The sequence below is a fragment of the Cricetulus griseus genome, chromosome 7 (genome assembly GCF_003668045.3).
Source record: "Cricetulus griseus strain 17A/GY chromosome 7, alternate assembly CriGri-PICRH-1.0, whole genome shotgun sequence".
NCBI classification, from domain to species: domain Eukaryota; kingdom Metazoa; phylum Chordata; class Mammalia; order Rodentia; family Cricetidae; genus Cricetulus; species Cricetulus griseus.
This window is the reverse complement of record NC_048600.1, coordinates 103,278,968-103,339,915: the sequence shown is the minus strand read 5'-3', so window position 1 is coordinate 103,339,915 and position 60,948 is coordinate 103,278,968. Positions and strand designations below refer to the sequence as shown.

The window sequence follows — 60,948 nt, the reverse complement described above, 5'->3', positions numbered from 1 at the left end:
TGGAAAGAGAATGCAAAGTCAGCTTGAGGAAACTGCCTGGCCAAGGTCATAGAAAGAGGTTAGTGGGGAGTAGGGAATGCACACTTTGTCTCTAGCTGAACTCCACCTTTTGTTGCTTTCCAAACCAGCTGGTGTCCAGCTGACATTCCAAACTGAACTGTAAGGCGAATAACTGAGATACCTTTACTAAAAGGGTTTCTGGAAGTTTCCATTGAGAGCTCCACTCATTACAAAGTCCTAACTGGGTACTACCAAGGAAAAGAGAAGGGAACAACATCAGGGTGACTGGGGACCCTGGAGAGATGAAAGAAAATTGAAAATAGTGTGAGAGGGTGTTTGGGGGTAAGGCTGTAATTGGTATGGGTGGTCTCTGTCCCCTAAACGATGCATCTGCATCCCAGTCACCAGAAAATATCAGGGTTATTCTGTGTGGTGGCAGACTGAGTAATATAATGCCTCCTGTGGCAAAATATGTGATTCAGCAACGTCTTGATGAAGGAACCTGATCCTAGGTGGTCCAGATGGACCGGAATGCAATCCCAATGTTTTTTTTTTTTTATAGGAGAGAAGCAATAGAGGCATAGGAGGAGGAAACAGTGTGGGGGTTCGGCATGCTCATAGAGGTTGCAAGGGAATTGAGGTAGCTACAAGATGAAAAGCCGCTAAAGTTACCAGAACTGATAAGAAACAAGAGCCTTTGGAGGGAATGTGACTCCATCAGCTCCCTCTGCACGGGTGTCAGGCCAGTGAAGTTAGAGCCCTGTTTGCTTCCTCTTCTCACTAACGGAAGGGTCCCTAGAAGCTGATGTCATCTGTGCAGCTGTTGCCAGATGCAGAAGTTACTTTCTAAGGAATCTGCCATTGAATGTTTGGTGAGAATCTTTGTAGCATTCCCAATCAACAAGATGGCTTTAAGGTAGTTGTCCACCATGGGTCACCACCCTTTGAGGGGTGGGGGTCTACTGATCCTTTCACAGGAATCACCTGGGACCTTTGGAAAACACAGTTATTTACATTACAATTCATAGCAGTAGCAAAATCACTGTTTGGAAGTAGCAATGAAAGTAATTTAATAGTTGGGGGTGGGTCACCACAACATGAGGAACTGTATTAAAGGGTCACAGCGTTAAGAAGGTTGAGAATCCCTGGTTAAGGGCTTAGAGAGATTATGCAGACATTAAGAGAGTTTGTATCGTTCTCTCAGAGAATCCAACTTTGGTTTCTGGCACCCATGTTAGGTGGCTAACACTAACCTGTGACTACAACTCCAGGAAACCTGATGCCTTCTGGATTCCTTCAGAATCCACCATACTCATGTGCCCTTTTGGAAGCCTTTATATACTGAATTCTAAATTGCTCTTTGGAAAGACACTATGGACACCCTAACAGCTGCTGTGATCATTTGCAAAAATTGAGTAGTAGGAGCACTGGAGACATGGTCAATTTGATGGGAGATTTATGCTACTTCATATTGTACAGAGTTTAGGTCCCCATGCTGTGAGTTTTTTTTTTTTACAATAGTGTCACCACCTATTTTTATAGCTTTACACACACAGTTGTTCCAATAGAATTTAGACACTCCTAGTTTCATCTTTCTTTTGCACAACTGTTCTGGAGCTGGGTGGAGAATGATCTACAACAGCTGTGCTTATGGTCTGGAGTGAGTGAGTTTACTCAGTAAACAGGAGACAAAAGTAAAAGAATAAATGGCAAGTAGCATATAGAGAGAAGCAGCAGGTCAAAATGTCACCAAATCAGGCCCCCAAAACATCCAGCAGAGACAACTGGAGTAGCCAAGGAAACATTACTAAGATAGGGGTTTACAAATACCAGCAGGAATTGACTGAAGGAGCCCTGTAAATGCAACCATCCCGGGTTCCTAGTGCAGAAAGCTTGGGGTGGAGCAGAGTGTTCCCTTGGGTGAGGTTTTGAAGTGAAGAATGAATCCCAGCAGATAGATAGTTGGGTGCCTACAAACACCCAGCAGAAATGACTGGGGAAGACCAGCTGAAGCCATCATGCTGGAGTTCCAGTTGGAGAGCCTTGGGCAGAGCAGACTCATCTCCCCATAGATCAGCTCTAGGCTTCTCTTTGCCACTGAAGACATTTTTATAACATGGGATGATAAGCAATAGCAAAGCTTGCTGGAAATGTTTCACCTAACTGTTCTCTAGGACACAATGTTATTATTCTTGGGCTCTTTTAATATTTTCCTTTCTCCCTGTTACAGAGTAGAGGGTTGGCCTGATCCAGGACAGGGGCTTCTGTAGGACTTTTGGCATAAGCATAGCGGGGTCTAAAGGAGGGGAAGGAGACTATCCCATTTCTAGAGATGGTGTCTCAGTGAGCTCAAAACTGCACATGACAATCACCGATAGAATGTACGTTGTACCGCTAACAGTTCTGTCAGTTCACCTCAGCCTTCTGGGAAACAACGCAAAACCTACCATCTGCTTCCTTTCAAAGCTGTATACTGCATCAAGTCTTTCTGACAGCAGCTGAATGGAAGCTTTCCTTCCTCTCCTATAATCCCTCCATCACCACCATCTCACCCTTCTGGGTCACATCCATATTGGTCCCAGAATGAAGGCTGTGGTCCATTTTTAATTCTGTCCTACACAAAGAGCCAGTCCTTCTTCTTCACCATACCTCGGCTTTCTCATCTGTAAACTGGGGAAAGTTCATTGAGACCTGATGACTTTTTTAAAGATCTATTTATTATGTATATAGTGTTCTGCCTATGTGCCAGAAGAGGGCACCAGATCGAATTATAGATGGCTTCGAGCCACCATATGGTCGCTGGGAATTGAACTCAGCACCTCTGTAAGAGCAATCAGTGCTCTTAACCTCTGAGCCATCTCTCCACCCCGAGACCTGATGATTCTTAAGCACTGCTCACCTTTAACAATGTAGTCATTTTTTTTTTTTTGTATATGAATCACTCTACAATCACAACTGTGATCTTTGAAACTCCTGAGGCCACAGTTGTATTTGAGTGCCTGATGGCGTTTTTTTTTTGGCCCCATGAAAGCAATGTTGGGAGTCCAAGGTTAAAAAGTTGGCTGCTCAAGTCTATGCTCTGTGTTGGATGGAGCAAGAAGGGTCTATCTATTTCTGTCTGTCCATTCATCTATCTATCTATCTATCTATCTATCTATCTATCTATCTATCTATCTATCTATCTATCTATCTATCCATTCATCTATATTACTGTGAATTATGTTCAACCAGGAGGTGATGAGACTAAAACAATTTCTGTGGGCTTACTCTGGAACTTCATTCAGAACGACTGTCAACACTCTCTACTTGCCTCTGCTATTAAGTCCCTATTCACAGCAATACCTTGGAAAGATGACTGAGAGGTTTTCCAGACTACATTGGAAACAGGCCCTGGCTTTTAGTCCTTTATGCGCCATTAAACATTAGGTGCGTCTTGCTGAGTCTGCCCTACAAGTTTGTGATTTTAGATTTCCTGAGCGAGAGGGCTACAAATGGTGGGGCAGTCATGATGGCCTGTTGTTTCTCAAAACAGGGGCATGGATGTTTAAGAGATTAATTCCTGGCATAGGAGGACATCGAGAGAGGATAAATTAGGTCATTTTCAAATGAGACTGCATTGTTAGAGAGAACACATATGTGGTTTCTAAATGGGGAAGAGCAGGTCTTACCTGTGTTTCTATTTGAAATATTTCTATTGACAGCTGTCAACCTTTATATATGGCAATTTTCCTGATGGGAAAAACATTTGTTCCTGTTCCTACCCCTCAGGATTGTGCTGCCTTTTGAAGACTATGGCATAGAGAGCTGGGATTTGCCTTCCATCCAAATAACTGCATGTGGGAATATGCTCCCTGCTTTTATTTGGTATTTATTGTTCCTGCCTAAATTTACTTATGGATTCTCTAATGTGTTCATTGGCTCATTGTCTATTTTTAAATTATTTTTATTCATCAAGAATTTAATAAATGTATATAATGTATATAAATTTGATCATATGCACCACTCTAACTCCCCCCATAGTATCCCAACTTTGTTTCCTTCTTCTTCCTCTTCTTCCTCCGTCTTCTTCTGCATAGTCCACTAAGTCTAATTAGTGCTTCCCATATGTGTGTAGGAATGGGGCCACCCACTGGATGCTCCCTGGTTTTAGATTGTAAATTTCCTCCTCTGTATCTGCCTCTTTATATTAAAGGGAAATCAATGCAATACGCAGCACTTACTGTGAGGACTTAAACTCTGTGTTTGCATTTGATGTCTATCTTTTTTCAAGGCCAATATTTGATGCAATTTGGCAATAAAACTAAGACTGCTGACTGAATCCTTTCATCTAACATTATATGCCTTAATGTCTTTAATGAGGCCTACACATAAGCAAATAGGTGGGCTCGAGGTCATAATACCCAGTGAGAAGCATTTAATTCGCATTTTTGTTGTTGTTTCTGGTAACACTGGTGACATTCACTTGTGTTGGGATGAGACTCTGGCTCAGGCTATCTTATCAATGACTTCAGTTTTCAGGGGTCTATCTAGCTCTCAGTCATCTCTGGCTTACTCAGGGTTGAATCATCTCTCTATAGCAGTCATGACACCCAATTTCATGAGGCACAGTTCTGGGTTTATTTTGCTCAAGCTTATTCTTCTGAAAAATGAAAAAGCAGCCTTGCCTAACACTCATGGCTTAAATTGGCCTACCATGAACCCTGAACATAAAGGACGATGACTTGGCTTAATTAGTGTCTCTGCCTCAGAGAATCTAACCCTGGATTCAGGACAAGGTTGGTACCTCCTAGTAGAAATTCTCATTCAGATCATTTCCGTAAAGTTTTGGACTGTGCTCCAGACCGTTCCCCAGGGGATCAAGTTTCCTAGGCAAAGGAGTGGGGAGCAGAGTCTCTTACTTGGAGCTCGTCAGCAGGTCAGGCACGTAACGCTTTTCCTAGCTTTCCTTTTAGTGAGAAATAGGTTAATTTTGTGATGAAAGGGGCTTTCAATGTCAACTCTCCTGTTCCAATAACAAGATATTCATTTTCCACTCTCCCTCTCTCTTTCCTCTCCCTCCTTCTCCTCCCTCTCTCCTTTCTCTTTTCTGTCCCCTTTCCCTTTCTTTCTTCTCTTCCCTCTCCCCTTTCCTCCTCTCTGCCCTCCATTCTTCCCCTCCTTCCTCCTTGCCATACACTCTGAAAATATATTCACCCCCAAACATGTGCTTATCCACACAAGGCCACACAACCTATAGTTTCGTTATCTTGTTCTGGAAAAGATAGACACACAGCAACAGAAGTCAGGTCAGTGGTTGCCAAGGACTGGCATTGGGGAAGAGGTACTAGAGAAATGTTTGCAACAATGGAGATGCTCTCGATCTTGATTGCAGTGGTGCTCACACAGCTGTGTCACTTGGAACTGCTGCAGCAAAACATCACCGATTGGTTGACTTAATCAATGGAAATCCATTACCTGACTGTTGTGGAAGCTGAATGTTGCAGGGCTCATGGGCTCTCTAAGGCCTCTCTTCTCTGCTTATTGAAGGCTGTATTCTCGCCGTGTCTGTGTGTGGCTTTTTCTCTGTGCTCAAAACTGTTGGTGTCTTTTCCTCTTTTGCAGAGGACATGAGGTACACATGTGCTTATAATAGCAACTGAGAAGTCAGAAATGTTAAACACACAGGCTTGCTTTAATGGAGGAGATGTACATACATGTTTTCCATCTAGAATACTAAAGGTGGATGTGTTAATAACCTGGTAATCTTTTCGATTCTGTGAAGCCAGGCCTTACCTGAATCCCCCTTATCCTGGGCATTGTTTCTCAGTCAATAGAATCCATCCTAATGAGAGACAGCCCATGTACTTGGCAAAAGAGTTTGCTATTATGCTAATTACTAACCCTTTCTCCCTAGACCCTTATTCTGAGCACTGTTTCTCTATCCACAGAACCCACTCTTGTGGAAGAGGTCACCAGTGCTTTGCAAACAGTGTGTACTTTGCAAGGGAGTTTCAATGCAGTTATGCTTTAAGCTTTGTTTCGAGGAAACTTCTCCCCAAAGTTTTACTGTGTTTAAATATGTAAAAAGATAATAATAAACTGCTTGGGGTCAGACTCGAGAAGTTTGAACCTGCCTTGCTAAGTAAGTTGTGCTGAACTGTGTTTCCTTCTTGCTTCTCCATGGATCATTTCACCGTGGACAGTAGCATTTGCAGGGACCCCCACATTCTTCCTCCAAAGGCATCAAACTGTCCGGCTAGGATCCCTTCCCTTATGACTCTAAAACTTAATTACCTCCTGAAAGGTCCTATCTCTAAATACAGCCATGCACTACATAATGGCAGTGTAGACAAACATGGGGCACATATTCAGTGGTGGTCCCATAAAATTATGTCACTTAGTCTCATCATGGCATCTCAGTTCATAGACATAGGATCTGGTGTCTACACAGTGACAAAAGTCTCTGATGAAACATCTCTCAGGGCATTCCAGTGCTGTTTGTGATTACATGGCTGCTGTTCAGTCTTTGGGATTTAGAGCTTCAACATGGGGATTTGGGCCCATACAATTTAGATAATCACACCATGTAATTATAATATGTAGAGTTGTATACCTGAAAAGAGTGCATCTGCTTTGTGTGTATTATACCTCAGTAAGCAAAGTAAGCATTAGTCACCATGTAGAAATTGGTATGCACTTAAAACCAGAAAACACATTTGTGTAATTATCCAGAAAAATATAAATTGTTTGTTTTTTAATGACATTCATTTTTTTAAATGAACAACAATGACAAAGAAACAAGAATCGCAGGCCACTCCCAGTGGTTGTTTTGAACAAATTACATATCCCTTCCGAGTGATGCTGCTTTGGACTCTGTGATGTGATTAGTAAACAGAGCAATTCAGGACAGAGCGTTCTTGTGGAAGAAATGTGTAATGTAGGTTACATTAGAAATCCATCGGGATGGGTTTGTCTGGAGAAGCAGATGGAGTTTGTTGCTATGGGTGATAGCCAAGTTCATGTTGCTTTTCTATGTACCCTGTTTGGGAGATTGTTGAGGTCAAGGTTGAAATAATTTAGGACAGATTTTAGGGCAAGTAGCCAAATGTAGAGAGCATAAGACTTTGGTTTTAATCTTGGATTTAAATGAATCAAATTGAAAAGTCAATTTCTCTGGATCTGCATTCTCTTACCCAGAAAAGGGACTCACAAAAGCTAGCCTGAAGTGTTATAGTGAGGACTTGAAACAAAAAAAAGCAAAAGCACACATATAGGGACTGTCATTAGGAAGCATTTTAAAAAAGGTTATTATTTTATTGTATGGGGGTGTTTCGCCTGCATGTTTATTTGTGTCCTACATGTGTTTAGTGCCTGTGGAAGTCAGAAGAAGGCGTTGGATCCCACAGAACTGGAATTACAGAAAGTTGGGAGTGGCTGTTGAAGTACTGGGAATTGAACCCAGTTCCTCAACCACTGAGTCATCTCTCCAGCCTCCATCCAGTAGGATATTCTTGACATTTGTTATGGAGCATCGGTTGTACAGCAGATTTATAATGGATCAGGTGCAAAGATAGTGAGAGACAGGCTATTTCGGTTTCTGAGGTCAGTTGCGGTCTAGCACCCTGGAGAGCTCCCTCGGAAGGCCAATGCCTGTGCCTGTGGGATGCAGGAAGATTTTTCTCCCCTAAGACCCCAGAGCTGGGAAGTCTTTGTTGGGAAGTCAGAAGGAGAAAGTTTTTCATCTAATCTAATTGAGGTTTTCACAAGATTCCCCCTAGCTGAGTAGCAGTAGTTCAGTTAGAGCTGAATAAAAATAACAAGGAAGTGTTACTGTGTCCACTATGGTTTCTAGTGCTCTGTGTTGAAACATTAGACACCTACATATTGATCTGGTTTTGTTTATTGTTTTGCTTTCCTAAACAGGTGACTTAAAGCAAACAGTTACTCTTCGTTGAGTTTAATTTATTATTATTATTATTATTATTATTATTATCATCATCATCATCATCATTTTGTGTGTGTGTGTGTGTGTGTGTGAGCACACATTCGTGCATCTGTATTACACAGCATGCATATAGAACTTGGAGAATAAGTTCAGGAATCAGTTCTAAGGGTCAGCTAATTGCACAGTTTGAAAATGGAAATGACCATAATCCAACTAATGTAGTGTTTACTCTGTGGCAAAGACTGTACTGTGTGCTGAAAAGCTAACTCAGTGAGTTAGACACTGACAGACATCCTGGCTTGAGCTTTTATCTCATCCACAAATCAATTCACTCCATTGATTTTTATCTATGATGTAGAAGACATTTTAAGTTTATACATGCAGAGTTAGGTTAAAATATTACAAAAAAAAAAAAAAGCAGGCGTGATGGCATACACCTCTAATTCCAGTTCCTGGGATAAAGACAGTGAGTTCTAGGCTAGCCCAGGCTACCTAATAAAGCTGTCTCAAAACAGAAAGTGAAACTAAACAGCAAGAAAGCTAAGTAATATAAAGCAACTCTGAAGTTTGAAGATCAGCTGAGACTTAGCCAATAAGTACTCATTGTATATTTAAGTACAGACAGAGTTCTCAACTCAGTTCTTAAAGGCACAGAACAAGAAATACAGTGCTAATTCCAAGCATCTGGACATCGGTTGTGTTCAGCTCCAATATTTGCATTACTCAGTGTGATCATTATCTTTCCACTAATTGTCTGTTCCACAATATGGAATCAGCTACGTTATAAACTCCAGGGTGTGTCTGTGAAGATGTTTCCAGAGTGGCTTAACTGAGGTCAGACTCACCTTGACCATGGGCAGCACCATCTCATGGGCTAAATAAGAAGGAAGAAAGGAGGAAGTCATGTGGACATACCATCATTCTTCTTCCTGACAATGGCTACCATGTGACCACTTGCCCCACCCTCCAGCCACTATGGCTACACCACCGTGATGGGCTGTGCCCTCAAATTGTGAGCCTTTCTGGGGTTTTGAGATATATATATATATATATATATATATATATATATATATATATCACAGCAATGAGAAATATAGCCAAATGTGCATAGACACACAGCAATGGTAGCTACTAAGTGAGAAAAAAGGCTCAACTCTCCCTAAGATCTGTCCACACATCTTCACAGTGTAAAAGGTAAGATGGGAACTACCTCCCTAATGTCTTTGGATTATAGTTCCTCATTCATTTCCCTTCTACGGACTCCTTTGAGAGCAGAGTATGTCTCACACAACGTGGTATTTATTTCTGCATACCTAGTCCATAGAATTTTGAGTTACAAGTGATAACTAGTTTAATAGAATTAAAGCAACACCTAACTTTACAGAAGTATGTGTTAACAGAAGACATAGTTTTTGTTGATAACCAATAAGTTAGCCAGTAAGTACCAAGGTCATTGTGGGCTACAATAGCAGAAGATGTGGACACTGAGCAGTTAGAGAATTCAGTTCTGTATCAGGTGGGTGAATTCCCAAGCAATGTATACTATTCTATATAGCACTTGTAATGAGAGATGGCAAAGCTGGAGATTATCCAATGAACAATGAACAAATGGGTGGCAGGACAACGGAGGAGTTGGCAGCATCCACTTGGGAGTCAGGCTTGATCAGTTCCAATCTTTGACAGTTACCATGTCAGTAAGTACCATGGAAAAGTCACTCAATCTACCTCAGGCTCAGTTTTCTTACCTAAATCCTGAAACTAATAACAGCACCTATTTCTTCTTATAAGGATTATAGCTATAAAGGTATATTTTGATTTACATTAAAAAAAGAAGTGCAGTTTTGTCAGAAATGTGGAAGATTTGAGAATTGGGGTTGGTGTGATTAGGAGGTGATATCTATCTCAAAGTATTTGAATGGACATCATTGGGAAGATTTACTAGAATTATTTTCGTTAGATTCAAATGACAGAATTCAGTCAAAAAGAGATCTGCAAAGAATGAGGTGAAATAGCTTCAACATATGACAATTTTAAAAAATACAATTCGTATTGTTTGAAACTGGACTGCAAGCCTGTAACCAGGCAGTGATGTTTAGACTGCTGTAAGTTCAAGTAGCTGATTTCCATGTCTTGGGGGTGGTACAGAGGGGAGCCCGGAACTGATCACTGGCCAAGTGAATTTGGACTCTTAGGGGCTCTGGGACTGTGCCTGAGAATAATCTAGGGGTCGGGAATCACCACTTGACACGCACCTCAGCTGATTCTAATAAGCCAGTCTCTGGGTGATTGTTTCACCCCAATGGGACTGGAGGATGGGGGCTCCTTTCACGTCTGTTAGGTGAAGATTGAATTCCCATGTGAAAGTTCTTCAAGCAGGGACAGGAAAACAAGTAAGGGAGACCGAGGACGTGCTTCAGTTCATGAAGTTTACCTACCAAATAAAAGTTCTGAATCTGATCCCCAGCACCACAAAAACTGGGTGTGGTCCATACTTTTAATCCCAGCACGCAGAGGGTGGAGGCAGAAGGACCCTTGCTTCAATAGAAGCATCACTCAGAGGTTCACAATCAAGGCCACCCTCAGCTACATGGCTGGTCTGAAGCCATCCAAGGCTATGTGAGACCTTATCTCAATCAAAGAGAAGAAAAAAGAAAGAAAACCATACAAGTGGCAGGCATATTGTGGGGTTACTCCGTTAGAAGGAGCTGTTGAGTTAAGGAGTGCAATGAGAAGGTAAGGCCAGTGTGTGGAGAGCTTTGGGAGCTAGTGAGAGAATTTGCAGGTCACCCAGTTAGGTTTCTGTGACAAATGAAGCACTTACAAAGAATCTCCGTGTAGAAGGATGAACTAAACAATGAATAAAAGCAATTACAGACCTATTACTCCTCCTGTCTCTGTTGTGGTTTGATGTAAAATGGCCCCCATAGGCTCGTGTGTTGAACACTTAGTCTTCAGATGGTGGCAATGTTTTGGGAAGTTGTGTAGCCTGGGTAAGACGGGCCCTAGCTGGAGAAAGTGAGTGATTGCTCTGTGTGGGAGTGGGGATCAGGTTTATAGCTGAGACCTACTTCCTGTCTCCTCTCTGGTTCCTGATCCCCCCAGATTCAAGCAGACTCCAGCCTTCTGCCTTCCCAGCCACAATGGACTGCATTCCTTTAAACTGTTAGCCAAATTAAATGTTTCCATCTTCAGTTTAAGGCAGATACTTTATCACACCATGGGACAAATGACTAATGCTCTGTGTTCTCAAGCCTGGACTCTGGAGCTTGAATTGTCACCTTCTCATCAAGCCAGTGCTAAACTTAATTATACAATGTGTGGCTAACGGCCCAAAAACCTTAATGTTCCCTTCCATTTCTGGTATACAGGAAGGTGGGGGCATTCTGTGGCATTGTTTTCCCAGCCCCAGTGGACATAGGAAGTACTTAGAGGTCCATTCAACACAAAAGTGACAAATCACAGGACTGGAAACCACTGGCCAAAGTTTTCTCTGAAATGACAAGTTCTTTTGCCCATGGCAAACCCAGTTTCTGGCAAGTCAGCACTTCTGTTTTTGTCTCATGGCAATCCTTAAGTTAATTAGCTGCAATTATTAGCCCTGCTGCAGCAGAATGCACAGTAACAAAGGAAGGAAATGAAGGCACCAGGGAGAAGCAGTTGAGTGTTCTGCTGATGGCTAATAGCCACAGTGACAAATTAAACCCTACCCCAAACCCCTCCAAAGCCCTAAACAAAACTGACCCCTGAACACAGAGAGAACAAAGGACAATTTGAACTGAAAAAAAAATGTGTACTTACACATAATTCTCTCTAGTCTCCTCCCACATTCTGAGGCAATGAGATGTCCCTGAAGATGGATTCCTGTGGGAGTGGATCACAGCCGGCAAGAACAATGAGGCTTGTTCAATGCTCTAGTTGGGAGACTTCTTCTCTTATTAGATGTGTGATTTGGGGCCAGTTGGTTCCATTACTGTGGAATGAATATAGAGACACCAACTTCAGAGGGGATAGGAGCCTTCTATGCGAAGCACTGTGGCCTGGTGCTCTAAATTAGATACAGGAAGCTGATTTCTTGACTACCCTCCCTGTGACTGGATCAAGCCTTGGGAACCGTATTATTAATAAACATTTGTATGATTTTGGTGAAGTCTCTTCTCACTGCACTTGGAGATGGGTGTTTTTCTACCTGTAAGCTGGTATCTTACTCTACTGAATACTGTATTCAAGTGAACTAACTACCTTATTCTACCCTAAAGACCAATTCTGATCTCAAGTCCCCAGTGTTCACTTTAGTATGACATGCGAGGCAATCCAACTAAATAAACTCATCATAACTTGAGAATAGCTAATAACGTCTGCAAATTTTCAGTTACACTTTCCAAAGGAGACTTGCAACCAGATTAGAGATGGGTTGATTAATAGATGCACTCATATATTGAGGACAAATATGTATTGAGACAACACCATGACCTGGACATTTGTCTTACAAAGGAGAATGCTTCTTTTGCAGATGTCTAAGAATTCAGGGATGCTGTAGGAATATGTCCACACTTCCTATAATCTCAAAAGTTATCTCACTTAGTGACAGTATTATGGAGGTTGGCAGCCATTCTGTCTACCCTTTAATATATTTGAAAATGTTTACAATAGGAACAAAGTCCATCTTAAATCATAAGAAAAACATTTCTACTTTCAAGGTGCTTGATCACATTAGAGTTGGAGAAAAGAAATCAGGAAAGCAGTCTTTGGACTGTAGGACAGGTATTCAGAGGTCAACAAGAGAGTCCCCAACACAGTGTCTAGAGGAAAGATTGTGTTGAGCAAGGGATACCTCATCTTAGCCTTGGAGCTATGAGGACTCCAGACTCTGAAACACACAAAGCTAAACCACAATGAAAACATGTCAGAACCTTTGGGTTTATTGAATTAAATTAATCATAATACATAGCACACTGCCATGGAAGGATGGTGAGGTAACAGGAAAAAATGAGGCTGGACGGGATGGGTGGGAGTATGTTCTAGTCTGATTCTATGGCTGTGAAAAACACCCTGACCTAAAGCAACTTCAGGAGGTCTGGATCTATTTCACCGTCATTGAGGGAGGTCAGGGAAATCCCCAGCAAGAACTTGAAGCCGAGCCTGTTTGGTATTCCACACAGCTTTATCTCCAGCTGAGGAACTCTCACAGTCAAGGACTAACAGCAGAAACTGTGGAGGGATGCTGTGTATTGGTCCACAGAGTTTTAGCCTGCCTTCATATACAGCCCAGGATCATCCTACCGGAGAGAATTGTGCTGCTTACAGTAAGTCTAGCCCTGCTATATCAATTAACCACCAAGGAGAACCCATCCCACACACATGCCCACAGGTCAATCTGAACAAACACCCCAAGGCTCTCTTCTGAGATAATTCTAGGCTGTGTTGAGTTGACTAGGACAGAGTCATTTTGGGAGCAGAGGCCTGGTTCAGTCCTTAGGTGTAAATGGGAAGTCCGGTTCACTGGAGGCTTTTCCCTCTTCCCTCAGATGGTATCACCATGTAGAGTCTAGACAAATATCACCAAAGGAGAGAGCAGCTTCTATAAAATTCTCAGCTCTCTCTTCCTTGAGAAAGGATGAGACACGAGACTGTGGCTCCTCTTAGCAAACTCTGGAAGAGTTGGCAGCCTTTGCTCTTCTGTGGAAAATGGCTGGAAGGAGTTTGGAGGAAATTCAAAACCAGACTCAAGCACGGCTGGTTGCTGTCTCAAGTTATGCAGCTAGGTATTTCTGACATTCCAGGAAGAGTTGAGTATCCACGCTCAACTCCTTTTCATGCTTTCCAGCTCTTCAGCATGAAACTGCTCTAGTGTTTGCTACTTCCAATGACAAGGCCCATGTCAGACTCCTGAGTCAGTCTAGGACCCTGGTCTTGTGTCTGCCAAGTTTGCACTAGAGCTTGACGAAGATGCCTGCTCCATCTTTGGAAACTGGATGTCCTTGTACCTCCTCTGGTTCCTGGCATCCTGACCCCAGCCCATGGAGGCTGCATTATGAGACACCCTCCCCCTGACAAGATGCCCTTTGCCTCACTTTCAAATAATTACACAAGCAATAAAGTTTTGTAGCAGAAAAAAAATGTGAAACTGTCTCAGTATAACTGAGAAAAATTTTATAATTTCTCCAAGTTCAATATCGTGCTTGAAGTTTTAGTTCCTGCTTCTAGACACACAGAGATAAGTAGATGTGTGTTATGATAAGGGATCATGGTGCACATGTTTTCCAGAAATCCTTCAGGAGCATGTGATTAACCTAGTTCAGTGTCAGTAAACTCACTGCCACAATAAATACATACTATTCCAAATGTAGAGGTACATCCCAATGTCTCAGACCATTCCCATTGTGAACACTTAGCATATCATCAATGCTTCATATTTAATTTTCCTCCTTAGGTACTTCTAATACATGCATTTATTTTTCCACCATAGGAAAAACTTTCCTGACTTCTTCCTCCTCCTCTTCTCCTTCTCCTCCTCTTCTCCTTTTCCTTCTCCTTCTTCTTCCTTTTCCTCTTTCTCCTCTACCTATTCCTCCTCCTCCCTCTCCAGTTCTTTCTCCCTCCCTCCCTCCCTCCTCTCCTCCTCTATCTACTTTGAATTTCTATTTTTTGAAGCAGGGTCTCGTGTAGCCCAGGTTGGCCTCAAACTGGCTATATTTGTGTGTATCTTCTGATTCTCCTGCCTCCATCTCCTGAATCCTGGGATTACAGGTACGCACCACCATATTGGTTTGTGTGGGATAAGAAAACTGAACGCAGGTCTTCCTATGTGCTCGGCAAAATTTACCAGCAGAGCTACATCCTTGGACCATGCTTAGGAAGAATTTTTAAAAGTATAATTTCTGGGCCAAATGTTTACAAAGTATGTGTGTGCATATATATATATATATATATATATATATATATATATATATATATGTATGTATGTATATATATGTATATATATACATATATATATATATTCAGGCTGCCTTATAAATACATTGTATGAATGTATTTTATCATCAACAGTATTGAAATACTCCCTTCTATTGTCATTATAGATGCCACCATCATAGCTAATATATAATAAACAATATGTACCTAGTCACTGTCTAAGCACTGTATTCATATCAACTTACTGAATTGTCAGCATAGCTGAGTGGCAGAAACTATGGATATACAAAATGCTTAATAGAGGAACTGCAATGGATAGTCATACCTAAAAACTAAATTTGGGTAAATGCAAAAGTGAAAAAAAATTTCATCTTCAAATCCTGCTTTAAAAAGTAGTCACTACTGAAAATTTTGTATGAATTCATCCAGATATTTATATGCTTAAAATATGAGCATGCAGATGTACTTATTTTAAGCATAGAGGAGATCATATTACACTCAACATCACTCTTTTGCATCCTGTGTTTTCTTTTTTGGACAATATTGCTATGACCGCCTTTCACAGCACTCCACAAAAACTTGCCTCATGATCTTTGGTTTGTTTGTGAGGCAGGGTTTCACTTCCATAGCCCAAGCTATGGAAGTGGCTATCCCTTATGTGGCTTTTGCATTTGTGGCTATCCCTTATGCCTCTACCTGCAGAGTGCTGGGATTTTAGGCATGTGATGCCACCCCTTGGCCCTCATTCCTTTCCCAAGCATGGCATTCTCGTGTATGAATGCACCATATAGGTCCACCTGTCTCTCAAATCACTCAACCAGGCTGTAAGGTTAGTAGATCTAGAGCACAATCTCAGGGCACTTAGGGAAGTTCTGAGCTTACAACATCTGACCTTTGAATGGAAAAGGGTATTCTCCATAGAGTATAAGTTCCCTGAACAGTTCAGTAGAGTGGATGGAATGGCCAGTGAGAAAAGCTACCTTGAGCAAGTGCAACTGTACACCAACCTAGCGCAACTATATACCTCCGCTTAAACAATGCTGTATGAAACTGGATAAGGTTGTCTTGGAGACTCTGGGAAGTCTTACCAGTGTATATTTTTGGCAACCATAACATCAAAAGTTACATTAAGAATAGCACTTCGAGTGGAATAGGAAGGCATCTTGGTGGCCTGAGTTCTGGCAGTGAGCAGGCCAGGTACCATGCTACCAGAGGATTAAAACAATCTTGTGTATGTATGTGTGTGTATATGTATGTGGGCACAGGTGTGGAGGTAGAGGATAACCTCTGTATCGGTCCTTGAGACAGTGAATTATCTCGACTCTGTCCCCCCTCCCTCTCCCATCTCACCACAGGAGAGCTGAGATTACAGGTGTCCACTATGGTGCATGACTTCTGGGGACCAAAGTCACATCCTCACGCTTTCATGACAAGTTCCTTCCCCACTGACCCATTGACCCATCTCCTCAGCCACCAGTCAGGATGCTGATCCTTTCTGCTGCCATTGCATTCCTGGTTTGGACTGCTGGACCACGAGGGTCCTCCCTAGCTCTGACAGCCTACAATGTCCAAGCCAACACAAAATCCACCTTTGTGGGCCAGAATGTGGGAATGGGCCTGGCAGCGCATGCTCCCTAAAGAATAATTTTAAGCCTTGGTTTGTGGGCTTGACGTTTCTTGGGGATGGAAAAATCCGTAAAGGAGAACATATGATAGGGTCTCAGAATGAGAGTGATGAGTGCTCCAGCTCCACCGTAAAGTCTCCCAGAAGTGACGCAAGACAAAAGTCAATCCATGCTATTCACGCCTTCCCATCACAAGCAACATCTAAACACAGTTCAGACATGATTTGGAAAGCTCTGTTGTCAGCCCCCAGGGATGCACTAGGTAGGCATATGCAAATTTCTGTAGATTCAGAAAGTGAAAAACAGTGCAGCTGACAGTACGTTGAATATATATATATATATATATATATATATATATATATATATCAGCAGGAAATGAAACAAAATAGTATAGTACAAACTGAATTACAAGATCGTGAATAACTTCCATCTTTTCTAAACTGCCACATTTTTCTCACCGTTCCCCAGATGAATAAGCATTCCTTTCACAACAACAACAACAACAACAACAACAACAAAATGCCATGCAAGTAATGCCAGTGTTGAATAAAAGAGACATCAGCAGTGTACCACTCGCTACCAGGTCAGCAACACCATTTTCTTTTCCTTGTCAATATTTTTTCAAGATTACCTTAAGAAATACATATTAATTTTGGAAGAGAAAACAGCAGTTGGGGTTGGGGAGGCTGTTCACGCCCAATTCACACACTTTTTTTTTTCTTTCAGAGTTCTTGGGAACATCAATGTTCTTACTAAAATTCTGCCTCTTCCTTCCTCCTTGTAGACAGAGGCAGACTTTCGGTTAAGGACCGCTTGGTCAAATGTAAGCAGACACACACGTTGTGTGTTCCCTGTCTGACGCAGTTGATCCATGCCTGTTTGCCTTACTTTTCATTCCTTCGCTTGTCAGGACCTCAGAGATCAAGTTTGGAACTATAGTGTCCAAATTCCGATGAGAAAGAATACTAAGGACACACACACACACACACACACACACACACACACACACACACGGGGGGGGAGGGAGGGAGGAGGGAGGGAGGGAGGGAGCAGAAATACAGTGACCTGGGATGCAGAAGCCATCTTGGATGCTCTGGACACAGAGCTTCTGAAACAGGTACCTACCAACAATGGACTGACTGCAGGAGACAACAAACTATACACCATGTTTCAACCAGTGTATTCTGTTCATTGGTCATTCTCCTTTTTTTCTTTCCTTCCTCTTTCCATTTTCTTCCTCCCTTTCTTGCTTCTTCCCTCCCTCCTTCTCCCGTTTCCTTTCTGTCTGATTATTGTTGTTTATTTGTTTGTTTGGTTTGTATTGTGGGCAGAACTGAGGACATCCTACACTCTACGCAAACACTTTATGAGTGAGTGACACCCTCAATCTCTGGGATTCTTTATTATTATTATACTTGAGCATATTTTTAAAACAAATATAACCATTTTTTTTAAAAAAGAAAGCAACATAAACTTCAATTCCTAAACACGTAGGCTGTCTTTAAAAACTAATGGTTTACGTGGAACTGCAATGAAATTTACTTAAAATGAGAATACAAGGCAATGTTCTAAAAATTAAAGATCGTCTGGGGCTCCAACAAACCTCACGTTTCATATTGTCAATACTTCCCGAACGGCGGTGAGCTCATTATTTTTGCATTTTGGAACATATTTGTTAATACACCCTAGCAACTAGAAAATCAGTGCACCACCATATGCCTAAGCTGGGACCATTTGTCACGGTTTGCTTTCCCTCCAAAGAGTGCAGGACAGACTTGACTTGAAGAAGCTCCAGTGTGGGGGATAGTTACTTGAAAGGTCAACCAGAAAACACACTAACAAATGGTGGGGGTCAGGGGTGGGGGCACAAGTTAATTCTGACCCCAGGAAAGGAGGACTCAAAATTCTGTTGACGCTTCCTACTGCTGTTCACTGATCAATGAGGACATAGCTCTGCATGGGTTTTCAGGACACACCTTCCTGTCACTAGTGGATTCATTCTAGAAGCAAGAGGCAAGGCCAGGAGAAAGAAAAGCTGCAGGGTCACACGCACCCTGGAGCAGGAACAGCCTTCGAAAGCTGCAGATGAATTCTCCTGCTGTGCTCTTTATGCAGCCGGCAGGAGGCCCGACTCCTCCCAGGAAGACAAAGACTTGGCTTGACTTAGAACTTGGAACTTAAGCTCCAGGCTGCAGCCCCAAGACCTACTGGGTCACTTTAGTCTCTTCTTGTCACTGCACCTGGGAAGGGTCAAATGGCAGCTGTAGTGGCTGCCACCCACTTCGTCTCACAAATTTGCAAAACCATAAACTGCCACACACACACACACACACACACACACACACACACCTCCCACGCCACACACACCCTCCTCTTTGCCTATGGACAGGACTCTGAAACATGCCAGACGCCTCTCTGCTGGTCCTGTAGCAGTTCATTTTTGTGGGGTAATCATTCTCATTCAGTCAAAGAAACAATGTTATCACCAAAGAATGGAGACTCAATGCAGTGTTCAGCCCTGTATGAGCTAGTGTGTGTGTGTGTGTGTGTGTGTGTGTGTGTGTGTGTGATCACACATGTGTGGGAGATTACTCAGTCTATTGCATTCGATATTTAATATTCAGTCAAGAGATTCAAAGAGTAGAATTGCCAATTAAGGGGGAATTTAGCCTTTGTATATATATGTATAGATCTAGTCCAACCTAAACACTTCCAGGGTTGTTTATTTTCTTTCTTTTTCTCTTGTTCTTATTCTTCTTGTTCTTGTTCTTCTTCTTGTTCTTCTTGTTCTTGTTCTTCTTCTTCTTCTTCTTCTTCTTCTTCTTCTTCTTCTTCTTCTTCTTCTTCTTCTTCTTCTTGTTCTTGTTCTCCTTCTCCTCCTCCTTCCCCTCTTCCTCCTCTTCCTTCTTCTTCTCTCCTCCTCCTATTCATCCTCCTCCTCCTCCTTCTTTCTCCCCACCCTAACCCAGGAGATAGGGTTTTTCTATGTAGCTTGGTTATCCTATAATTCATTCTGTAGATCAGGCTGGCCTCAAATTCAAAGAGTTAATAGGGCATGTACCACTATGCTGGCTTATTTATTTTCTTAACCAAATAAAATTGTATATTATGCTCTTAGGCAAGATTTTGACTCTCACCCAGACTAAATAAAGCATGAGGCATAGTGGAGAAGACCTGAAATAGATTGCTCCTTTCATACACAGGCAGAATCAGAGGTGACAAGGTAGAGTGGGTTAGATAGCTAAGGTCTGACCTACAAAAGGATGCATAGTGTTTGTAAGGATGTGTATGTAGCTGGGCTGTGGTGGCAAACACCTTTAATCCCAGTACTTGGGAGGCAGAGGCAGGCAGATCTCTGTGAGTTCGAGGCCAGCCTGGTCTACAGAGCGAGTGCCAGGACAGGCTCCAAAGCTACACAGAGAAACCGTGTCTTGAAAACAAACAAACAAAACCCCCAGAAAACAAAAAAAAAAAACAAGAAAACAAGAATTGTATTAGCATAATAAATGAGCACACACACACACACACACACGACTCAGGTTCAATTAGAGGAGTGCTTATTTACCTCTCAAAGACATTTAGTAGGCACTGGTTTAGAGAATGGACTTTACAATTCCAATTGCCAAGTCTGTGTCAAGTTTGGAAACTGTTATAACATCTCAGCATTGCAGTGGCAGTTCAGAAGACATGTGCCCTATGTTCTGCTAGCCTTTTTCTTGCTTCTTGGTAAGTTTCATGAGGTTAGAGTTCACATGTATCCTGGGAGCCCTGCACTGGTCTGTGCTGTGCAAACATTTGTCAGAGAAGTGGCCAACAGGTGCATGCAAGCTTTCCCCGAACTGACCGAACTGACCGTGCCTCTTCCTGTATCTGCTGTAGAAATGCACCGAGGGTGGCATTAGCGTGGTGCTAATCTTCAGTTACCTCCTGTTTTCAAATGGATAAATCATTCACACACTTAGGTAATTCATTATTAGTAATGAATAAGTCTCAGCCCAGTCCGAAACTGATGGTGACTTACTAGTGTGCTATGACTCTATGGCTTTTGGCCACCTCTGAAACCACAGTTTATCAGCCCTTGCTCAAATCTGATGGGACGCCTTCACAAGCCTTGTTTATGCAAATCACTTCCTTACAAAATGCAAGATGGGCAAATGACTGGAAATGGGTGCAAAGTTCAAGAGCAAACTGAGTTAGACCAAGTTTCAGGGGACAGTGTGTGTGTGTGTGTGTGTGTGTGTGTGTGTGTGTGTGTGTGTGTGTGTCTTGCTTCATTTCTCCAGAGCCCTGTGCCTCCCCAACAATTCTGCACTAGCACACAGAGCAAACACTGTGAACTGAGCTCTCTCTCTCCTCCAGCGCAGGGAGATATTCTGATTTTCCTCCTGGGAATGATTACAATTTTATAATTGTAAGAGGTTTTTCTCCTCTTCTCCATAGCAAACACCTTCTTATTGCTAATCTTCAGTGATAAGAGCACCGTTATCAATCTGACTGGCGCTCTAGATTCCAAATTCCATGAACACGTTTGCTCCAAGCTTCTCCAATGTGAATGTCTCCCAAGGCAATATGTTTCCTCTCCCTTGTGTGGCTCAGGCTTCTTCTGAGCCAAGCCCCTCCTCCTTTTTAAAAAAACTTTCTTCTGAGCCTCCTATTGCATGCCTGTCAGCTTTGGATTACACTTGAGGCCACTAGCCCGGAGATATGCTAAATGGTGAATCAATGGTTCCCAGCATAGGGCTGGGGCTTAACTAAATAACAGATACATGCAGGAGGAGAAACACAGGTGCAGACTTCCTGCCATCCTGAAAATAGGTTAAAGTTGGACAGGACAAGAAGGTTAAGGTTGAAGAGAACTACTACAGCAGATTCAGATCAGTGCATCTTACTTTTTATATTTCAAACACTAGTAGGTGCTACTATTGCCCAGAGGTGAAGTATTTGCCTAACATGGCAGCATCCTGCTTGTTTCTGGCAATGCCTATCCATGTTGTATCTTGTCTGTTTGCTGTATGTGCTAGTGCAGAACTGTGTGTGTGTGTGTGTGTGTGTGTGTGTGTGTGTTTCACGGTTCACACTACCATGCTGTGCCAAGCAGTGAACATGGTTCGAAGCACCTTGGCTCATATTTGAGACCACTGTTATGAATGACAGTGTTTTTGCTGCACATAGTTTTCTTTCTTATAGAACACAGTAATTCAGTTACAGAAAACAGAGACTTTCAGTCTTTGCCTACCCACACTCCCCATATCTTTAACTTCATAGTTAAAACATTGACTGTAACTTGGTGTTTGTGTTTTTGACTTGAGTTTCATTAAAAAAATCATTAAATTAATTTTGACTTGAGGTTATGGCAAAAGTTCCAATAATATCTGAAATACCCTAAATACATGTATTTGTGTGAAGTAAAGTTGCTAACCCTGGTGAATTAAAATAAAAACATTAGAGAACTGTGAAAACTGCTGATGATACTCTTCAACTATGTCAGTAGCCTCAAATATTCAGCCAAGATTTAAACATTTATGCAAAAAAACAAGCCCACATATCTTATTAGTATGCAAATTTGACCTTTAATATTAAAATCTGTGTACACTCAGGAATTGTTTTAAAATAAATTTGTTATTTAACTTCATTAAATACATAATTTCTGTCTTTTTAATGCACCTGTATAGCCTTAGCCAGATTAAAAACGGTGTGGATGAGGAGGTGGTGAATGAAGAGAGTTTGTTTGAGAGCCTCCAGCTGTTTATATTTAACATTGTCCATTTCTAGAGGCTGGACATCCAAGATCAAGGTACTGGCAGAGACTTTGATATCTGAAGGTTTTGGAAAGATTCGATCCATGCCTTTCTCCTGCCTTCAAGTTCTTTTGTTTTAGATTGCATAACTCTAGTCTTCCCAGAGTAATTTCTATGACTGTCTATGTCCAGTCATCTACTCCTTTTAAAAATTTGAGACTGTATCTTACTATGCAGTCCAGGTTAGCCTTAAATTCATGATCTTATGGCTCTTAGTCCTAAGAGCTAAGATAACAGACATGTACCATCTGGCCCAGCTAAATTTGATAACAACAGTAGCTGTATTGGATTAGCAGTCCATCCTACTTCCAGGATGACTTTATCTTGATAACTATGACAGAAATGACTTTATGTCAAACAGAACTCAAATTTTGAGGTTCTGTGTCTAACGATTCTTATAAATAAATTGGGGCACATGTGGTGGTGAGAAAAACTCAACTCCTAACCTTTTCTCTTTCTCCCAAATTTCCACTGTGTGTGGCAGTGTGCCCCTTACCCTGAAATGACCTAAGGCTTCAAAGGGATGCAATCCCTTCTTATGTCCACCTATCTAGCGGTGTACTAACAACGGCTCTCTTGTCACTGAGATGTCACCATGTGTCAGAGGCTTTGCATATGCTATTTTAAGCTTCATGGACAGCACTGTTTCACCCATATTTTAGTTTAAATAAAAAGGCTTAGGAAGTCAAGTCACGAATAAATGGCTTACCAGCAGGCAGTGACAGAAAGGAACTGAGGTAGGCTTGTCTGGAAGAATGCCCAGGTTCAGTCCACTGTCCCCTAGTGACTTTTGAAACACGAGGGGACATTTTTTTGTCCAAATCAGGAGAATTAATTTATCCCCTGTGGGCAACTCTGGCTATAATATGCAGTGGAGTAAATCTGGTCGTTATATTACTTAATAGCCTTGCAATGAACAGTGTGTCTCAGGTATTGAAAGTGATCAGAAGGTAGAACAAACAAGGGTGGCTATTATGTGTTGTGAACAAAAAAATAGCACAAGGTGAGGCCAATAGAAACGGGTTCAGATCCTGCCTGCTGAGTGTGCTAGCTACTCGGGGGCTTTGCTAAAGCTGTATCTATTCTTTGAGTCACATATCATTAAATTTAAACCCTTTTTGTCATCCTCTTTTAAGAGTATGAGGATTAAATGATACCATGGGTTTAAAAAAAAAATACCTGGCATGTACTGAGATTCCTGAAAACCCCTATTCTACATCTCCCTTTCTGCTGCCCGCCAGGTGTTTTATGTGTATATCTCCCACAGCTATTGCTGTGGCCAAATTAGGCAAAATGTTGCATTTGCTTTAATAATAGTTGTACATGATGGCAAAGTAACAAATTAAAATGATGTGAATCAAGGAAGTGCTAATTCACAAGGAAACAAAAATAAGATGGTATTTGAAGGTCAGAGGAACTGAATGTTTCTTCTAGTTGGCAATCTATCCCACTGGGCTTCAGTGGTGAATTTATAAAACCTAAGAACCTCACAGTTGTGAAACTAATTCCACTAGGAAATAACTTTAATTAAAAATAAGAAGCAGTGAGGCTGGAGAGATGGCTCAGTGGTTAAGAATGTTGGCTGCTCTTCCAGAGGACCCAGTTTCAATTTCCAGCACCCATGTGGTGATTCACAACCATTTGTAACTACAAGCCCTGGGAATCCAACACCCCCTAACGGCCCCCAGGGGCACTGCAAGCAGGTGGTACATACATACATGCAGGCAAAAACACCCATTCACTGAAAGTAAAAATAAAGAGTAGCTAAAAAATTATTTTCTAGGGTTTGAAGTGCAAGCAGGTGGAGAGATGGTGTTCTAGAAAGAGAGTAGATACTGAGATAGAGACAAGTGGCCAAACCTTAGGTCCAGCTCTGGAAGATTCACTGACTTTCTTGGCTTCCTTCCTTCCTGACCTCTGTGGTGTGAGCATGGTGTGTGTGTGTGTGTGGGGGGCATATACACACAAGTTCATGTGTATTTATATGTTAATAGTATGTGGAGGCTCGACCTGTGGGTAGGGACTTAGGGTTAGCTGAGAGTGGGCATTCTTTTTTTTTCTTTATTAAAATACTGAGTTTCTTTCACATGTATATTTTTGTCTCCCTACCATTTCCACATCTGACCACTATTCCTATGTCCTCTCATAACATTGCATACTAAAAACCAAGTAAAGGGTGGGGTTCATCCTTGAAAACTAAACAGGCATTTTAGACAACACATTCTTGGAAATGGAATCTGGACAACATTTATCAAACAAAGTAGGGAAAGTTCTCACTTGGTATTATAAAAAGAACAGCCAGATACATCACCTGTTATAGAAATTAAGTAAGACGGAATATTTCAAACTGTTTAAATCATTTTCTTTAAGAGACTTCCTCCACTGACAGAGATCTTGAATAGCCTCCTGGTCAGTCACCCGGAAGCAATTCTTCACATAATTAATGAACTTGGCTTCCACTTTGGGAAGAGAACCACGTTTTTCTGTACTTGCTTGCATTTTTGCCTTACTGTCTTCTACAGAACTAGGTCCTTTGGGGGGTTTTAGGATTTTTTTTTCCTGTTTTTTTGAAGGACTCTTGACCTTTTGATCTTGCTGTTGATGGTTTTAAGTCTTTTCCATTTTGGTTTGATTTTTTGTGCATTTTTGTCTGGGGTATTTCTTACAGATTTCTTCACTGGAACTTTTTCTTCAATTTCTTCATCATCCTCATCTTCATCGAGTTTTACTTTTTTCTGTGGAACTTTGTTACCACCTCCAGGAGCAGATCGCTTGCCAGGCATACTTAAAAGAGTTTTACATCCTCCTCATCTTCACCTTCTGACTCTGCTCCTTCCTCTACACCTACTAGGTCCAGTCCACTAATGTGCACAGGCTCCAAACCACACCTCAACCATAAGACCACAGGCGGTGTAATTTCAAAGCCCCCAAGGGAAACTGTTGGTTGTACGGACATTTTCAAAGTTGCCAGTGTTACTTTAATTGGACTGCCTTCATAGTTTATTGCTTCTGCCTCTACGATGTGTAATTCACCTTTTCCCCCTGCCCCTAAACTAACCGTTCTTAGTGACAACTGGTGTTCATTCATATCATTATCTGTCTTAAAGTGATAAACGTTGTCAGCTTTTAGTTCAAAACCGAAAAGGTAGTTCTGTGGCCTAAGAGGGCTCATGTCCATCGAGTCTTTCATGAGGTGGAGGTGTGCACTTTGGTCTGAGAGAAGTAGGACGGAGGAAACTGCCTGCTGCTCCTCAGAACAGACCCGCAGGACGGAATCATGCCAGGGCGACAGTGGGCATTCTTATCATAGCACTAGCAGCTTCATAAAGCACACGTGGCCATCATGACACACGGATACTTGAAACTAGGTTTTGTTTGTTTGCTTGCTTTAGTATTTTGCATGAGGTTATTTGCAGTGGGTTTTGGTCATTGTGAGCTCTAAACATACTAGACATTCATAGGAGCTGCTCAGGTCAGTGCTATTAGCAATCAAAACGAACAGGATTGTGATGCAATCTAACAAACTAAAGTTAGATTGCTTTAGAGAAAAAAGAAAAAAGAGACAAGGGCTAGCATTTTTGTTTCAGGCAACATCCTACACTGTGTTGTAATATGGCAACAATCTTCGGGATCATGAGTCAAGTGATCCTCTCCTCTTTATAAGTCACATGATCTACAGTACTGAGTTGCAGCCACAGAAAAAGACCAGGATATCAGCAAGAGGCTTATAGATATATACTTGTCATAGAATTCTGAGTATACCATACATATATATGTATTATATATATATATATATATATATATATATATATATATATATATGAGACAGGGTTTCTCTGCGTAGCTTTGGAGCCTATCCTGGCACTCGCTCTGGAGACTAGGCTGGCCTCGAAATCACAGAGATCCACCTGCCTCTGCCTCCCGAGTGCTGGGATTAAAGGTGTGCGCCACCAACGCCCAGCAAAATATATATTTTTTTTAAATTCTGAAATTTGTTACTGTTTAGAGAACACAAATTGAATAAACTAGAAATCATATGACCTGGGGAGGTTTAGAATAGTTCCCTACCACCTATTCCAACCTGAGCACACCTGTAGTTTGTTTTCTGGTTTCCTTTTTTCTCTCCTCTGTCTTTGGTTCTTTTCATTCTTGTAGTTAATATTACTGATTTCATTATTATTTGACTTTGTTTTTCTTATGATGATGTACTTTTCTCCACATCTGTTAATTTCCCTTTTAAAGAAAAGGATTTGTCATTTGTGTGTGTGGTGTGTGTGTGTGTGTGTGCGTGTGCGTGTGCGTGTGTGTGTGTGTGTGTGTGTGTGTGTGTGTGTGTGTGTGTGTAGTGCCCTTTGTGGTTATAGTAGAGTGTCAGATCTTCTGCAACTGGAGTCACAAAGATTTGTAAGCCACCCAACACAGGAGTTTGGGACTCAACTCTGGTTCCAAGAGCAGCAAGCACCTTTAACTCCTTGAGCCATTTCTCCAGTCCCTGCTTTTTCCTTCTTGAATTGGCCCCATATGGAATTGAAACATAACTGCCTAATGTTTCAAGTTAAGTGAATGATTATTTCATATTCTTAATTAAGAATATTCTTGATACTCTATTAGATGAGTTGAACATTTATGTCTGTCAAAAGCATTTTACATGTTAACATTTCTAACATTAATTTTTGATGGCTCGTTGACTTTTCCTCCAGTGATATATTTTGCATCCACTGACAATGTAAAGAAAGGACATTAGTATGAAAAGAGAAATTTTTAGAAGCAGTGTGTAAATTTTTTATATTATACAGTTATGTTTTACATTTTCATTTTAAGAGTGGAGACTGTTATTTGACCATACATCAAAAAAATCCTTCTATATATTTTCAACATCATTTTCAAATCACATATGTAAGGGAACCAATCTGTCTTCATAATCACTACTTCTACTTTAACAATGTAAAGACAGAACAGGACTAGGGGTTGAAACTGGCAGGGTAGCAGGGGGCAGGGTAGAAGGGGCCAGCCTCTCCTCTTCACTCTTCCCTCATAGAAACTGTAATTCAGTGTCTTGTTTTTTTCATAGTTTTGGAAGACACCAGACTTCCACGGTCGATGGCTTCTATAAGTTTTTGATTCTAAGCTTTGTTTTTGCCATTCTTTATGCTCAAAATGCCACCTCCTGTATTCCCCCAACACTTTCACTCCCCAAGAAAAAAAAGCCATTTATCTTACAAGTTGAGTCACCTTCTCTTTGATGGCTGAGTTGATGAGCCTGGCCAATCAACACTGAGCAAATGCATCTCCATTCCGACAGCCTGTACAGACCGTGGCGGAGCAAACACAAATGTTCTTTCCACTCACTGTCTGGGTCATGCGTGACTCTTCTTTCCCTGTTAGGTAGCAAAGGTCAGAGGGCACACCACACAGGTCCTCACAGGAAAAAAAGGTTCAGTAAATCACCAGGCAGACCTGTAAGGGAGGGGAGGCATGCTACAAATGTGTACAATGGAGATACTGATGTAGGCTTGTAGAAACAGGGGGGAAAATGAGCAACAGAAAAAAAAAAAACTATTAGTCAACAACGACTATGGAAGGAGAAAGAATGTTGTGGGTTCTCTTCCGGGGATTAAAACACAAAGCTATAAGACCTCAGACTTTTTTTTCTTAATGAATCTGCAATAGGTTTGTATTAAATCAGGTGATACTTGAAGACAAGAGGTAAAACATTGTGTGTGTGTGTGTGTGTGTGTGTGTGTGTGTGTGTGTGTGTGTGTATGTATTTGTGCATGTGTGGGTATGTATACATGCATGTATGTGTCAGAGGTTGGGGATTTTCTGGTTTTCTCCATTTTATTTTTTGAGACAGGGTCTCTCCCTGAGCCAGGAGATCACTGATTGAGCTAGACAAGATGATCACCATGTTCCAGGGATCCAGCTGTCTCTGGGATTACAGGCACATAGCACTACACCCATTTGCTTTGTGTCAGTGCTTAGGATCCGAACTCAGGTCCTCATGCACTTGTAGTTAGCGATTTACTGAATGAGCTATCTCTCCAATCCCCAGAGATCAACCTTTCTGGGGAGAAGTAGATAGGAATAAAGGCAACATTTATCATAGCAATACTAATTGTCAAGCACTGTCTCAAGTAGTTCCAGTGAACCGACTCATTGGAAACTGAAAATTTCAAATGACCCTATCAATAGGCCTGAGGTATGAAGAGGTAGCCCAACCCAACCTTGGTCACACAGCTTGTGAATGGAGGGGGAATGGAATGTGATGAGCTGTTATATACAAAAATAGTAGCCTGAAGTCTGGGTGTATAAATGTGATCACTTGGAAATGATGAGGTTATAAAGTACAGATTTGAATTAGTTTCAATATTTATTACACCCCCCCATACACCCCACATGTCTTTCAAACCTTATGCCACTCCTAGCGCGAAGGTATGAGTAATGCTATTGCTGAGATCTTGCATTTGGAGAACACAGAGGGAGACCAGCGGGACATCTTACCTTAAACAGTTGCTTTGTTCACCAAGAGGGCAGACAGTAGGACAGAGCTTCAGTTTCCTCATCCAATCAGGGTCTGCATTTGGGGAGAACTTGCGCAACAATAGGCACAGTTGTTTTCTGCTGCATTTGTTGGTCTCTCCCCAGCATCCATTATCCAGTCTCATACCACAGTGCTTTTCTTCCCTAGTGGTGCAGGATCCTTAAAATGAAGGCTGGGTCCCCTTGCCCATGATCCGTGAGTGCTGTGCTGTGTCACCACCACTCTGATGGAAGGCTGGGCATTCAGTGGGGTCTCGGGGGCATACTCCTTGCTGGGATCCTTGCCTCGGCAGTCATACAGCACGCAGGATATGAGGAACACCAACAGTAAGATGACGTAGCTTGCAACTAGGATGATGAGGTTCAAGGTGACAGGGTCGATCTCCAGGTAAAACTCCATCACCTCTCCCACGGTGGGGAAATGTGTCTAGAGAAAGGCATTTGGGGTCAGTTTGGGCATTGCAGGGAGCAAACACAAAGGCTACATTGACTCTGGAATAAAAATATAATAATCCCCACTGCTACAGGAAACCTCGGGGATTAGAGCTGCTCAGTTTAATAACTTAAGCTCTTTCTGTTAATACCACAGCCACCAACACTGGAGAGAGGAGTGCAGAAGGGAGCGGGAGAGGGAGAGCGACTTGAACACAAATGAACACACACCAAGACAACAGTCACAAACCTGGATTGCTCTGGGAGACCATGAAGTAGTGTGGCAGTGTAGCCTTCACCTAAGGGATGCTTGATGCCAAGTGTGGAGTGATTTGAGATTCCAGGCCTTTGGGGTTTGGATAAGCATTTTTACTTGGGAGGAATGTACCAGCACCTGGTAGATTCACTGTGGTGGTTTGAGTTAGAATGGCCCCATAGGCTCCTGTGTTTGAATACTTGGTCTCTATATAGTGGAGCAGCTTGCAAAGACTTAGGAGGTGTGGCTTTGTTGGAAAAGGTACTGGGAATGAACTTAGAAATTCCAAAAGACTCAAGCCATTCCAAGTGTGCCTCTGTCTGCCCCTTGCCTGTGGGTCAGGGTGTGAGCTCTCAGCTGTTCTGCTGTTCTGCCTTTAAGCATCATAGACTCTAACCCCCTGAAACTGTTAGCCCAATGAAATACTGTGTTTTATAAGTTACCTTGCTCATGGTGTTTGTCACAGAAATAGAATAGTAACTGAGACACTCACCATCCTTTATTTTTTTCTTTTTACTCATTAACCTAACTCCTCTCAAGTACTTCCTAAGGTTCATGATCTTCATTAAACATCAATGGGGCTGTGGAAAAGGTAAGAGAGTCCTGCAGAGAGACAGATGTTAAACAATTGGCTGCATAAATCACCACTTAAAGATGATGGGGTAGGCTAAAGTCACAGCACAGCGGTTAAGAGCAGTTGCTGCTCTTGCAGAGGTGTTGAATTCAGTTCCCAACACTCACAACTGCCTGTAATTCTGGTTTAGGAGAATCTCATGCCTCTGGCTCTGAAGGCACTTGCACTAATGTGTACATACTCACACACACAGGAACACACACACACAGGAACACACACACACACACACACACACACACACACACACACACACACACAGTCAAAAATAAAATAAGGCTTAAAATTTAAAAACTGAAGTGTAGGAATACATTTATAAGGGACATAACAAGAGAAGGTCCCAGGATGGGTTAAAAGAATTCCACAAACAGAGTCAGTTAGATGACTCAGCAGATAAAGGAGCCTGCCATTAAACCAAATCCTCTGAGTTTGAGTCCCAGGATCTACGTAGTTGAGGGAGAAAACCAACTTCCAAAAGTTATCCTCAGGCTACCTGGAGCAAGAGCATGCTGTGGCAAATATCCTCCATCTACGAAATAAACAGGCTAACTAAAATGTAATTTTAAAAAGGTCAATAAGCAAGCAATATTTAACCCATGACCTGAAGGGTAAATTGTATCTAGCTTGGACGGGTAGGAAGGGTTCTTCTAGCCACAGAAAATAGAGAATGTAGGAGATCTGAGAAGAAAGAAGCTTGGAAAATTAGAAGAATGGAAACAAATGAGTGTAACTCGATCATTGAGAAAGAATGAATAACATGGGAGATGGGATTACTTTTGGGCTACACTAAGAACTGTAGGCTTGGTCCTAGAGCAAGGGTCTCATTGGAATTTCGATCTTGTTTGCATTTTTAAGAGATCACATTGGTGGCAAGGAGGCACTCGAGTTGAAAGCAAGGTCATATATGGATTAGTACAAGCTCTTATTTATAATTTTTCCTGTCTCACTAGTAGTCCTGTCCCACTGTGCCAACAGACCTATCTTCATTTTCTTAAGATTTACCTAGATGCACAAAACTCTATGCTCAGAATGACCTGTTGCTGCCATCTTGAAATTATCATTAAGTTAAAATTTTGTAGTGGGCTTCTGTAGCAGCAAATCCTCATTGTTAGCTTGACTGGATTTATAATCACACAAGAGATTCATGAAGCACATCTAAGGGTGTTTGTGAGAGCATTTCCAGGAAAGATTAACATTGAATATGGGCACCCAACAGGCCAGTAGTCTGGATAGAGAAAAAAGGAGAAAGATGCTCAATGCCAGCATTTCCCCGTTCTTTGCTTCCTGGACCATGATGTGAACTTCTCTCTGTCATACCTTCTTTGCCTAGATGCACTGAAACCTCCAAGTCCATGAGCCAAAATGGATGCTTCCATAAGCAGCTTCCATGAGGCATTTGGTCACTATGCTAAAAAGCTAATTTATTTCATTTCCTTTTCTTGGTTTTGGGTGTGTATGTTTGGTTGCACAGGACATCAACTGCCATTTCTCGACTGATAATAGCAAACTTTGGATACCCCTGGTAAAAGGCTGATGCATCCAGAGGTTGAGGTTGATGGGTTTTGTTGTTGTTTGTTTGTTTGTTTGTTTGTTTTAGTATTATTAAGCCCTACTGATCAGCTTCTTGCCACACCCATTTGTACCCATCTTCCACAGGAACCTGAGAATTCAGGAATGCTTCAGAGGGTCACTCTTATCTTCTGGAGATCTTTTTCCCAAATAAAATATTCTCTGACTCTGAGGTCCTGGACTCAGGGGTGGATGTTTCTTGTATTCTGGAGGTTTGGTGTCAGCATTCATGGACTACACTGGGCTTCTGATTAATGCAGATACCTGTATCTAACCCAGATAAATTTGGTGAGGATCTTTGGGACTTGAGTCTTGGCGTCTGCATGATAGAAGTCTTCATGGATATTTTATTATGCAACTATGTTGGAGTCTTGAGCATAAAATACAAAAGTAAAGTCTATGAACATGTCACTCTGAATGTGCCCAATTTCTTCTAATCTTAGAAGCCAAGCAGGGCTGGGGCTGCTTAGTATTTGGACGGGAGAATATGAATGCAGAGTGTGAGGGAAACGGTCAAATGGACCTTGTATATCTGCCAAGAGATACTCCAGGATGTGTTGAATACACAGTTCAACAACTGTTCAATACATTCAGAGAATTAATTTTGTCAAAAGAAAGTCCTTTTCCTGGCGACAATTCCCATTTACCAAGCTCCTAGGAGACAGCTGTTAAAAATAGAGTTCGAATATATTGAGCTCCTGTGGCTCCCTCTGGAAGGACCAGGGTTTGCCTTCTTACTGAAGGCAGATCTATGGACAAATCCATTTACAATCAGGAAGTTTCTTGGTGAGCAGGGTTGTCTCTTACATCTGTCAATCACTTGTAATGTCCCAGGCTGAAGCTGGGTTTCAAAAGGCAGCAGTCTTCATCAATCCATCACGTTCTTTTGCCCACACTGAACTCTGGCTTTTTAACTTCTGTAGTGAACTTGGATGTTCAAGGCCCAGGTGTCTCCATGAAACTATATGTAGGGTCACTTTGGTACCTTTAAACAGATGCACACGTACTTGTTAAAACTAACTGTGACATGAGAACTCCCTATGGTGTGATCCATATTAAATCAAAGTATAGGCAACCACTCTGCTCTTGTGAGTGGGGTTTCCCCACCAGTTTCAGATTCCTTTGGTGATAACCCTGAATCCTGATGATAACTCTGGCCTCCTGACTTTTCTTCTTTAGTCAGACCAGTTCTGTTGGCCTTACACTTGGTGTCCTGTAATATTTGATTAAGAGTATTGCTTTTGGATTTAGGTTTTTAGTACCACCAGCATAGACTTTTGTCCTTGTTCTTGTTGTCTCATTGTTCTATCTCTGCTTAAACTTCATTCAATGGAGGGCACCCGGAGAGATTGCTCAGTGGTTAAGAACACTGGCTTCAAGGCCGGGCATTGGTGGCGCATGCCTTTAATCCCAGCACTCGGGAGGCAGAGGCAGGCAGATCTCTGTGAGTTTGAGGCCAGCCTGGTCTCCAGAGCAAGTGCCAGGATAGGCTCCAAAGCTACACAGAGAAACCCTGTCTTGAAAAACCAAAAACCAAAAACAAACAAACAAACAAACAAACAAAACAAGAACACTGGCTTCTCTTGCAGAGGACCCAGGTTCAAATCCCAGCACCCACATCTGCCTGTAACTCCAGTTCCAGGACTTCTGAAACCCCCACACAGACATACATCATACATACAGGCAAAATACCAATGAATATAAAAGTCACACACACACACCAAAACAAAAAACAGACAAACTAAAACTTTATTCTATGACCAAGCCTTTCTGGTAGGTTTTCTTCCTGTAATGTCTAGGGTGAAATGAAGTCTACTGGTTTCACCTAATTAACTCCAGGATGTCTGCATGTCTGCTTTCGTCTTCTTCTTCTTCTTCTTCTTCTTCTTCTTCTTCTTCTTCTTCTTCTTCTTCTTCTTCTTCTTCTTCTTCTTCTTCTCCTCCTCCTCCTCCTCCTCCTCCTCCTCCTCCTCCTCCTCCTCTCTTCTCATTATGGCCAAACCCTCCAATGGTCTTGCCTTCTTTTAACGCCTAAAGCCTTTTCCTTTTGTGCCATCTAGTGGTTACTGAATATAGGAAAACAACCTGGCAATAGGCCAAAGATGACGCTTGGCAGGGAAAAGAAATACAAGTACTAATGAGGAGACATGTTTCAGAACAACAGAACAACCCCTCAGGGTAGGCAGGACGCACTCATTCCTTCATTCACTGCAAACACGAGTTGCACACTTACCATGCTGGCAGATGCTCGGGAGTTTTGAGTGGATTTGTGTAGCTGCGGCACGCATGCAGTGTTGCAGAGCTCAGGGGGAAAAGTAAACTTCAATCCCACCATTGAAGACTTATGCTCTGAATTTAGGGAAACTGAAGGTAGAAAAGCCGTGACATTTTATTTTCCCCCTTCCCTTCTCTTTCTCCTCCTCCTCCTCTTCTTACTTCTCCTCCACCCTTCTCTCCCCACCTCTCATTCCCTAGTGCCTGAAACAGGGATCAAACGTCTGTATGGAATGCCCTGTGCTGGGGTGGGAAGTACTCAGAAGCCATGAGATGAGTAGTCCATGAATTCTCACTTGTATGCACATATATTTGTACTGAAGTCCATGGTGACTGCTGACCTGGAACATTACTTGAGAAATATGCATTCCATGTTGTTGAGTTTGTTGCTGAAAATACCTAAGTATTTTTCCTGTGTTTTAAATATTGTGGCCAGGCATTTATTCTTGATAGTATATACAGAGTTCCCTGTGTCCTCTATAAGATACAACATCCCCAAAGTCCAGAGTTAATTTTTAATAATGTCAGAGGCAAAAAATATCACAAACCTGCCGGGAAGTGGTAGCGCACGCCTTTGATCCCAGCACTCAGGAGGAAGAGGCAGGCAGATTTCTGTGAGTTAGAAGCCAGCCTGGTCTGGTCTACAGAGTGAGTTCCAGGACAGCCAGGGCTACACAGAGGAAACCCTGTCTCAAAAGCCAAAATCAAACAAATAAAAAAACAAAAACAAAAAACAAAAAGACCCCAAACAAACCAACAAAAAAACCTCCACAAACCTACAAAAATAGTAAATGGCAGAAAGAAGACTATAAGACCAGTGTCATTTTCTTTTTGTTCTTCTTGTTCTCTCCTTTTGTCTCATTTCTTTTTTTAGATGTGTTGGTGGTTGAACCCAGGGCCTTGTTGTATGCTACGCAAATGCTCTACCTCTGAGCTACATCCTCCACCCTAAGGCATGTTTTAAAATATGTGCGTGTTATGTTTTATTATAATAGATAATACTTTAAAATTTAATAATTTATTAAGTATTTGAAAATTGCATAAAATGTATTTGGATCACATCTACCCCTCCCCCAACTCCTCCAAGTCAACCCCCACCAACTCCGTTTTCTCTTTCTCCCTCTCTCTTTTCCCCATCCCTCCCTCCTTTCTTTTTTTTTTTCCTTTATCCCATCAAGTCCACTTTGTGTTGCACACGAGTGTGGGGCCTGTCCTGGAGTGTGGCCACTATACTAAGTGTGTCACCATTTAAAAACAAAACAAAACAAAACCTGACTCTTCTTATAAAGTTTTTGTTACTTCTTGGAGCATTTTATACACTCGTAAAATTTTTGGATTATATTCGCTTGTCTCTTCTCCCTAACTCCTTACAGGCCCACCTTCCACCCCTCAGTGCCTTTTAGCTTCATGTACTCATTTCAAAAAAAGGAACCCACAAGTCCAGTGTGTGCTGTCCACATGTTTGTGGCTGAGGGCCATCTGCTGGAGCCTCGTGGATGGACCAGGTGGCTCACCCTTCTAGGGAGGGTATTGTGAATCATAGTCCAGAGCTTTCTGTGCTGGCTCTTCTAATCTGAGCGGAAAATGAAAGAAAGACACACTCTGTAGCCCAGTGGTTCCCAACCTTCCTAACGCTGTGGCCCTTTAATACAGTTCCTCATGTAGTGGTGACCCCCAACCATAAAGTTATTTTCATAGATACTTCACAACCGTAATTTTGTTACTGTTATGAATTATAATGTGAATCTCTGTGGTTTTTTGATGGTCTTAGGTGACCCCTGTGAAAGGGTTGTTTAACACCCGCAAAAGGATCTCAACCCATAGGTTGAGAACTGCCGCTGTAGAGCCCAGTGGAGCAAAGAGTGGCAATGCCAATGTTACTAATCTGTATTTTCAAAAGAACACGTGACGTCACTGAAGACAGAACCTCTTCCAACTCTAGCTTCCAGCTGTGTGGCTCCCAGGCAGCCTCTGGAGAAATACTGCTCCATTTTTACCACCAAACCATTTCATAGTCCTCCCACTGAACTGGGTTGAATTGTACCTCCCCAGCCCCCTCAATGCATACCTGCCTGGAACCTCAGAACATAGCCTCATTTGGAAACAAGGTATACTTAGCTGAGGTCTGACACTGGTATGCTTACTGTAACATAAGGACACAGACACCCAAGGAGGGAAATGCCATGTGGAGATGGAAGTCCTTATTCTTTCATTTTCCGCTCAGAGCATTTAGGATTGTCAGCAGTTACTAAAATCTGGTAGAGACAGGAGACAGATCTTCCCTCTGAACCTCCAGAGTGAAGCAGCTCTGCCACCCTTGACTTCAGACTTCCAGTCCCCACCATTAAGGAATTAATGTCTTTACTGTAAGTAATCCTTCCGGGGGGCGGATTTAAATAATAGTCCCAGGGAATGAACAGACCATGTATTTTCTCTATAGGTACGATCAGAATCGGCTCAAAGAAAATTCTGAGGCTTACAAGCTTCTTAAAGACCCCCTTTGGCTTTAAATTTGGACTTGCCCCTTCTGGTACGATGCTGGGATCCCTTCTGGTACGATGCTGGGATCCTGGCTGCTTTTTCTCAGGTATGGCTCCAGAACAAAGTGAGTGAGATGAAAGAAAATGCCTGGCTTCGGAATTTGCTTCCATAAAAGATAAAGACCTTCCATCTCAAATAGCTTCTTTTTGGCAGCCCTCATACAGCCTTTTATAACTTCCCAGTGAAATTCCTGAGCAGACACAGAAAAAAAAATACTCAGGCCTATAAAAATGATGGTGAACAACATTGCAGGGGAAATATTTTTGGACGAGGCTGAGGTCATGCCTCTCTCCTTTTCTCCTGGAGAGTGATTACAACTCACTTCTCTTCCCCTTTATCATCCGGGATTTGTAAAGGCAGTGTCTCTGGGGAGAGCCCCAACCTCGAGGAGTCAAATCCATCATTCTTGAGTCCTTTGTACATTTCAGACGTTTATACCAACATCCATAAACCAAGATTTAGGCACTACAGGTAGAGCAGGGGATATTTTTAAAATTTAAAAATATCAGTGTTGGGTAGGTAGCAAGAGGCTAGAAACACCAAACCCTCTAATATAAGACAAGAAGAGTGAGGAATGTTAGCAGCTTCCTTATTCATAAGGCAATGAAACTTTAAAAGGGGGGGCAAAGGCAACAAGAGTTCAGATGTGAATATGTGCCCCCCAAGTTCCCTATCCCATCACATATTGAGAGAAAGCCTAGGATCACCCAGGAGGGCATTCCAATACAGAAAGGCTGGCTTGTTCCGTGTAATGGGAGGCTGGTGAGTGTATAGAGATGTCCCTCCTTCCCCTCATCCCCACCCTGCATATGGCACTGTTCAGCAAAGTTTTGGATAATAGAGTAACCGAGAGAGTGACTAATAGGACAGACCAAAGATACTTATGATGGAATGTATGCGCAGAGGATGCAAGAAAACTAGCCAAGAGCTGTTAAGACTCCAAGATGAGACTGAATTGGCAAAATCAAGAGATGATAAGGGTACATAATTCTACCAAGAGCCAAAGTGGTAACTGCTTTATAGGGGTCTCATTTACTGGCCTATAGAATTGGCTCAGTGGTTAAGGGCACTGGCTGCTCTTGTAAGAGGACCAGAGTTTAATCCCCATCACTCATATGGCATCTTACAGCTGTCTGTAACTCCAATCCCAGGAGATCAGATGCCCTCATATGGTGGCACATAGACAAGTTGCAGGAGTGGGATCAGTTGTACCAAGAGATCTCCTTAGGAGGAGTTAATTTTGAGATGCTGAGGAGATAGATAGATACCTGAGCATGGAGGCTAGAAGATCCTGGAGCATGGATTTAGTGTCACCAATATGTAGTAGCACTTCGCACCATCACAGAACTGGATGAGAAGCCTTGTAAGAAAAGTCAGGCAAGGAAGAGAAGAGGGAGATGGCTCAAGGGTTCCAGTGTTTAGAGGACCAGCACAGAAGAAGAATCAGTAAATGAAGAAGAGAAGGAGTAGCCCATGGAGTAGGAGGAAACCCAGAACACAGGACCATGAAAGTCATGGGAGAAAACGGTCTAATAAAGGAAAGGAACTTCTGGGCTAAAAGTTGCTGCATGCTGGTGAGACGGCACTGTGGGTAAAGGCCTCTGTCACCTGAGTTTAATTCCTAGGACCCACAGGGTGGAAGGAGAGAACTGACATCCACAAGTTGTCCTGTGACCTCCGTATATGCCCAGTGGTCTGTGCCCCAACACAAGATAAATCTCATTAAAAAATGTAAAAGACTTTTTATGAGACTAGAGAGTTGGTTGTTAGAGTTTTTCAGAGGAGGAGCGGAGTGAGGGTGAAAATTCTCCAACACAGATTGATAAAAGAGCTTAAAACAAGGCAGTGAATGTAGATCATAGATTACTGTGAGGATTTGGGGAAGGAGGGATTTCAGAAAATGAGATTCTGTTTGGTTCTCAGATGAATTGCAGTAAAGCATGTGTGTGGGTCCATGGGAACATTCTAATATAAAAGAACAAAGGAAAAATCTCCATAGCAGTATCCTTGGGCAAAGATGGGATTCAGAATAAACATGGAAAAATGGACCACACTTCTATGGTGTACTGGCTAGTTTTATGTCAACTTGACACAAGCTAAGAGTATTCAGATAGGAGGGAGCCTCAACAGAGAAAATGACTCCTTAAGATTGGGCTCTAAGGCATTTTTTGTTTGTTTGCTTTTTTCAAGATGGGGGTTCTCTGTGTACCTTTGTAGCCTGTCCTGGAATTCACTCTGTAGATCAGATTGGCCTCCAACTCAGAGATCTGCTTGCCTCTGCCTCCTGAGTGCTGGGATAAAAGGCATGCGCCACCACTGCTCAGCGAGGCATTTTCTTAACTAGTGATGAATGAAATTCAACAGCAGTCCACCATTAAGGTGTGACTCTGAGAATCTAAGGTTACATATAGCTCAAGAGCTCAAAGTAGGCAGATGATTTGGTTAAGCAGATAGAAGATTTCATCAGGTGAGCAAAATGGGGTGTTGGTGACAGAAATGATAGGAGGAAATGGTTCTGATACTAGATCAAAGCGTCGAAACTGGAAACAAAGATGTGGTACGTGCCTGGCTGGGAAATGTGAGACTCGGTGGAATTTGCGCAATGATGGTCCCGTGTGATCAGAAGGGGGGGTAGCGCAGATGTCCTGGAAAGATTTGAGGTGGCAGCTGGAGCCTGGCAGTGTTGAAATAGAGATTTTTGGAGTTCTTGGGAGTGACAAGACCAAAGGAGCACTGGGGAAGATGCACAGCTGAGTTGGGACAAAGGACATATCTTTGGAGCTGAGGTAGTCGGTGATCTGTGTGATAAAGTTACAAATTGCCAGGCAGGTTGCAGAAGTAGGAGCGAAGGGAATACTAAAGTGAGCTGATGCCTAAAGCATCGGGGATGACGAGGTGACTGAATGAAGACAATGGAAAGAAGCATCGGCAGTTAGCTCTGATCGTGTGCCCATCGCCGGAGTATTGCCTCAGAATTTTGATAGAGGAAAGGCAAAAATGTTTAAAAGTAATAGTTTGGGGTACTAAATCCTCCTGCTGAATATGTGAGCTTTGGTGTGTGTAGGCGTTATCAGTTTCCTGCGACTGCTGTAACAAGTTAACATAAGCTTTGCAGTTAGAACACAGTATTCTCTCACACTTCTGAAGGTCAAAAGTACAAAATTAATAGCACAGGCCACCAATCAGGGTATTGGCAAGTTTGTGCTTGTACTAGCATGCTGGGAGAGATTAGGACCTTTTGGTTTCCACCTCTCTCTCTACCCTTCCTTCCTCTCTCCCTCCCTCCTCCTTCCTCAGTGTTTTATTTTTTAAACAGGGCCTAAGTAGTTCAGGTTGGCCCCAGACTCTTGAACCCTATCCTCCTGCCTGCACCAATCTTGTCTAGGTCTCCCGTTCCCACTTAGCTACTGGTCTTCGATTTATCACTTTCATCTTTATGACCATTTTCTCATTGTCTTCTTTTGTACATAAAATCTGCATTCGATTGTAGTTTGAGCCCACTCAGATAATCCAGTACAATCTTCCCATCTCAGAACCTGGGTTTAGCTGGGTTTAGTATGTGTAGGGTAAACATGCATGGGTTCCAGGAATTAGAATTTGGTTATCTTCTGAGAGGGTGAATTTCAGCCTATTACACAGAGCAAGGAAGACTGACAACTTACCATTTTCTATGACTAGGATGAATCACTGTCCCCAGAATGGTCAATTTTCCATAAAAATGCTAACAACAACAACAACAACAACAACAACAATCAATGTAATAATAATGTTTATAGTTTAAATATTTTACTGACTGTTTTTAGAACGTATTTAGGGGGCACACATGCCACAGGGCTCACCATGTGTGACTCAAACTCTAGTCACCAATCTTGGTGGCAGGTGCTGTTACCCTCTGATCAATTTTGCCAAACCCAATAAAACTGAATCTTGATGTAAAAATCTCAGAATGCATAAACCAAAAGCAAAGAAGCAAAGAACTGGGCTGCAAGCGCCGTCTAAAATAAGAAACATGGAAATGATAAATTGCTCCTACCATCGAAGCTGAGAGGACCTGATTTTGTATTTTGCCTTAGAAGTACTGACAAGAACCCTTTCCAGAAACCAAGTCATTGGACAATTGAACTGAGAAAGTACCAGCTTTAGGGACAGCAGGTTATTATCCCTTCCCAGATCTGTTCTCCACTTCTGCTCTCTTCTCCTCTCTGGTTAGAAATACTTCACACCCATAATGATGCTCTGTATTTCCTTATCTGAGTCTCAGACCATCTGGAGGCATTCTGTCTTCCTTTTGCCTTTGGACTTTTTATAACCTGTGATTAGGGTACGGATGGTTAGAGACGCCTTCTTTATCTTCATCCAATTTCCCAAGTAGGGTTTACGTAATGCTAGTGTTCATTTATTTAGATATGTAGATTGGCCTTGGGAAGACATGCAAGGATTTGAGATGTATGCTTGGCTCCGAGCTATAGAGAATGCTCAGATGTAACTGAGATTTTTGACAGTGTTAATTGCCAGGATGCTGAAGGCAACCCATAGGCAGGCACAAATGCCATATGGGGTAACAGAATCCCTGTGGCTCTGCACTCAAAATATCCTAACACTCCAAACCTCTCTCACCATCTTACTGCTTCAGGGTTGTGCCAGGCCTCTTGTTCCTCCTAACTAACTACTGCAACTAGACTATCTACTCAACTCTCACACTGCCCCCTCTCTGCCACAGTAACCTTGCTTGGGCCTCTGAGGACTGACCATACTTTTTTTTTTTTTTTTTTTTGCTCAAAACTTCAAAATGGCTTCTCATATTCTCCTGGCAAAGGCCAACATTCTCACAAGGGCAGTAAGGCCCTGAACAACTATGTCTGGCTGTTTCTCTCCTCTCATTCCTAAGCACTGTCCGGTCACTTACTCTGTTCTAGACTCATTGGTGTTCCTCGAATTCTCTTCATCCTTCCCACTTTACAGTCTTGGTAATTGCTACTCATTCATTGTGTGACTGCTTCTCCACTCATCTGCATATGCTGTCCCCTGGTTTCCTTTGGGCCATTGTTTAAAAGAGACTCTATTAGAGAGGTTTTCCACAATGTTTACAAAATAGGGACTTTTGCGCCCATTCTTGACTAGCACCATAGCCCTTGTCTGTCATATTTGACATGTTGTTAATATTTGCCTGCTCTAGGACTTTTTCTTTTTCAAAGAGTAAGTTGCATGGGGCAGGGAGCTATCACTGCACACTGCCCAGAACAGAGCACTTTGTATGACTGTTATTGTGACTTCTTTTATTGTTTTATTAAAAAATAAATCGTGGGAGTTAAATATTAGGGAATAAACCTGAGAGATCCACAGAACTGTGGAGAAATGATCACCTGACTTTCTTCTCCACCTTCCCAGATGGAAAGGCCTGTGTATCTCTTTAAGTCCCTTCTTATGCCTTCTGAGGGTCCCTCTATCTTTCTCTGAGTCAGCCAGAAAACTCTATGGTGCACTCTGGCCAGCCGAATGTGGACTCTGCCCTCCAAACCAAGGTCTGACTCCATTGTCAGTTTCCGAGTGCCAACACAAACAAATATCCCACAACATTTCCCCATTTTTGTCAAAAAAGGAAAGGTTTTTAACTCTACCATAGTAAAATGATATACAATAAGAACAATTATCAAGTATTGCCTAAATAAAAAGGAAAGATATTAACTTCAACAAAATGAAACTATATATAGTAAGAATAATTATCAAGTAGGAATTACATTCACAATGTCCAGTCCATTTTTATTTGGCAAATTCATAGAAAAGTTTCCATTATCTATCCTCTCTTGGTGAGTCCAAAGTTTTGTACCTAATTTACTTTCTGTCATAACAAAGGAGAACTGTAACTATAACTATCCAATCTTCAATCCCATCAGAGACCCAAGGAAAGAATTGAATCCAAGGAGAAAAGGAGGAAGGGTTGTGAAGTGAACTCTGCCATACAGAGGGTTCCAGTAAACTCCAAGAGGAAGCTGAGAGACAGAGAACAGTGTGGCTGTGAGGGACCAGGAGAAACAAGCTGCGACTCCACCCAAGGGAGGGTTTCAATATCACAAAGGCCATGAGGGCATAAAGAAGCTGCAAGACTCCCAGGAGGGAGTTGAGCAACAGGAAGGTCAAGGTCTCAGAGGACCAGGAAGGGCTTCAGGAAGCCGTGGGACTTAGCAGGCAGCTCCTAAGGGGAGGAGGCAAGGAAACTCATAAAGTTCAGGCCCAAGAGGGCATAAGGACAGATAATTCGTGAGGGGAAAGAGGTGAGGAAAGGGTTACAGACACAGGAGTAGAGAAGCTGTAGAACTTAGCAGGTAGCTCCTAGGGGAAGGTGAGGAAATTCCAAGAAGGAGATGAGAGAGGCTATGAGAGAGCAGAGGGGATAAGGGTTGTGGTGACAAGAATTTCAATCTGGGGCATCCCCAAGCAGACTGAGAGACTTGTCAGAGAGAAGTGTCCCAAATCACGGAGGAGAGGCATCCCTTTTCACTTGCTGGGGGGCCAGTAGGGTGAGAGGAGCTTCCTGACACACTGGTGTTGCTATTGTAGTAAGAGTAGACAAAACAGGCAGCTCCAGGGGGACACTTACCTAGTAGAGGAGGAGAGATGAGTACAGCAGGTAGAGGAGAAAACAGCCGAGGAGGTGGACTGGGAGAGGCTCTTGGGAAAATGTAGTGTTCCAATAGAAGGAGGGGAGGAAGTGTCTTAGTAAGTAGAGGTGGGGCCCTAAAGAGTGTAGAAGGGAGATTCCCATGTGGTGGGTGCCCCAAAGGGTGTAGCAGGTTCCAGGAGCCAGAGAGAAGACTCTTACTGAGTAAACAAAGAGAGACGAGTGGTTAGAGTAGGTGGATGGAAGACTCTCCAAAACGTCAGACTCTAGAATTTGGAGCCAAATATGGTGGGTGGGTGGTAGAAGCCAGAAGAGTGAAATGATCCATTCAAACCACAGGAAAGTCAAATCAGCAGCTTGGTACGGAGACATGGAGTTCCTTGGAAGGGAGCTCGTACTCCTTATCCTGTGGCTTGGGCACCAGAGGAATGAAAAAGTGAAATAGAAAGGCATGACTCCTCTTAAAGTCTGGAGTTTTTATTGTAGATATAAGGTAGAAAGCAGGCCGAAGGAAGAGACCTGGCTGAGCATGGCTGGCAGACTAAATTGGACCATGAAAGGAGAGAGGGGAAGGGAGGGCAAGAGAGGTGCCTCCAGCCCAAGGTAACCCAAGCCAAGAGGACAAGACAGTAAAGGTTAGACAAAAAAGGCCAGTAACCAAAATGGCTGCATTATACAGGGAAGGGCAGCTGAGGGGAAGCTAAGCCCAACCCCTGAGCTTGAGATGTTTAGGATGGGGGAAGGGTATGCCAGTCATACCCTGTAATGGGTAGGTACTGAGGGAAGCTGGGAGAACCTGGTGGCCAGGTTCACTTTGATGTATTAAATAGGCACCTCAGTTAGCCTTTAGAACCTAACAATATCTTCATTACAATATGAAGTGAAATAGTTTTGTTGTTGTTTTAAGGATATATTGGAGCCCCAGCCCTGGCAGCTTGGAATGTGACTGTATTTGGAGCTTGCCCGTTTAAGTAGGTGCTTGATTTGCAAGTAGGACACAGAGAAGGCAATAATGACAATAATCTATTGTCATTATAATAAGAGGAAATTAAGACACACAGAGACACCCGGGGTGTGCACACACAGTATTAAAGGCCACACAAGGACACAGTGACAGAGTCTGCAAGTGAAGGAGAGGGACCTCAGAAAAGACTAAACCAGCTTGTCTTTTGTTTTGAGTTTAAAAACTATGTTCAGTTAACAAGAACAATTAGCTTGAAGCAGAACCAAAGAAGCCAAAAAGCAAGGTTAATACAATTACAGTCTTTCCCCAGAACTGTGGGCTTTGATGGATTAGATCCTTGTTTTTTTGTTTTGACTGGTGGTGCTGTCTATGTGCTGAGTTTTATGGCCTGAATGGGACTTCTACCCTCAGTTGTGCTAAGGTGTGGGGCCTGTTCCAGTGAGTACTGGCCTACTAAACAGGATACCTTGCGTTGTCATCGACTAGTATGACCTGCGGGAGAGTTTGCTATGGCTCATGTTCTCTAACTGCTTTGTGTGCTTTGGGTTGTGTAATCCTCCCTACTCTATGAAAGATTGTCACTCATTTTCTGATGAGGAAATCGAGGCACATGTTAGTCCCAATGAGGAGAATAAGACCACTGCCATAATTTGAGCCAAATTTGAAGCAAGCTTGAGTTTTTAAACTGGGGTGTACCCAAGAGCTGGTCAGTGACTGCCTCTTAGGTCTGGTTAAAGAGAGTAGCCCCAAATCCATTTCTTGGACTCCCCTTTAAGGAGTAAAATCATGAGTAGTCTTACAGAAGAAAGACAATGGGGCAATAAGGAAATTTTTTAAAAAACTCAAAAAAAAAAAAACAAAAACAACAAAACCCATCATGTGGTCACCAGATGATTAACAAGGGTTCAGGGAGGGTCAGGGAGAGTCAAGGTCATAGCTGGGGAAGGTCATGTTCCAGGAAACAGAGTTACTCAGCTCTGACAGTAAATAGAAACTAATTTTTTTTAACAATACAGCATAATGGCTCCTGCCTTCAAAATGGAGTCAGGCAGGTTTCTAATTGCCCCCTTGACTTATATTTCCCTGTCAAATCTTTGGTAAGAGGATGTCTTAATAATATCACCCAGCAGCAATGATTGGAGTGTTGCAGAATATTTGCTTATACTGTGTGAAGATGTGTCACTGTGATTGGTTTAATAAAGAGCTGAATGATAAGTAGTTAGGCAGGAGAGACAGAGGAAGGGGAGGAGGAATCTAGGCATGCTGAGTATGCCAGAGAGATGCCACTGGGACTCTAAAGAAGTTGGACATATGGTACAGAGCAGAGGTAACTGAGCCACGTGGCAGAGTGTAGATTTATAGAAACTGGTTAATTTGAGTTATAAGAGCTAATTGGGGACAAGCCTAAGCTAAAGGCCAAACTTTTTTTTTTTTTGGTTTTTCTGAGACAGGGTTTCTCTGTTTAGCTTTGGAGCCTATCCTGGCACTCATTCTGGAGACCAGGCTGGCCTTGAACTCACAGAGATCTGCCTGCCTCTGCCTCCTGAGTGCTGGGATTAAAGGTGTGCACCACCAACACCCGGTGTCAAACTTTCATAATTAATAATGTCTCCTTGTCATTATTTGGTGACTGGTAATCCATAGCCTGAAAAGAAAGCTAGCTGCATTGGAGGGCACAGGGCCTGGTTATGATAACTAGTAAAAATAATAGAGGGCCAATCAAGGGGGAGAATCATCTTATCCATACTGGCCAGTCTAAATTTGTTTGAGAGATTTTGTCTGCTTCTTTATGTAGATCATCAACTTGGTTGTCAACAGCAGGAGAGAAATCAGAGATATTAAAACAGCACATCCGAGATTATGTTTCAGCAACAGGCAATCTATAGCAGCCTCATTTTCTAGAACAGTTGTTCTCAGTTCTTCTGTTTCTTGATTAATTTCTGCTAATACATTTTCTGTAATATCAGTTGTTTTTGAAATTACACAGGTTTCTATTTTAGAAACCTCTTTGTAGTCCAACAAGTCCTGGCACGTGTAACAGAAAGGCTGTGGTAGCAGCAACTGTAGAGGATCTGATGGATGTACGGTGTCATTGAAATGTTCAGAAAGAGCGCTTGTAATTCTATGAGCAGATTATAAAGATTTGTTGAGTAAAATAGGTGTGTTGTGTCCTATCCCCATGGGGAGTGCAGGATAAGTACCATTTTCACAGAAAGTTCATCCTAAGGGTAATTGTTTACCAAAGGTAAGGGTGGGACAAGAAGTAGAATTACAACAAGAAGGGACATTTGTGCAGTCAAAACACAGACCATGAAAGAAAAACACATCACCAATGGGAACACCAGCCACAGCCTTTAAAACATTAGTAGGGGCGTGTTCCATTTTTGTCCCCCATTATCCTTGTATAATTTTCATATGTAACCCCTGTTTCATACAATCTTCTTTTAAAGAGCCCAGGAATAGAGGGGTCTCCTCTGACACAGAAGTTTTCTCATTGGCTTTTGAGTGCTAGATGGACCCAGAGATTATATTTCATTACATCATTAGTTACAGACCTGGCTACTCTGGGTGTGTTCAATTCAATTGAAGTGATTAATGAATCTTCCCCTTCACGTCTAATTTTAACACACCTGTAATTTCCATTATCAGAACCATTTGAAGAATATTTGATTATGCTGAAGTCTGTGTTACTACATTTGAGTTGGTTAGTTAGACTAGTCCATCCTGTAGCAAGGAAAATAAAAGACCCAGAGTGAGATATTGGGGTCCAAGCTTCAAGATTAGAAAAGCAAAGCAGCTGGCCACCATCTCTCACCTCTAGCTCAGGTGGAAAGGGCTGATCCAGGAGCTCTTCACCAAGCTCAGACCACTGCCTCTCCTCCGAGAGCAGCTGGAGAATTCTGATGCAGAATGCTAGCTGAGACTTTGCTCCTGTCTTACATACCTCCCTTATGCTGGGATTAAAGGTATGTGATCCCAGGTGCTGGGATCCAAGGCATGAGCTCTGTTACTTGTATAGGCCATGGTGGCCTTAAACTAACAGAGATCCATTCACCTCTTAATCTGGAATCCTGGGATTAAAGGTGTGTACCACCACTGCCTGATCTCTATAGCTTGTGGCTGACTTTGCTTTCCAAATCCTCAGGCAAGCTTTAGTAAGTCATAAATAATATATCATCACGCCATCCCAAGTATTCTCCACTCATCAGACTAAGGATTATTTGCCCCCTTTCTTTTGTCCAAATTCTGGATCCTGGTGGATAAAGGCAATATTTTGCATGGCAAGACAATATGATAGGGGTGCCTCTTATTTCCCCTGTCAAGATATATTTAGCTTCTGTTTGCATAGGTTGAGAACAAAACCACAAAATCCTTAGCCATAGGACAATCATGATGCAAATCCAACAGCAAGAACACAAAGTTAGATTAGATAGTCAAATCCTAGGAAGTTTGATTTTTAACTTCTGGTTTTGTTCAGTCACTTTCTACCTCTGGGGGTTGGGCTTCTCTTCTGTGGGTTCCTCAGTGCCTTCTTGGCGTGTGAGTGAGTCCAGGCAGAAATACCAGAGACTTTACAGCAATAGGCCACCAGAGCATCCTGGACCTAAGGGAGAATCTTATCCAAAGTTAACTGCAATCCTTTTAAGGACTCTGAGATTGGGGTAGGGCAATCTGATAACATTTGGCACGTATCTGAGGGATCATGGGAGGTGATCGCCCATAGACTATTTCATATGGGGTGAACTTTTCTCAGTACGGGGTACATCAGACTCTGAGAAGGGAATAAGGCAAGAGGTAAATTCAGTTCCCACCAGTTTCAAGAGTATATTTAGTTAAAAATCTCCTTTAAAGTTATATTTATCCTCTCTGATTTTCCTGAGCTCTGGGGCTGATACATACAGTGAAGTTTCCAGTTTATGTTAAGAGCCTTAAAGAGCTATTGAGATAGCTTGGCCATGAAGGCTGGGCCATTGTTGGACCCTGGAGATACAGGGAGGCCAAATCTGAGAATAATTTCCATTATTAATTTCTTAGCTACCACTTGGGTCATTTCAATTAGGGGTGGAAAGGCCTCTACACAGCCTGTGACGGTATTGACAAAGACCAGCAGATATTTGTAGTCCTATAGTCCTGGCTTGACTCCAGTGAAGACCATTTCCCGAAATCCCCTGGGTACTGTACAGTGACTCCACCGGTCTGAGGGAAGCGTGTCCTTCTTTATATTTACCTGGGCACAGGTCAGGCAGCGGTCTGCAGTGCTCTGAAGTTTTTCTTCGTGTCCAGGAGCCAGATGTGAGGAGAGATGACTTCTGGACTTTCTTAGGTGACAAATGTGTGGCGAGATGCAATGTAATCAGCCAGTTCTGGCCCAGTACCTTTGGCACGCAGTCTTCCGTCATGCAAGACCCACCATCCGTTGACACTCTCCTGAGCTCCCAAGATAGATGGCCTCTAGTAACTGGACAATTTCATGTTTGTTTTTAATAGTCTTTCCCTCTGAGGTAAGCAAGCCCCTCGGTTTATATATCTGTCTGTGAACATGATCCATAGCAAAAGCATATCAACGGTCTGTGTAGATGCTCATCTGTTTTCCTTCAGCCCACTTTAAAGACTATTTCAGAGCAATTATTTCTGCTCTCTGGGTGGATGTGCCTCTTGGCAAGGTTTGTTCCCAAAAGACTTCCTTCTGGCCTGTGACCACCGTTGTCCCCACATACCTGGCTCCTTCTTGAAGGAAACTGCTGCCATCCATATACAGATCTGCATCTGTGGCTGGCAGTGAGAGGAACATCTGTCAGGTCGGGTCAGGTCACATACCTTGGATGACGTTCAACATCTCCAAGCAGTCATGGGATGGGCTCCTCAGGGTTGTCATCCAGCAGCAGAGTGGCAGGATTAATGGCTGAGGATTTATCAAAAGTCAGTCTGTCCTTATCTAAAAGAAGGGCTTGGTACTGGGTCAGATGGACATTAGACATCTGGTTGATGGCATCTCTCAGCAGGGCTTCCATAGCATGTGGAGCTATCCCAGTGTGCACTTGTCAGCTGCTTTTGCAAGAATTGCAGTGATTGCATGGCTTTTAAACAAGGGGGCCGTCCAGAGGCTACAGGATCCAGCCTCTTTGAGATGTAAGCTGTTGACCTTTTCCAGGGACCTGAGGTCGGAGTCAGGACTCACTTGGCAATGCCCTTTCTTTCATGGGCATAAAGATGAAAGGACTTGGAGATATCAGAGAGAGTTAATGCTGGAGCCTGTACCAGAGCCTCTTTTAAGTTCTTAAAGGCCTGTTCATGTTCCTCATTCCATTCCAAAGGGATGTTTTCCCTGGCCATAGCAAAGTACAAGGGTTTGGCAATTTCAGCAAACCCAGGTATCCAAAGACAGCCATATCCAACGGCTCCCAGCAATTCCATAACTTGTTTTTTGGTGATTGGTGTTGGAATTGTAGTATGCCTGCTATACAGGCCTGAGACAACAGTCTTTTTCCCCTTTCCTCAGCTCATATCCCAAGTAAGTAACATGGGGAGAGCAAATTTGGGCTTTCTTTTTAGAAACTCTATAGCGTAACTGGTCTAGAGTTTCCAAAAGGCCTGTGGTGGCTCTCAAACAGTCCTCCTCATTTTTTAGCAGCCAATAATAAATCATCTACATACGGAAGCAAGGTTACCTCAGGGTACTTACTATGAAAGAGACTTAAATACGGGTAGAGTGCTTCGTCAAAGACTGGGGAGAGTTTGAAGACTTGAGGCAGTCTGGTCCAGGAAAGCTGTCCTGACATCCCCAGTTCAGGGTCAGTCCATTCAAATATGAAGATGGGCTGACTTAATTTTGACAGAGGGATGGAGAAGAATGCATCTTTTTAATTCCAATACAATGTTAACTTTATGCTCTGTTGGTAGAAGACTCAGCAAATGGTAGGGATTTAGAATAGTTGGGTAAAGGGGTTCTATCCTCTTGTTCACTTCTCTCAAGTCTTGTAGTGGTCTCCAGCCTCCAGTTCCAGGCTTTTGGGCAGGCAACAAGGCAGTATTCCAGGCTGATTGACAAGAAATCAGTATGCCGGCTTCAAGGATATGACTCTTAATCTCGTCACTGGCTTCTGAACTGATGGGTACTGCTTGACTTGAATGGGCATTGCCCCAGATGTTAGTTACACTGTGAGGGGCAGCATATGTTTCAGGAGGATTGCTCCCTTCCCAAACTGTAGGAATTTTCCCATCAGTAACCTTTTCCATTCCTCTTCCAAGGAACAGGCTGGACTTTAGAGGAGCAGGTAGGTATTCCTCACTTATTGGACAAGTTATAGTTCAAGCCTTAGCAGGGTCTCCCAATTGCAACTCAGGAGAGTCTCCTGGGAATGCTATTGTTGCCTGGATCTTGTTCAAGAGGCCACACCCCAGTAAAGGGTAGGGACATTCAGGAATAACAATAAAAGAATGAGTCACAGTTCCTTGCCCTAGGTTAACAGTTCAGTCAGTGTTTCATTTGTATGGTCCATTTGTATTCTTTGAATGCCCTGTTGCCCTCTGTACTGCCATTGTTTGGTTGATAAGGGGTCCCAGAGGCTCCTATGATACTGAATGAGTTGCCTCTGTGTTCACCAGAAATTTTACAGGTTGGCCCACAATGGTGAAGCTTATCATAGGCTCCTAGGGGTCTAGTTTGAAGGAGCCTCAGCCTTGAGTTTCCTCCATAGCTATGATTGGCTCAGGTTTGATGGTGGTGGCGGTACTTGTTTCTAGTGTGGACATTCATTTTTTTCCAATGACCCACTTCTTTGCAGTTAGGCACATTGGTCCTTGTGTAAAGGTCTCCTTTTTTTTTTTTTATCATGGTGTGTATGGGCAAGTTGAGAGTGGCTGCAGCCAAGGTGACATGCCCCACCTTCTTTATCAGAAGAAGGTCTTCTTTGCTGTCTCTGACACCAAACACTTTCTAGGTTATCTCTTATAGCTCTGACCTGTTCTTGCCTGCAAACCCATCCATCTTTTGTATCTTTCTTCACATGTCAGGGGCCAACTGAGTAACAATGGTCAGGTTAATTGCCTTGACATTTGTCAGGTCCTCTGGGTCTATGTCAGTCACCTCTGCCCTCTGGTTATCAGCCATTGAAGCTATTCCTGGGAGTGCTTCAGTTGCTTTCATGAGAATCTGTTCCCTTTCCTTGGTAGTGAAGAGGGTATGAAGAATCTGCTGACAGTTGTCCCACATGGGGGGGATGGTTGAAAAAGACAGAATCAATTAGAGAAATTAAAGAATTAGGGCTAGTCCATGAATTGCAACCTCAGAGCCTTGGAATGCCTCAAGGCACGTGTCTCCCGAGGCAGCCCCTCAGTCCCCTGGCATTCCAGAGCAAGGGTCTGGGTTTGGAATTTGGGTAGGTTGTCTGAATCTCACTGGGAATGTTAATAAACACCTTACGAATAAGACCAATACCACTATTTGAGCCACATTTGAAGCAAGCTTGATTTTTTTAGTGGGGTGCACCTAAGACATGGCCAGTGACTGCCTCCTAAGTCAGAGTAAAGAGAAGAGCCCTGAATCCATATCTTGGGCCCCTTTTAAGGAGTAAAATCATGAGTAGTTTTATGGAAGAGAGACAATGGGGCAATAAAGAAATACAAAAAATTACCACCCCCCCATAAAAACACATTGTGGTCACCATGTGATTAGGGAGAGTTCAGGGAGGGTAAAGGTATTCTAAAAAGAAGTCAAGGTCATGGGTTGGGGGAGGTCAGGTTCCAGGAGACAGAGAGCAACTCAGCTCTTACAGTAAATTGAAACTTATTTTGAACAATACAGTATAGTGGCTCCTGCAGGTTTCTCTCACAGAGGCTGGGGAAGTTTCTGAAGTCATAAGGTCTTTAATGGCAGGGCTAAGGTTTGAATAGGGAGCCCGTGCCTGTGACTCCTACTTTCTATGGCCCTGACACATTTCCATATGCTGGTCATTGGTCACTGGCTCTCTTAGCACGGTCTTTGGTTAGCACCAGGTCACCTTTCTAGGGTTATATGTTGTTATTCAAGACTAGAAAAAACTGTTGACGTCAAAGTCTCTCAGCTTTTCCTTGGTTTTCTCTTCAGTTCCCTGACTTGACTTCTTGTCACTCACTCTTCTGTAGTGTTCTCCATGTCCATTCTCACCCATCATTCAAACTCAATCCCCGGTCTTCTGCTCCACATCCTGTCTTCAGCATGTGACAACAACTAACAGCAACTAGTTTATGTTAACTTTCTACTCTGACAATTCTGTTGCACGCCCAGCAACATTTTCTTTTCCCCACCATTCTTTTCCTTCTTCTTTTCATTTTGTTGTGGTTTTTATTTTGAGACAGAATATTACTTTGTAGCCCAAGCTACACTTACTCGGTAGCCTAGGCTTGACCTCGAGCTTGTAGCAATCCCACTGCCCCAGTCTCCCAATTAAATTATGGATGTGCGCTTCCACACCCAGTCTGCCTTTTTATTAAAATTATTCTTTTGATGGCTTAATATATACATGTTTTTTTTTCTCCAGTTCCCCCTCCTTCTTCCTCCTATTTCTTCCTCCCTCCCTCCCTTCCTCTTTCTTTTTGTAACACTGGAGATGAAACCCAAGGGTCCCAAAAATACGAAACAACCACTCTACTACTAAGCTACACTCGGGTCTTCTTATCTACTCATGGTTCATCATCACAACAGACTTAGTCGTCGGAGGAGAGGGATGAAATTTCCACCACCATGATGCTCCAAGCACAATGAAAAACTAATAGAGATTTAATCAACTCCTTTGATTTGGAAAAAGGAAAAGCCAGGGTGTAAAATGTCATGTTATCAGCCGCATCTGGTTGAAGGCATCATGTATGTTAGTTCACATAATCCTTATGTTAACACTGCTATCATCTGCTGTATGAGTGAATAGGAGGAAGCTGTGATGTGTTTTGCAGTTTGTTCATAGCAACATTCATAAATGTTAAGGCTATGATTCTTTTTCCAAGACACGGTTTCTCTTCGTAGCCCTGGCTGTCCTGGAACTTGCTCTGTGGACCAGGCTGGCCTCAAACTCAGAGATCCGCCTGCCTCAGCCTCCTGAGTGCTGGGATTAAAGGAGTGCCACCATCTCCTGGCCTAGGGCTATGGTTTTGAAGAGGAATGACAGACTAATATAAAGAATTTCTGCTAATGAGGAATTAGGAAAGGGTATGACTAGAAGTTTTGGTAGTCATGGATAAGAATTTAATTGTTCATCACAATGCATATTCTTGGGCACACAGCTAGATCACAGTTCTCAGCATCCCCTAGAGCTGGGTGTGGCACAGGCTGTAGCCAAAGGATACACTAGACAATGCCATTTCTGGGTCTGTCTGTGTTGTTGGTCAGAGGTTCCAAATCAAGCAAAGCAAGATTTGTTACTGGGCAGCACCATTGATTGATCAGGTACCACAATGCAGACTCAGGAGCAGACTGTGCCCCCAAATGTTCATTTCAGCAAGTGTGCAAGCACAGAACCCACAAACATCTCTGCCAAGTTCCAATTGGGAGTCAAAGATCAGGGGCTTTCTCTGTGTGTTCCTTCATTGTCAACTGACACAGAATGTAAGCTTTCCAGTCCAACCAATCAGATTCATTTGTTATTTCTGTTAGGAACAGCTACAATGTTTCTAAAGGACTAAAGATGCATACTACTATGTCTATGGCGTAAGGAGGAGGTGAGGAGGTGGGCCAGCTATTGGAAGGTCCCTAGCTCCCCTAGGGTTTAGGAACCTGAACTTTGTTTCATTGTACAGGTAAAATGGGATATGAAGTCAAAATGGCAGGACAATGTGCTTTTGCCTGTCCCCATTATCTGTTCTTCTAACCTAGGATGGGCCTTATAGGAGGCTGGAGCTACAGGTAGAGGAGACGTGGAAGCTCAGGTTTCCGTGTGGGAAAAGAACATTTTTTTTTTTGTGTGTGTGTGTGTGTGTGTGTACTATTGTGTAAGTAGAAAAAAAAGATGATTGAAGGGGTCTGTTTGCTTTTGCAGCTTCACTTACTAGGACATTTTATGACAGTTAAGAGACCCAGAAGTCAGTAGGAGCAAGCCTAGCCACCTGGTAGTGAAGTATTTGCTGTGCATATAGATGTCATTGTCAAATATCTCCCAGTCACCAGTTGGCATGTGACAAGTGTCAGTTCCATCTGTCGTGACCTGCAGTGTGTGCCACAAACACACTTTCAGTGAAATGACATAAACTGGAATAGTGCTCCTCATACAAGGACAAAGGAACTCCCTGCTTCTGCCTGTAGGTTACAAGTCTCTTCATCCAGGCACCACTAGCTTTCTAATTGGCCCACATCACAACCAATGCCTTACCTTTGAAAACAATTTAGAATTGGAAGTCCAAGAAAGTCAAGACATAGTAACTTGTGGTTAGCTTTTCCAGAGACTCAATCATAAAGTCTTCAGAGGGTATCTGGAGGATTTTCCCTTCAGAAGACAGATGGGAGAAAAATACAGTTTGGGCCAGTTACTTCCATTTCTTCCCTCCCTCTCTTCTTCTCTTCCTGTCTCCATCCCTCCCTTCCTCCCTCCCTTTTTCTCTCTCCCCTCCCCTTTTCTGTCTCCTTTTCTTCCTTCCTCCATTATTCATGAATCCTTTACTTTATTATCTGTCAATACTGTACTGACAGGTAATAATAATAATAATAATAATAATACCTTCTATCCACAATATATTAAGTTCTGTGGACTCAGACTTCTGTTGTCTTCTTTGCCCATGTCCCTGCATCCTGCCTCTTTTCCCGCTTCCTTATCCAGAGTCCTTCTTTTTCCCATATTATCATTTAACAATTATTTATTGACACCTAGCGGCCCTCCCAACTTCTCAATGCAGGCAGCCGCAGTATGCCATCTCGGCCAGTAGGGGGCATCAGGAGACCACGACCAGGGTAAATCCAAGGTTTACGGTTCCGATTTTCCTTCCCTTCAGGAGCAGGAAACCAACAATAACAGGTTCTGGATGGTAATGCACGGTTCTCGTTTTCTGATTGATTCTTTATGTCAGCAATGACTTTCTGGGGGGGGGGGGCAGAACTGAAACATTAAGTTGTCCTCGCCTGATATGATCACCAGCCGACTGCAACTAGGTCCCATCTCTGTCCTCTCCACGTGCTGTAACTCCTCCTCCCTAGTGTTAAGCACTTGCTGGAATAATCTGTGCGGGAATTTCCAAATCCCCCCTAAAATCACCACACCGCAGGGTCACCTCCGGGCTCGTATCAGCTGCCTGTCTCTAGTACACTGTACCCATTTCAGCACAAGCTGGAAAAACACAAAGTCCTCTGGCAAGATGTCCCCCAAGCCGTCCACCGCACCCAGAAAACAGTTTACGTATCTGTGCTCCAGAAGATTTGCGGTTTGGAATGGGCGTGATGGGGGGGGGGTGTGCAACTCCCACAGCAGGCTGCAGTCCTGCTGGGTACAGGCACAGTTATTTACCATCTCCAAACAGGCCTTTCACTGTGAGAAAATCGTGCGAAGGAGGAAAAGGGGAAATCATCTGGGCCAATTATCTCTGGCCGCTGTGGAAAATTCGGAGACTATAGCGGCCACAGCCAGAAACAATATTTTTCTCCTGGGACAGATTCTCTGCTAGAGTCAGAGCGTCAACTCCTGCAAACGTGGCCCGAGTAACCAAGCACTTTATACTCAGTCAAGATACAGTGAGCCATAAATTTTGGAAGTCGGGACCGCCTTTGGAAGATGGGGCTCAGATTATCTAGTGATCTCTCTAATAGTATAAACAGAGGCTGGATCGCTTGAGGTCAGGTGGGATCCTGTTTCTCTAGTCCCTGGCGCTTTTCTTCCTCATCTCCTCCTACAGCCAACTGAAGGAACCTCTCTGGAGAGATGTGGTTTCTTTTTAAGATGGTGTGAGGATAAAGGTGTAGGCGATTTTAATTTGTGTGTGTGTGTGTGTGTGTGTGTGTGTGTGTGTGTGTGTAAGAGGAAAAATACTCTTTTTCGAGAGCAGGCTATGTGTGATCTTATACCAAGAGAGGGCGCCATGGGAGCAGGGATTTTGCTTCGTAGCCCTTCATATGACCAGGAAACTATAAGCCAATCCTAACTAGATCACACTAGTTCTGACCACACAAACTCAGGTTTGGAAACCTTAGGTCTATCCTAAGAAAAGTATTTGGCTCAGTAGAGCCGGAGAAACGAGGCTCTGCCCACTTAGCCTCAGAAAACTGGACCTCTCCCTCCCTCCTGCAGCTCCATAGCTTCGCAGCATGCCTGGTCTTCCCCCTCTGAAGAGCTCCTGGCTTCAGGTCAAGGTCCTAAATGATCCCCTTCTCATTTCAGCCTTCTGGTCTCTGTCTGAATCCCAGAAGTTCGCCCAGCTCAGACCGAGAGCACGTACTACCTGTTATTTTAGCATGCTTTGCTGTCTGGACTGTGGAGCTCTCAGACGGCCATAACTCACTGTACGCTAATTCCCAGCCCCAGGTCAGGTCCAGCAGACCGGCCGAAAAGTGTTTGTTACACTTGTGTGTTCACAAATCAGTCCCATCGCTTGATTATTAGAGAGGTGTTATCACAGGTGGTTGAGATTATTCAAGCGAGTCTGAAATGGATAGCTCAGCTGTTTTTGGCTTCTCTGCTGAGGTACTTGGGGGAGGCCATGTACTCTGCATACAGAAGATTGTATCAGAGTTTCGGACAAAGAACCAGGATATGTAGGTGGAATTCCAGCTCTGGCACAAATGTCTTGAGTGACCTTAGGTAAGCCACTTACACTCTCACTTCTTGTGTTTTTCTTCTCTCCTGGGTTCAGAAACCTTCAGGGGGCTTTGCTCACAGATGTTATTTAGTCTGAAGATAAGAGGAGGACGTGAGACACCACCACCATTTTCAGGCTTCCCTTGACTACAGTACTAAGAGATGCCAACAAGTACAAGACAAAAGAGACTGCAGTTTTTGTTTTTTTTTTTTTTTTTTTTTTTTTTTAGCCAGCCATTTTCCACCATAAATGTGTCTGACAATTCTTAACTAATTTACTGTAAATAAAACAACAATAACAAACACACACCTTAGATGGAGTTGGATGGATAGCTCATGCGGAGTTCTAGTCCCATAAGCAGGAGAACCCAAGTTCGGATCCCCAGCATTCATGTAAATAAAAAGCCACATGCAGCAATTTGTGCCTGTAAATCAGGTGCTGAGGAGACAGACAACAGGATCCCTGGGGCTTACTGGCCAGCCAGGCCAGAGACCCTGCTAAGGAAAATAAGACGGAAGGTATTACTTGAGGAAGACACCTGAAGACAGTCTTTGGCCTCTCCGTGCTGGAGCACACGTGTGCACACACATATACCACTCAGCTTTTCCTTCTAAAGAAGTTAGCCTGTGAGGATACAGCTCATCTACACAGATGCACCTTCCTCACTTGCTATTCGGTCTGCCCACCGTTAGCCACCTGGCCTCTTTGAGCCAACTGAGAGGGTTGCCAGTAAGACTTACTCTAAGTGGTTCCTTTGGGGAATGAGGTATTTCAGTCATAAAGCCTACCCTGCACCAGAAAGTGGGCTCTGTCCCCAAGCCTGGGGAGGAAAAAGAAACAAAAACCTTGCTCCGCAACCAACAACACATTGCAAATCTCTCTCTAATCAGGATCTCCAAATTCCACTGGGGTTTGACAAAAGGCCAGTGGATACATTGCATATAAAGAATTGGGGATAGAGATTGTCCTTGGCAGGACATCCAGGAAATCCAGGGGTGTCAAGATGAGAGCTGTCTACACTCCAGCTCAGGGATGTGAAATTAGCTTTTGTGGGAAGTCACATATTTAGCTCTCTCCGGAGCTCTCTTTTGCAAGGCAAATTCAACATGAGGTTCAGGTAGCCAGGCACAGGTAACAAAGCAAGTACAGTCTATTCAGGACTCATTGACAGTGATGACCTTTGCCTCCACGGGGAGAGCTTAAACTATAGTTGGTATCTGTTGTAACTCACAGAGTTCTCTTCCCAAGCCATCTTCTAATGCATCAGACCTTCTTAGTCACTAAGATCTTTATCAACACCTGTTGGACATCAGTAATTCACAGATTAGACTAGAGCAAGACCTCTGCCTTGGAGAGACCTCCAGAGTTCCAACACTGTCCGCCCTTCCAACTTGTGCTGACTTCCCTAGGCCAAGCTTTCTTGTGCTCCAGGCATAGGTTCTGATTGCTTGTGGGTCCCTTTGCTTGTAGTTCATATACCTGCCTTCTCCACAAGTCCTTTCCAATTGCCCACGCATTCTTCCTAACTTGCCTCAGCTGTTGCCATTTTGGGGAACGTTTTGTAATATGCCACAATCCTTCTCACACATCCTTATTTTAGTTTAGCTTCTGTGTTTGTCTGCCTCTATTTGTTTTCATTGCTTTTTCTATAGCTAGATATTCATTACCCTTCTCTGTGGTTGGTATGTCAAATTTCTAATGGCCAATAAATGTTTGTGGAAGTGATGTTTCCTTATTATCTAACTTCCGGCCTTGATAAGATGAGAATGTAACTGCATATTGGATGCCACATTGAAAGAAACCAATGCCAGGAAATGGAAAACCTTAGCTGTATTTTTTCCCCTTTGAAACCGAACTCTATTTTGAATAGACTGCTTTGCATTCCAGCAAATCATCAGTATACAGCCATTGATTTTCATAAACACGCAGCAGTGGTAGACACAACTGTTTAAGAAATGGAATGTAACCATAATAATCCATGAAGAGGACACAAATCTGGACTAAGACCCAAGGAAGAGCTAAACACAGTAGAAAATGGAAAGAGATTTAAAGATGAGGAGATAGCATTCATGAGACTATTTGTCACCGTGTGGCAGAGGTGTTTCTCCTTTGGATAGGGGTGGAGTATTCACATGAACTCCAGTGTTACTGGTGTGGGTGGGCCAGTCCTCTGACCTTTATTCTAAAATTTGTGCAAGATATTGCTATTGAAAAATCACACACTTTGGAACCTTGTAGTAGTGTTTTAATGACCTCGTCAATTCCCCAGCCTGTTTTTAAAATATTGCTTTTGTCTTCTGCTATTCCTCTTTCTCTTTTACACAAGATTTGCAGCATGGAAGTAGTGGTTATGCAATAACACCATATAGACAGCAACTTAAACTTGAGTAGTGGGTTCTATCGGTTTAACATTCAGCAGCCAGTCTGTACCATAGGGGTGAGATATCCCTCTGGTTATGTTGAGAGTACAGCTTCTTTCTTGCGGGACCCATCTTTTCCTTACCTTTGCTCTGTTTACATAACATTTACCTGGATTGCTTGCTGATTCAAGGTACATTTACCCAATTGTTAAGAGCAATTCACTTCTTTTAATTTTTTTTTGTGGCCTACATACTCTGCTCTTGGATGGGCTATATGTTGACAGAAGGGGTCAACACAGTAGGTGTTCTTTTCTTTTTTTTTTAATTTATTTATTAGTTCTAGTTAGTGAACAAGCTTGTTTCACATGTAAGTCCCTTCTCCCTCTCCCTCCCCTCACCCCCATCCCTCCTCCCCCACCCCAGCCTACCCCCACCCCATCCACCCACCACTCCCCAGGCAGGGTAGGGCCCTCAACAGGGGCTCTGCAAAGTCCACCAAATCTTCCTGTGCTGGTCCTGGGCCCTTCCCCATGTGTCCAGGGCCAGAGTGTAACCCTTCACGTGGGATGGGCTCTCAAAGTCCCTTCTTACACCAGGGAAAAATACTAATCCACCACCAGAGGCTCCCTGGAGTGCAGAGGCCTCCTTATTGACATCCATGTTCAGGGGTCTGGATCAGTCTTGTACTGGCCTCCCAGACAGCATCTGGGGTCGATGTGCTCTCCCTTGTTCAGGCCAACTGTTCCTGTGGGTTTCTCCAACCTGGTACAGACCCCTTCGCTCTTCATTCCTCCCTCTCTTCAACTAAATTCCCGATTTCAGCTCAGTGTATATCTGTGAATGTCTGTCTCTGCTTCCATCAGCCACTGGATGAGGGCTCTAGGATGGCATAAAGAGAAGTCATCAATCTCATTTTAGGGGAAGAGCTTTTAGGTTATCCTCTCCACCATTGCCTGGATTGTCAGATCGTGTCATCCTTGTAGGTCTCTGGAGATCTCCCTAGTTCCAGATCTCTTCTCGGACCTATAGTGGCTCCCTCTGATATGGTATCTCTCATCCTGCTCTCTCTCCTCTATTCTTCCCCCAACTCAATATTTCTGCTCCTCCATTTCTTCTCCTCTACTCCTCTTCTCTTGCTCTTATTGTAGCAGCTCCCTCCCCCCTACCCTCATGCTCCCAATTAGCTCAGGAGTTCATGCCACTTCCCATTCCTGGGGATCATTTATCCCTTAGAATCCTTCATGTTTCCTAGTTTCTTTGGTGAAGAGGATTATAAGCTAGTAATCCTTTGCTCTATGTCTAAAATTCATATATCAGTGAGTACATACCATGTTTGTCTTTTTGTGACTGGGTTACCTCACTCAGGATGGTTTCTTCTAGTTCCATCCATTTGCCTGAGAATTTCAAGATTCCATTGCTTTTTTCTGCTGAGTAGTACTCCATTGTATAAATGTACCACATTTTCTCTTTCCATTCTTCAGTTGAGGGGCATCTAGGTTGCTTCCAGGTTCTGGCTATTACAAACAATGCTGCTATGAACATGGTTGAACATATGTCCTTGTTGTATGAACATGCACTATTTGGGTATATACCCAAGAGAGGAATGGCTGGATCTTGAGATAGACTGATTCCCATTTTTCTGAGAAACCGCCATACTGATTTCCAGAGTGGTCTTACAAGTTCAAACTCCCACCAGCAATGGAGGAGTGTTCCTTTTTCTCCACATCCTCTCCAGCATAGATTTTCATTGATATTT

At 42.9% G+C, this 60,948-nt stretch overlaps 1 pseudogene; it reads right to left on the bottom strand.

Moving 5' to 3' along the window:
- Positions 1 to 24,615: 24,615 nt before the first annotated feature.
- Positions 24,616 to 25,449, bottom strand: LOC100763371 (annotated as a pseudogene).
- Positions 25,450 to 60,948: the final 35,499 nt, after the last annotated feature.